The following is a 72,089-nucleotide window of genomic DNA, read 5'->3' as shown; positions in this document are numbered from 1 at the left end:
ACTATCAGACTATAGCAGTCACTTAACATTTCTAGCCTCAGTTGCTTAATTTTCCTCTTAAAAGATAAAATTGCATCAGATGAAGGCTACAACTCGTTCCAGAAACACGATTTATATTCTATGGAATTAATCATTTAGACACCTCCTTGAATTATCTGTTACGTAGTTCCAGGGCTCTAAAACACAGTTGTAAAATTGTGAATTCAGAGAGCCTGGTTAGGACCCATGATGACATAATCATCAAAGGGTCACCAAGGCTGGAGGAAGGGGTGAGAAAAGGAAGTCGGGCCCTGTGCGAGGCTGCCAGGGAAGTAGCATTTGGAAGAGATAGTTGGGGAGGAAGGAGGGGCTGACATTTGTCAAGGGTCGAAACAGTGGAAATTGTAAAAGAAAAGAGCCTTTGACTGTGAAACCCAAACGGGAAATGTGGACTGAAAGTTAGAGGAGGCCTAGGGCTGTTTGCCAGCAGCTACAGAACTTTTGTAAGGAGATAACCTAAAATGCTAGGCTTCCCTACCTCAGTGTTTGATGTGCAGTTCACAGGCAGATTTCTGTGCTATTGGGAGACAGGACATGCAGGCACATGCAGGTCCTTTCTCTGTCTGCACAGGTAGGGCCATGGCTAGTGCACACATTGTTTGTGTGAATTACAAGAAGGCAACCCACGGGGCAGGCACAGCCCCTCGCAGTGTGGCTTGGGGAGCAGCAGGTCGTGCATTCTTGAGAAAGGTGTTGCCTCCTCCAGGCAGCTTTGCCTGTGCCAAGGACATGACGGGGTGAGTGGGCCTTAGGCTGCTGGTCAGCCCCTGCAATCCCAGCCAGACACCCTTGCTCATAAACAGCCCACGCACCTGCAGCAGGGCCTAGTTTGAGACTAGAGGCTCTGATGCTGGCAGAATCAACAGTTTGGGCTGAAAGGAGCAGCCAGAGTAGCTAGAGGGTTAAGTCTTCTCTACGAGAGTGGCCTTCTACGTGCAGAGCAAAATTGAGATGTCTCACTGATTCTGTTTTCCCTGTTTATAGGCTGCAGCTTCTGATGTATGTCAGGGGCGCTAATACTTGTTGGTTCTACGGGTTGATAGACTGGAGAGATAGTGCCAGGGCATAAAATCAACCTGCCATTCCTAGTTTCTCTCCTTGATCTAGTTATGAGCTTAGCAGCCAAAATAGTTTATGGCCCACTCCTGTCTGGAGTGGCTGTTGGGGAAGCCCTGTTCTGAGAAATAATGCCCTTGTGCTAATTCAGTGCACCTGAGGAAATCAAATTAGGGTTGTGACCATCTGGAGTCAGTACCCCATCTTTCAGAACTAGAAGGGCAAGGCCTTGGAAGCTGCAGCCTTTGAATCAGAGCCCAAGGCTAAACACAATTTGATGGCTCGTCCCCTGCCCTCAGTGTCCCCTGGTGGCCAGAGTCACAAATCTATAGAAGGCGGCAGTTCTTTACCCTGAAGGGACCTTGGAGCATCCTTCAGTTGTTCTATGCAGACTTCTGTCATTGCTAGAAGCAAATGCTACCCTCTAGGCCCCCTGGGCTTGAAGTTGCAGGGCTCGAAGTGTCTTGGAAGCTGAAGGCAGCAGGGATCATGGGTGAGTATTCAGGCACGAAATCAGCCGATAAACATTTAAAAAGGGTATAGAATACTTTTCCTCCTGCCCTAACTTGTTATTTAAAAAATATTATCCCCCAAATAATAAAACAACAAAAAATAAAATTAAAAAATGTGACCCACGGCCCCCATCTCTACACAGCAGCTATTTTCACACCTGCACATTGACCGTCATCTGTCGCGTCTGTACACTCGCGTGCACGGTTGTAAGTCAGAGTTGTGACTTCCCTTATGTGAGGGCAAAGGAGCGCTGACTGCCTTTGCTTACTTCTTCATGTCTTGTTTCTCAGTGTCAGTGGCCAGACGATATTCACACACAAGAATAAGGACACTGTCACGTCACAAAACCTGGCTCCTTAACCTTTGCTCCTTGCCTGCCCTCTTGTTTCTCAGTGCCAGTGGCCAGACGATATTCACACACCAGAATAAGGACACTGTCACGTCACAAAACCTGGCTCCTTAACCTTTGCTCCTTGCCTGCCCTTCTGCCTTTCTCAGCCTCATCCTGCCAGTGAAGCTTATCATGAAGCTGCTTTTAGCAGCTATCCCGGGCTGGGGAGACTGATACAAGGTGAGCGTAAATGCCTCACCTGCCACGACCTGACTTTATATGACTTGTTGTCAGTGAGTTTATATGACTGAGTCCTCTAGTGTAAAGAGGCTTTGCAGCATGTTGTCTCATGAGATTCTCACCACAACTGAATGGTATGTTTTTTTCCCCCTCACTTTTATAGAGGAAGAAAAAGAGCCACGTTAAAGTAAGCAGCAGCTCCAGGAATTAAAATCAGACTTTTGACACGATCTAGTGAACTCCCAGTCACCCCTCATAGCCCAGTTCAAACGTCATGACTTTTTGGTAATATTTATTATCAGTTCCCTCTTAAATCCCATCCTCATAGAATAAAAAATTTTCCTTCACTGCTTTTTTAAAATTGTGGTAGAATACTCACACTATGAAGTTTACCATCTTCACCATTTTCAAGTGCACGTTTCAGTGGCATTAAGCACATTCACATTGCTGTGCGGCCATCACTGCCATCCGTCTCCAGAACTTTTTCATCATTGCAAATAAAACCCTGTACCCATTAAACAATAACTCTTGGGTCCCCCCTTCTTCAGACCCTGGTAACCTCCATTCTGTTTTGTCTCTGTGAATTTGCCTATTCTAGGTACCTCATATAAGTGGCGTCATTCAATATTTGTCTTTTTGTGTCTGGCTTATTTCACTCAACATAGTGTCTTCAAGGGTCATCCACATTGTAGCATGTGTCAGAATTTCCTTCCTTTTAAAGGCTGAGCAATATTCCAGTGTATTCGGAAGTCACCCTTTATCTGCAGTTTTGCTTTCTGTGGTTTCAATTACCTATAGTCAACTATGGTCTGAAAATACTAAATAGAAAGTTCCAGAAATAAACAACTAGTAAGTTTTAATTTATGTACTGTTTTGAATAAGATGATGCAGTCTCACGCCATCCCACTCCTTCTCACCAGAGACATGAACCACCTTTTTGTCCAGCATCTCCACTCTCTAGGTGCCACCTGCCCAGGAGTCACTTAGTGATCTTAGTCATCAGGTTGACTGTGGCAGTATCACAGTGCTTGTGTTCAAACGATGCTTATTTTACTTAATAACAGCCCAAAAGTGCAAGAGTACTATGCTTAATTTATAAATTAAACTTTATCATAGATTGTATGTACAGGAAAAAACACAGTATATACTTGTATAGGGTTTGATACTATACGTGGTTTCAGGCACCCATTGGGGGTCTTGGAACGTGTCCCCCACAGATAAGAGCTACTGTGTACATACGTACACTACGGTTTGTTTATTCATTCATCTGTTGATGGACACCTGAGTTGTTTCCACCTTTTGGCTATTGTGAATAATGCTTCCATGAATATTGCTCGATCTTATGGTAAATCTGTGTTTCACTTTTTGAGGAACCATGGAACTGTTTCCCTCAGTGGCTGCACCATTTCACATTCCCACCAGCAATGCACAAGGAATCTAATTTCTGCACGTCTCATTAACACTTTTTCCTGGTAATAGCCATTCTAATGTGTGTGAAGCGGTACATTTATTGCCTTTTAAATATCTGTTAAACATGATTCCATTGCCCACCCCACCCCAGGCACCACATTGCGTGGTTTCTGTGCCTGAATCCTGCGGCAGACTGTGGGGTGTCTGAAGGCTGTCCCTGGTACAGTGCCCAGCAGAGCACGGGCGCGCGGACGCTTGCTGAGTTCTGACTGCTCGCTGTCTCCTCATTTTGATTTACTCACTGCCATTCTTTTTCAAAAGTGCCCCTTTATTGTTTTGGCATATTAGGGAGAGAGGAGGATAAAAAGGGTTGCCCCCTAAGGAGTCTGTATGGAAGAATGAACTGTGCTGGGCATAATTTGGCCTTTTCATTTTATCACTGCTACTGAGAGCCTCACAGCTTAGCATCTTCCCTGGTTTTTATTTAATAAAATACTTGACAGCACCTTTTTTATCACAGAGAATGGGCTGGTGCTGAAGATCCAAACCTGAACAAGGCAAAGTGCACACACTTGAGAAGTTCCTGTCTTACTGGGGAAATATACACAAACAGACCACGTGGAAAGGGCGTTGTGTGACATGCTGTCACGGACCGAGGAAGATGGAACTGGTCGTGGGCGGGCCCGGCTGGTCTTACACAGGAGTTGGCATTTAATTTGTCTCTTGAAGCATAAGCAGCAAGACAGAGGGAGAGCGGTGATCCCCCAAAAGGGAAGTCAGGGAGGTGGGGAGAATAAACATCTTGGAGCCATGGGACATTGGGCAAGATTGGCCACCAAAGGGAGTCCACTGGCGAATTTTAAAAGGGGAAGTAAAGGTGGATTGGGGGGGATGGGTAGGAGGCAAGGGGTCCTATTAGGATGCTCTTGTCATGCAGTCTAGGAGAGAAGGGCCAGAGCCATGTCACTGGCATTCAAAGTAGAGACGCAGAGAAAGGCGCTACAGATATTTATAGTGCTGGAAGGACAACACGTAGGTAGTGACTCACTGGATGTAAGAGACGAGAAAGAGGAAAGAGTCACGTAGGTGACCACAGTTCCACAAGTTTTCCGATTTCTATTCCTCAATGTTTCGTAAGTATTTAACACTGAACATTGTATGAAGAGTCTTCTACCGGACTTTTGCGTGTGGCTCAAAAATACCAAAAGTGCACGTAGCATTTACGTCCTCACTTTTAGTTCTTCAGAGGTTAGTGTTTGCATGTGGACCCATCTTCACTGTCATATCATCATATGTCAACATCAAATCTTCTGAGCCTGCTGTGTGCCAGGTGCTATGCACACTTTCATCCTTCCCAAATTCCTACACGCGAGTTGTTGTTATTCCCACACAGAAGGTGTGTCTCAGGCAGGGGTTCTGGTCATGTCACACTGCTGTCTCTACTTCAGACCAGTCTGGCTCCATGTACTCGTGTCCCACTGAGTCAGTCTGTCATGATTGGGATTCTCTTCCCAACCCCTCCCCTATGATAGCACAAAAGTCTTAAGGGTCTTACCCAGACAGAAGTGACGGAGAAAGCCCTTTGGTTTTCTGCCCAGGCTGATTCCAGCTCATTTGCTCATTGTTCAAGTCCACATGGTTTTTAAAAGGCATCCTTGTCAAGACTGGAGACGTAAGTGCTTAGGGCCATGCCACCCTGTGAACCATCCAGCCATTCCCTCTCCTCTACTGCAATCTCCTGGGGATCCCACCTAGTTACTTGTTTGAAAACAAAAGCCAAGAGAAAAAGCTGCCTTCGGGCATCATAATGAGGCGAGGAAGACCTGGCTACCTTAGAATGGGAAGGAAAACATGCGGTGACTGTTGCAGAACAAAGCAGTGACAGCATCCTGCCACCGCCGTTCAGAGCGTGCTGTCATGGCAGCTCCTCCACCCTGTCAGACCAAAGTCTAGGCAGGATGACAGATCCCCACAGATGTCCACGTTCTCATCCTTGGAAGCTGTGAGTATGTTACTTTGCATGGCACAAAAGAATGTGCACATGTGCCTACCGGGAGATTATCCTGGGTTATTGGAGTGGGTTCAGTCTCATCACAAGTCCCATCACAAAGTGGAAGAGGGAAGCAGAAGGTGGGTGCTACACGAGTGAGGCCTGGATTCCCTGTTGCTGGCTTGACGATGGGGAACGGAGCCACGAGTCCAGGAATGTGCTGGTCTCTAGATGTCATGAACAGCTCTCAGCTACAGTCAACAGGAACACAGGGACCTCCGTCCTACGAACGGAGCCACGAGTCCAGGAATGTGCTGGCCTCTAGATGTCATGAACAGCTCTCAGCTACAGTCAACAGGAACACAGGGACCTCCGTCCTACAGCCACTAAGAACCGAACTGTGCCAACAATATGAAAGAGCAAGGAAGCGGACCCTTCCCTAAAACTTCCAGAGAGGAACACAGCCTTGGCAGCACCCATTAGCCCAGTGAGTCTACAGGTAGGGCCTGAAGAACTGCAGGGTAGTAAATCTGTGTTGTTTAAACCACTGTTTGTGATAATTTGCTATGGCGGCAATAGAAGCTAATGCAGTCACAAAGCTAATAGGAGCCCAGATTGCACCTCAGGTCTGTCCTGCTTGAAAGCCCATGTTCTCTCCATTGTATTATGATTCATCATTTTAAAGTGTTCCCAGATCCAGCACCAGCACTACCCTATACAACATTAAATTAGAGAATGAAAGATGTGCATTTTTCTTTTTTCTTTTGGAAATAAGCTTATCGTTGTAAAAACAATAGATCTTATTCAAAGAGAGTCAAACAATACATAAAAATACAAACAAGAAAGTAAAAGCCGCCAGAAATTTCATTATCTAAAATCAGCACTAACATTATTTTCACAAACATCCTTCCAGAAAATTTGCTTTGCATGCATGTATGATAAATATTTATACTTTATATATGTTTCTGTAATTGCTTTTTTGACGAGGCAATTTTTCATAGATATCACTGTGTCAGTAAATGTAGATCAACACCATTATTTCAGGTGACTGAGTAGTAGTATATTGTACAAATGTTTCATAATTTATTTACGCAATTCTTATAAATGGACACTAATGTTGTTTTCAATATTTAGCTCTTATAAACAAAACTGTGATTAATGCCTTTTTATCTTACCTTTCTTGTTTAAACATCGCATTAAGGTAATTCTTGGAAATGGAGATTTTCAGAGAGTATGCATAAATTACATTTTTATATATTTTTTTAAAAATTGCCCTTCTGGCTGGTTTTATAACTTCATGGAAAAATTTATATTATCTTTTAATTCTACTTTTCCACAGACTTTTTATAGTACTATATAAATGAATCAGTGTTTCCATAAACTCATTAACATTAGGTTTTGTTAATCTTCTTAAGCTTTGACTACATGATAAGCAAATAAATAATAAATTATTATTCTTTTGTTTTTGACTTTTTGGTTACTATCACAAACGTGATTTTTTAAATGTTTATTGGTTACTTGGGTTTCTTTCTTTGTGAAATTCTTTTTTTTTTTTTTCCCTTTTTGTCTTTTTTCGTGACCCGCAACGGGATCGCAACCCTTGGTGCTGCGCCCGCATCTCGCTCAGCCAGTGAGCCGCCGGTCTGCATGTGGGATCCGAACCTTCGGCGGGAGCACCGCTGCGCTCCCAAGCGGCGCACTGTAGCATGAGCCACCGGGCCGGCCCTCTTTGTGAAATTCTTATGAGAAATTGATACAGCATAGTGTAAAAGTGTAGGCTTTTTTGAATAATTGTCTCATTTGTTAGTTGTGTAATCTTGAACATGTTATTCATATAATCTGAGCCTCCATTTTTCAAACAGTAAAATGGGTATAACATTATTTCCTCCTAAAGTTTTGGAAAGAGCTAAAGGAGATAATTTAGGTAAAGCTCTTAATCTGTGCCTGACATGCAGTAAGTCATTTCATAAATATTAGTTATTATTAATGAGAATGTTATTAGTCTGTTTCTGTTGCCATAGTGGATTGAATTATGTCCCCCCAAAACTCACTGAAACTTGAATTGTGTTCCCAAGTTTCATATATTAGAAGCTTAATCCCCACTTTAACTGTCAAGGGTGGGAAATCCTATTACAGTAACTGAAAGGTGGAGCCTTGAAGAGGTGATTAGATTGTAGGACTGTGCTGTAGTGAATGGATTAACAATGGTGGTTACGGTCATGCTCTCTCTCTGTTCTCTCTGCTTCCACCATCTTGCAATGTGACACCCCTGAGTCACTGTTGCTGCCACCAGGTGGGCTTTGGACTTCCCAGTGTCAGAAACGGTAAACAATAAATTTTATTTTCCTTTGTAAATCACCTAGTTTCAGGTATTTTTTTTAATAAGCAACATAAATAGACTACTATAGTTGCTTACAACAAAATACTTCGAACTGGGTATTTTGTAAGTAAATGAAATTTATTGCTAACAGTTTCTGAGGCTGGGAAGTCAAAAGTCCAGGTAACATATGTGGTAAAGGCCTTGGTGGTGGCGACAGTGACCCAGGGGTCTCACATGGCAGAAAATGGCAGAACAGGCGGAGAGAGAGAGAGAGAGACTCACATGCTCTCCTTTTTAAGCCCTCGGAACCACTCCCATGGCCACCATTATTAATCCATTCATTAGGCATGGTCCACAGAATCTAATCATCCCTTCAAGGACCCACCTTTCAATTACCATAATAAATCACCTAGTTTCAGGTATTTTTTTTAATAAGCAACATAAATGGACTACTATAGTTGCTTACAACAAAATACTTCGAACTGGGTATTTTGTAAGTAAATGAAATTTATTGCTAACAGTTTCTGAGGCTGGGAAGTCAAAAGTCCAGGTAACATATGTGGTAAAGGCCTTGGTGGTGGCGACAGTGACCCAGGGGTCTCACATGGCAGAAAATGGCAGAACAGGGGGAGAGAGAGAGAGAGAGAGAGAGAGACTCACATGCTCTCCTTTTTAAGCCCTCGGAACCACTCCCATGGCCACCATTATTAATCCACTCATTAGGCATGGTCCACAGAATCTAATCATCCCTTCAAGGACCCACCTTTCAATTACCATAATAGGATTTCTCACGCTCTTAACAGTTACAGTGGGGACCACGCTTCTAATACATAAAACTTGGGGGACACAAGTCAATCTATTTAAGAGATTTTTTTTTCTTTTTGATTTACAAGAGTTTAAAAGCTCTTTAATTATTAGGGCTATTTATCCTCTGACATTTATGTTGCAAAATGTTTTTTGTTAGCATATTTTAAACTGATAGAAAAGGTGAGGGAAAACACATGCACAGTCACATAGAAATGTAGTGACTTAAAAAAAATGCTTTAAAAAAAATGAATCAGTGTATTACAGCTCCAACTTAGTCCTTCATACAGGGGTTTCATCTGAAAAAACTGTAGAGGATATTCAAATGGTCCGACTATACTTGCCGGCTGACTATATGGTCATTTACAGATTGGCTGAGGTTGTCATTAGTTCTCAGGGAGTGGATACAGCTACAGGATTTTTAGCTCATCATAGACAAAAGGCGAGAACTCACAGTTAATTTCAGCCTCCACTTAGCCAATGCTGCCTTTGCTAGCAAGTCCCTCAGCAAAATTTACACAGCTGGTGGTGCGGGGGAGGCACACTGTCATTACTTAACCTCTACCCCAAACCCACCCATCGGTCTTGCTCCACGCAGGCCTCACAGACTCTTTTATAAGCACTGATAATGGCAGCTCTAAATCCTAGGTCTTTGGGTGGGGAGGAGCCCTGCCTGCGATGGCCCCTTCCTCAGCCACTTGGGTTGGGGTGGTTCTGGTTAACACTTCTGCCTCTTCTGGGCTCTGGCCTCTGTCCTGCCTCAGAGGCCCCACTGAGCTTGTGGGGGCTGGCAGAGGTTAGGAGAGGGGCCAGCGTCCTGCCCCTTCGCCTGCTGAGACTTTTCCTAACTAGTCAGTTTCCTTCCTCTTTGCTTACTGACTGGGGGCCCAGCCCACCAGCCGCTGGAAGGGGAGTGATTCGTTGATTCATGTTAACAGCTAATAATAGGGCTCATTATTTCCCTGGAAACCGACCGGATGAGGCTCCTTCTTGTCTTCTGTTTTCAGGGCACAATTGATTCCTCTTCACCACGCGAAGTGGCAGCCGTTTAAATCATATTGATGTCTGCAGTTCAGAGTGAGGCCTCTGATGTCTTGCATGTTAACAGATTACATATGGGAGCTGGAATCCTGAACATGCCATTGACCTGTTTTCAGGCACAGGGTGGAGCTCATTGCAAGGAGGCGCTGGGGTTTTATTTTGAGGCTTAGATGTGAGCATAGAGCTGTTTGTGTGGAGTTCCCACAGATGCGGGTCTTTGTGTGTGACTTCTGAGTGTGCAATTTTTTTCCTGTCAGTTCCTAAAAATCTGGGTTTCTCTCTTTTTATTCATCACTAAGTTTTAAATACATCCCTAGCGCCTGAATGGAGTTAATCCTGAGGATTTTACGAGGTCTGGTAGACTCTAGACTCTTCCAGAAGGATGCCGAATGCTGTTTTAAGTGCATACGTATCGGGTGGGTAGGATGGACTGTCAGGTGAGTGAGAATAGGAAATTAAAGCGGGCTTGGGAGGAGAACACGTAAGACTCAATCAAGATCAGTGGGCTCTAAAAAGAGACAGGGTTAAAATGCAGCAAGCCACCCAGTGGATGGCCGTGCAGAGTGAAACAGGGGGCACCGGGCTGTTGTGGTGTGTCTGTTGTTTCTTTTTTTATTAAAATCAAAACCAAAACAAACCCACCGTTCTTTTCCTCTGCTGGGGCCAGCATGCTTGCAGGAGGGGACATTGGGATGGGTGTTTTTTTCTGCCGTGGTGATTGCACAGGTTTCCTGCTGGGCTCCTGAGCCCTGAGATGGGCAGGGAAGGCTGCTGTGGACACGGGCAGGGTGGTCCTGCCCCAGATGTGTGTGTCCCTGGGTGTCTGCTGGAGGACGCTTGCTCCCTCCATGGGCAGGTGTACTCCTGGGTGGTGCATTGCCGAGTATTTGTGGCTGGTCTGGGAGTTACCGATTTGCCAAGTGCAGTGCCAAGCCACAGAGGGAGGAAAAACATTCCTAAGGAGCGATGTGCAATGGCTTCACAAAGTGGACTGGAGTCAGATAAAGCAGCAAGGAGAAGGCGCAGACGTGGTGACCGCTTCCCTCGCAGCCCTGAGTGAGCTGGCAGCCCGGGCTTCTGCGAGTGGCACAACTGACCCACTGATTTCACATTACAGCCTCCGAGAAATGCGGAGCAGCTGTAATTGTTGCTGGAGGTGGCTGTCAGCTTTGTGCTGAGTGAGTGACGGGTGTCACTGAGAGATCCCTGGGGGCTCCCTTCTCAGTTCACCGTAGTCCCCTCAGTGACCAGACAGTCTCAGGGTGCTGGAGGTTAACGTGCAGGCAGCGCAGTTCTGCGCACATGCTTGGCACGTCACAGCCCTCGCCCTCAGGGCTTGTCCAAATGGCCTTGAGAGCAGTCATTGTACATTTACCTTCACTTGAGTAAAGGTCGTTCCACACTTACCTTTACTTCGGGGAATCTGGTCATAGGGAGATACTGACAGGGAAGTGTGGTGGAGCCCCCGAGCTTGGCCATCTCCATAGTTTGGCATTTTGGGGAATCGATTCACAGTGTGGGGGAAAGGAGAATGAGGCTGTTTGCTGAAACATCTATTTACTTATTTGAGCGAGTTGCAGAACGAGCCCCTACCTGCAGAACCTCGCAGGCGGGAAGCAAAGGGTGTCCACGCTCAGGGCATGACGTGTGCGCAGCATGAAGTGTGTGTAGCTCCTGAGGACCCATGGCCTCCTTCTGGGACAGGTGGGGATGGAACAGTCAAGGAAACCATTTTGCATTGTGCCTGTGGCCCTTCTGTTTTCTCAGGAGGTGGCTGCAGAGTAATGTGCATCTAAGGCCACTGACTCTTAAGTTCCCTTAAGCTGGTGAGTGATATTTCATTATTTTGTCTCTTGGTTTAGAATTCAAATATTCCTAAGGGAGGGAGTATTTTCAGCCTTTTTTCCCCTCTCATTTACACCTTACTGGGAGTTGTTTTATTAGATCTTCTCCCATGGATATGTTGGAGGGGACAGTGAGTGGGGTGATGGACACTGAGAACTCTGGGGAGACAACTGGCGTGGCTCCCTAGGGGCCTGGTGAGATAATTCAGTCTCATTGAAGGTGTCTCCTGGGAACTTGTGGTTGTCCTCTCGGAGCAACAGCAAAGGTGGTTGGGGTGGGGATGGGTTGGGGGAACACTCCTGTAGTGGGTGACCAAATACACTCATACTTCCTGTAATCTTGGTTTCTCTGGATTTGTCTTTTACATTGCATTGGGGAAACTGAGGACATAGGAAGTGCTTCCTAAACCTGTCAGGCCAATGGCATTGGTCAAGGTGCGTCCCATCCCGTGGCCAGGCAAGCCACAGGGGAGTGTGGGGATGTGATCTTGTGCTTCTCACATCCCAGCCACCTGCTCCTGCTCTGACTATTGCCACTTTCCTCCAAACTCCTGATCCTCCCTGAAACCTGCTCCTAAGTTGACAGCAATTTCATCCTTCAGGGAGCTCAGGGACAGAACCTTGTTCATTCGCTCCTTCAGGAGGCTGTGGTGGCTCTGCCCTCAGCCTGTGGCGGGGCTCGGAAGACTTCACAGCTCCGCTGCTGTCCGTGCAGGGCCCAGCCACTGTCGGCCCCACCTGCGGCACCACAGGGCCTCTGCAGGAGAAGCTCTCCTGCTGCTCGTCCCTGCGTCCCCCGGACTAGAGTCGGTTCTCAGCACAGTAGCCAGGGCGACCTGTCTAAATCACAACCCGGATCACGCTGCTCCTCTGGCTCACAGCCTGATCCCCATTTCAAGAGAAACCACAGTCCTTAGGGTGACCCCAAGCCCCTGCGCGGTCTGGGCCCTTGAGCACTCTCGCCTCCTTCTCCTCTCCTCCTTGCTCCAGCCACACCGACCTCCGTGTTATTCCTGGGTCAGCCCACGCAGGTTGCTGCCCGTGGCTCCCACTGTACCCTTCGCCTGCAACGTCCCTCTCCATTGAGATCTGCTTGGTTAACTCCCTCACCTCCTTGAACACTTTACTCAAGTGTCATCTGCTCAGTCCGCATTTCTCTAACCATCCTATTTAAAATCGAATCACCCACTCTCCATCCCCCTCCCACGCTTACCTTTTCTCTTTTCTGTGGAATGTATTGCTTTTTTTTTCTTAATTTCATAACCTTTTAAAAATCTTTAAAAAATTTTTATTTATTTTATTTTATTTTTTAAATTTTTATTGAATCAAAATCGATTATACATATTTTGGGGGTTGAACATTGAGATATGTTGATCAAATCAATATCACTAGCATATATATTGTTACAAATCGTAATTATTCTTTATGCCCCTTGTCCAATCTCTTCCCTCTCCCTCCCCGCTCTAATTGCCCTAGATTTCTTCTCTCCTTCTGAAAGAGTAATGGTTACTCTGTTGATTTGTTGTCTAGATGATCTGTCCAATGTTGAGAGGTGTGTTCAGGTCCCCTAATATTATCATAGAGCAGATGCTGCTTCTGTCACTCTGGAATGGACTTTGTGGAGAGAGACGTCCTCTTCTTTTCTTTATCTCTGCTGGTGACTCTCCTTGTGTCAATGCACTCCAGTGGCTGGTAGACCATCTGTGTGGTGGTTGTGGTGTCTAGCCACTTTCATGGCAGACATGGTTATTGTGGTGGCTGGGGTGGGCCACCCACATGGAGGTGAGGTTTTTGGCATGCTCCTGGGTGCTGGCGATGTGCCTGGTAGTGCGGAGTGTCTGGTCTTCAGCACCATGCCTTGGGTCCCTGAGCAGGCCCTGAGGCACTGGCGTGGTCTGCCTGGTTGTGGGAGGGTAGTCTAGTACCCAGCTCCATACCCTGGGTCCTGAGGTGGGTCCTGAGGCGCTGGTGCAGTGTGCCTGGTTGTGGGGGGGTGGTGTCTGGTCCCCTTCTCCATGCCTCGGGTCCCTGGGCGGGGCCAAGGTACTAGTGGTGTGCCTGGGCCAGAACTAATTTTTTGTCCTTTGCTTACTTCTAACACAGGGGAACTTCCTATGTGAACCAGTACTTGAGCTCTGTGGTTGAGCTAAATTGCTGCTTTGCTGCTTTTTCCCTAGGGAAGGCTTTTTGTGCAGCTCAGGGTTTAATGGTTGACCTTATAGGCATTTCTGGCTCTCCAGAGACCTGGTGGATCTGGGTTGTGTAGAAACTCTGATCTGGACCTGAGTCTTTTCATCAAACTGCACCCCATGCAAATCTATATTCCCAACCAGTCTCCTCTGAGTGGTCCTGCACTGATTGAGGGGTGGATCGGCTGTCCTTACTGTGCCCCAGTGTTCTCCTGGTGGGCCTAACTCCCTCACTACCCATGCTGCAAACACTTCCCATGGGACGGGCCCTGCACCCATCCCTTGCAATGACTCACCGGCCTCTCAATGGCTTTTACAGCTGTTCTGTCTCCTTGCTCTTGCATGGGTCCACAGGAACTTTATTAGTGTTCTTGCTGTCCTGGGGGCCACCAAGCTCTTCTTCTTCCCTGCTGCCTCCAACTAACTCCATCCGAAGGGCACAGCTGTGGCTTCTGCTGGCTCCTGCTCCGAGCACTCAGCACCTCCAGCATTAAAGCAGCCGTGTCAGGCAGTGAAAAAGAAATACCACATGTTTTCCCTTATTGGAGGGAGCTAAAGGTGAATGAATCAATCCACACACATACATACACACACACACACACACACATACACACACACACACTCTCACACACACTCACACAAAAACAAACAAACAGCAACAACAACAACATCAACAAAAACAACAACAACAAAAAACCGGGGTGGGGGGAGAGGAAGATTTAACAACCTCAACTTTTTTTTTTTTTTTTGAAGTTTTTAAAAAAAGAAAATGGAGGGGACACATCTGGGTGGGAGAGGGGAGAGGGAGGAGGGAGGGAGGTTTTGGTGATGGGACACAACAACTAACTACATTGTATATTGACAAAATAAAAAAAAAAAAAAATAAAAAGCAGCCGTGGCATGAAACGCTCTGAACAGTTTTTTCTTTCTCTCATCATGGCTTCTCCCGCCTTCATGAACTCCGTGGGTCTCTCCTCCTCTTCCCCGGAGCTCCAGTGGCCCCAGCTTGGCTGATGTTATACTTTATAGTTGTAAATTGGTTCATTTGTGGGAGAGAGTGAGGCTGGGGACCGTCTAGTCTGTCGTCTGGACCAGAACGCATGTATTGTTTTTTACTATATGATATGACTTACCTAATCGTGTGTTTACTTGTTGTCATCTATGTCCCTTCACCAGAATGTAAGCTCTGCGAATTCCTGCTTTGGCCAGTGATGTGTTCCAGGAGCCTAGAACGGCGTCTGGCACAGCATAGCTGCTCAGCATGTACGAGAGCACTTCAAAAAGTTCATGAAAAAATAGGATTAAGAGAACATGAATCTTTGCATGAACATTTTGAAGACCGTTCGTATTTGTTGCTGGCTTTTTGATGAATTCCCAGTCTTAGTTTGGTGACTCTGCCTCAAAAAACACTCCTCTGACTACTCATTCTGGCCTTCCAAACTAAATTCACCTTCCCAGGCAGTGCCTCAAGCAGTGAGATATTTTCAGATTTTTTACCAATGCTTTTGGCAAAACTTACATATTCTGTGTTCTGTTCTCCTAGGACTCTGCTTTTAGGTAGGTAATGTAACATCATTAATCGCTGCTAAGATGTTGTTATTCACTTTTTCCCCTCTGAGGGGTTTATAGTATAATACAGTTTGTCTCTAAAAACTGAACGTGCTACTCCCAGGAATCATTACTGCTTGACTCTCAGATTTCTAGCAGGCCAGTGGAGCAGACATTTTTCAATGGCAGAGGAAAGAATTTATATCTCAAACAGGTAATACGGGTGGTGAGGTCTGGGCTAGTCCTGTCTGCTTCAGAGCCACAGTCAAGATCCCTGGCTTCCAGTCTCTGCCCCAAATTCTACATGTTATTTTCTCAGTATTACTCACTAAATAACCATGGGCTGTGTGTCCATATGTATGACTTCATTTTAACCCTTGCAACATTTCTGTCTGGCTGACATTATCATATACTCAATTTATAGATGTTATTTCTACTGAGACCCAAGCCAAGTAACTTGCCCAAGTTTGCACAGCCAGCATGCAATCAAGACCATGATAGGCATTTGAGTTCATACCTTTTGAGTCCAAGCTTAATGCTCTTTAAAAAATAAAACAAAAACAAAAACAACTTCATTCTTAGAGCAGCTGCAGGTTCATAGCAAATTAAGTGGAAAGTACTGGGAGTTTCCATAGTCACCACAGACACACAAGTTCCCTACGATGGACATCCCCCACCTGAATGGTACACTTGTCACAGCTGATGGACCCACACTGACACATCAGTACTCTCCAAAGTCCACAGCCTACACTGGGGCTCATTCTTGGTGTTGCACATTCTCTGGGTTTTGACAGATAGAAAATGACACGTATCACACAAAGTAGTTTCACTGCCCTAAAAATCCTCTATGCTCAATTTGTCCCTTCCTCCCCCCAACCGTAAGCAACCAGTGAACTAAAAAGTTCCATAGTTTTGCCTTTTCTAGAATGTCATATCGTTGGAATCATACAGCATGTAGCCTTTCCAGATTGGCTTCTTTCACTTAGTAATATGCATTTAATGCTCTTTTTAATACAGCAGATTCCTCGTGGGTTCAAAAAAATTATCCTCTGTTGCCCAGAATCTGTATGCATTTAAATATGCCTGATTTTGTCATTGTAATGCATTTGTATGATCGGTATTTATAAGATGCCTAATTACAGCTGATTGTGCACATGCAGTATGATTTCATTTATTCTGACTTCCTCCCAGCCTTCAACCTCGCGTAAAAGACAGACCCCCTCCTAAGCCCATAGCAACAGGACTCTGAGCTGGTGACTTCCTTGTAACTAATGAGTGGTAAATGGTAAGATAAACAAGACTGGGAAGGAGAAAAGCCAGAAAGAGGGAGGAAAATGCAGACATGGGAGCATGGTGACCTCTGATTATCCAGAGCTGTCTCTTGAACACATTCTCCAATAAGACTGCCTGCTGTCTCCAGTCTGCACGCAGACTTCACTCCTAATTAAAGCCAGCGGGCTAGGATGGAAGAAAACAATTTCAAGGCAGAGGGGTGGGGTAGGGAGAAAGCAATGGCTTGCTTTGTTTTCAGGGTGACTCTGAGCTTGTTCTAGGTGAAGCTGGCCTAAAGGACATGCCTGGGGAATTAAAATACAGAGTGGGCAAAGCATCGTTTGGACTTACTGCTTTCTGTCTCACTGGAGTCCCTAGGCTTTGGCTCAGCGCTATAAGAAAGAGAGTGATACATGAGGGCAACTCAGACTTCTCAGTCTGAGGTTCTCCACCTGCATGACCTTCTCCTGGTCTTAATTGTCACCTCAGTCTCAATGGGAGGGAAGAGCTGCTCAGAAATGCCTGCTTTTGCACTGCTTTCCTTGCTTCAGTCTGCTGGACAGGTGGTTCTCAAATTTTGAACGTCATAATCACCTGGAAGAGTGATTAAAAGACAGGTAGTTGGGCACTGCACAGAGTTTCTGTTTCAGTAGAACCAGGTTAGAATCAGGAACGTGCATTTGTGACAAGCTGCAGGGTGATGCTGATGCTGCTGGCCTGGGACCATGCTTGGAGAATCCCGGCTCTAAACCAGCTGTTCCCAGAGTCCTCATGTGTCGGCTTCAACACCACCCACCGTTGTATTTTCCTGATGGGCATTCTCCCACAGTAGGCGGAACTGAAGCGTGCTCACACCAGGCCTTCTGAGCTGACGTGATCCCACTGTCAGGGCAGCGACACTTCTATCCCGAGGCCCTGGGGGAGGGGAGTGAAGCCCGTTTCCAACTGAGTTGGATTGGGCGAGCAGGACGTTGGGGCTGAACCCATGACCACGCTGGTGCAGTCTCAAGAGCACGCGCAGTTTTAGAGTTAAGCCCTGTCCATTCAGTTCCTAGCACTACCCCTGGTAGCTGATTAACTTTGAACATTTTATTGAACTTATTTGCATGTCAGTTTCCTATCTGTAAAATTTATTTATTCCACAAGTATTTATTAGGCACATACCATCCTTCTAGCTTCATTCTTCTACTGTTGGGGTTGGTGTCAGAATTGTCTGTGGTTTTGTGGATGGTGTATTATGACGAGGTGGAGGTCGTTATTAGTTTTAAGAGTATAGGTAACTGGGTGACTTTTGAGGGACAGGGGATGGGATACTTTTATGAGGATTCTACGGGTGTGGCTGCGTTATATAGTTATGGGTGTTGATTGGTGGTGGTGGCTGGGTGGTCTTTGTTTATGGGTGTTGTTATTGTCATTGAGGTTACTTGGGGTGGTTAAATAATTAGTAGTGTTGTTAGGATTGTAATGAGGAGGGAGAGGAAGTAAAGTTTGATTAGGCCTTTTTGGTTGGAGGTGATTGTTGCAGCTAGTATTTGGATATGGGCAATATTTTTTGGGATTGTCTTTTCTAGTCAGGTTATGTCTAGCGTCTGGGAGGCTGTGCTTTGGCTTATGGTTAGGTTGAGGTAGGGTACTACGCGGTGTACAATGGCTGGGAAGAATCCTAGGAGGGTGGAAAAGTTGTGTATGGGCGAGGGCAGTTTGGGGTTGGGTTAAGTGAGTTTAGGCACAGTTCTAGTGCTACGGTGAAACCTAGGGTGGTAATGAGGAGGGTGGAGAGTTTAAGGGAAGGGGCTGTAGTCATTTGGGGAAGTTTATCGGGGTGATGCTGCTGGAGATGATGAAACCCAGCGAAGATGCTGCCGGTTGTTAGACATTTGATTGGGTTGGTTAGGCTAGGGTTGTTTTCGTTGATGTTAATTAGGGTTGGAAAGTGGGGTTGCCCTAATAGTGCGAGGAAAATGGTGCGGGAGCCGTAGGCAGCTGTAGGGGTGGTAGCGATGAGCGTGACTGTGAGGGCTCAGGCGTTGGTATACGACGTGTTTATGGTTTCGATGGTTAGGTCCTTGGAGTAGAAGCCTGTTAGGAGTGGTAGGCCTGTGAGTGCGAGGCTTCCGATGGTTAGGGAGGTGGATGTGAGGGGTATAGTTTTGCGCAGGCCTCCTATTTTTCGGATGTCTTGTTCGTTGTTTAAGTTGTGGGTGATAGAGCCGGAGCATATAAATAGCATGGCATTAAAGAGTGCGTGCATATAGATGTGGGGGAACGCCAGGTGGGGTTCGTTGATGCCGATTGTTACTATTATTAAGCCTAGTTGGATTGAAGTGGAGAATGTGATAAGTTTTTAATGTCATTCTGTGTTAAGGCACAGATTGCTGTAAATAGTGTGGTGATGGCTCACACTGGGATACTGTGAGGAAGACAACTCAGCCTCTGCCTCGTGGAACTTACCTTCCAGTGCAGCCAGGTTGGGAGAGGGGAGGGCGGGGGCAGACTGCACCTGAATAAACCGGTAAACTAGCACTATAGTTCCAGCTAATGATACCAATAACACAGAAAATAAAACAAGGGAAACATAGCTTTTCTATAGAATTGTTTTGAAACGAGATAACCGATGTAAAGGAACGTGGTCACATGGCTTTTTTGCTTTGCTCTGAAGCACTGGAACAGGAGGCAGTGGCCACTTCTCAGGCCAGGACATCGTAGTGCCCATCAGGCTCTTGGGGAAGACACCCCAGGTGGGAAGAACTCCCATGTCAGGGGCAGAACCCTGCCTCACCTGCACTTTCTACACACCTAGGGGCTGGCAAGCTCCAACCCCGGTGGGACACGAACTTAGGTCCTTTTCCATTCTGCTCCCAGTTCTGTAGGGCAACTCCTTCCACCCAAACATGAATCCAGGCAGAGCACCGGAGCCTCACACTCTGCTTGCTTGGAGGGCAGAAGTGTGGAAAGACTCAGGAAGAAGGAAACCATGCCTTAGAATAGTAGGACAGATCACAATTGCAGGAGATAGAGAGAATGTCGACGCTGGATGATCACTCCTACTTGGAAGACTAAAGTGTACCTGTTGTCTAGGCTCCACTGAGATCTCTCAGCTGGTGGGAGTACTTAATCTCCTTAGGGGCTGTGAGATTGTATGTTTACTTGAAGGGGTTGCAGGGTTAAGAAAGCTGAGAAAGATTACTGGATGCCTCTTAGACACTTTGACCTCTGGTTCTGAGGACCCAAATTCCCTTTGTCATCAAGGTGTTTTCACAGGGCCACTGAGGCAGAGGTGATTTTTGGTGGAAGCCTTTCCTGTCCTCCACCTCTGCTCCCCCCATTCCCCCAATATGCTCAATGGCACACATAGGACCTTAAACCTCCCATTCTTCTTTAGTGTCTGAAATTCTTGTGAAAGAGACTTGAGAATAACTCACCACAATTCATGTGATTTTGAGTTAATGCGTTTGTCTTTTCTCCTTCAGCTGTCTGTGGTCTCATCTCCAAGGTATGTATTTGACTATTTCCTTTGAGCAGGTTTTGATGGAGAGAAGGAGGCAAAAGCATAAGGGAGGGCAAAAAAAAGGAAAACAATGACGTCCTTTGCATCCTTGGTGCAGGAAAAGGGCACAGATTTTGCTGCAAACAGGCCCAAGGTTGAATTCTAGCAACTCCATTTAGACTTTGAGTAAATTTCTTCACCTTTCTCTGTCATCCATGAAATGAAAATGCTGCTACTAATGATGCCTATTTTCCAAGGCTGTGGTAGGAGAACGCACAATCCCTGGTGTGAGGTACCTGCTAAGTACTTACTATTTAGCATGTCATTTAGTGCCTTTTTCTTACCAGCTTTCTCTGTTGCTCAGTTCCCTTCCACTCAGGTGAGAGGTGTTTTCTGCTGTCTGGGCTTCACCTTAAATTTAGGGAAGAAAGATGTATAAGATATGCTAATTTACATTGAGGTCTGGGGCACAATCAGTCAGGTGCTACCTTTCCCATAGATGTCACACCTGAGAAGAGAGTACCCCTCAGAGAAGGCAATGCCTGATGCACAAGCTGGAATTTCAGGCTTCTGTGGCAAAACATATTTGAAGTGATGGCGGGCAGGGGAGCTTTCTGGTGTCAGTCCAACCACCTCTCAAGATCACTTATTTGTTCCTCATCCCCGCATCCTACAAAGCAGGTATGTGCACCGTCTTTGCCATTGCCCTGCTTACTGGGGAGACCTCTCTCTGTCTGAGGAGGCAGGTAAGCAGAACGATTCCTGGGACTTGCCGGGTTCTGTTAGTGTCTGCCCCCAGCCATCTGGTGGGGTTAGTGCGTGTGCATGTGCGTTTGTCGTTTGCTGCACTAGTGGTAGAAGTGAGGGCCGTGGGCCCCAGGTGGAGTGGTTGGGCGGTGGAAGGTAGGGAGGGCCCCACAGGAAAACTTGTGGGCTGTACTAGGAGCCCGGCAGGCTGGAAGGGCATTTGGGGCAGTGGGAGGAGCACAAACAGAGGCATGTATGGAGGAAGCAGGAAACCCGTGTTAGGGAGAGGAGTGCTGGGGCATGCACAGAGCTGCTGGCCTCTGGCCCTGGGTGCCTGTCCCCATCCAGTGCATTTCAGGGCCTTCCAAACCACTGAGCCGATAGCAATTCATTGTCTTGAAGGACAAACTCAATGCCCTTCCTGTTCTCTAATGCTGCATTCTTTAGGGGTTGGGTCCCAAACAGCCAAGAGATGGCAAGGCTGTCTGTCCACACGTGCCTTTTTGAGAGGCAAACGTAACATTTTGGTCCCGGGGTGGTTAACCTCTGTGATTGTTTTGCCCATTTGCTATAAATGACTCTCTCTACCACTTGGCTAATTATGTGATTACAGCACCCAGTGACAAGGAGAAAATTAAAAATCTATGCTGCATTTTCTATAACACTTTATTGCTCTATGCAAAAGAAGGGCAAATGCAATCTAGCTGAGCTGCGATAAACAGCAGCGGCTTCCTTTCCTCGTTTCAGCCCCTCCCTCATTTTTCCCTGGAGAGAAGCTGAGTTAGCTGTTGACTAAGGCAGGGAAGAGTGCAGGTGTGGGAGGAAACATAAATTACCATTATCCCTGACGACGGTGGACAGTGCCACCCACAGAGAAGGAGCTCGGCCAGACGCTCTTCCCTAATTTCAGCAAGGGCCAGCAAGTTGTGGGCTGCGGGCAAGTGCATTCGTGTAGAACAGCTTCAGTTGGGGCCCCACATCTGAACTTTATTTCTTTCTGCTGATCTGTTACAGTTGTGCATCTTCTGAAAAATTCAAGACGCAGAGAGAGAAAGCACTGCCAATGTGGAGCAAGCACTTTTCCTGGAGCCGAGACCTGACTTTGCCTCCTGATTCTGCCACCCATCTGGTTCTGATGTTGGGCCATTGCTCACTCTCTCTAAGCTCTAGTTTCCTCCCTTATAAAATGGTGACTTTAAAGCACCTTGCCCCCCACCTCACATTTGACATCCCTGAAATTAGGATGCCCTTATAAAGGATGATGTTTTAGCATGAGTCAGAGCTTAATTGAGCTCACTTTTCGTTTTTTAGTGTTCCATAAAGTAATATTGAGATTTAGAATTGGCATTTTAGACTTGATGAAATAAGGTACTGTGTGGGCTTGTTGTAGGGTCTTAAAGAAAGAGGAAATACATGTAATCTATGTGACTCTCTATAGTATTATTAAACCTCTTAGGACATGAATTTTAATCCTGGCTCTCTTGTGTCCCTTGGGCAAATCATTCAAAATGGAAAATCATCTGAAAAATGGAATAATCTCCAAAATCTCCATAAGAATTATCATAAGGCAGTCTAGGGCTGAGGACCTAAACAAGGACTAGATGTGAATATTATTTGCACCATTTCTACCCTCTTCAACAAATACTTGTGGATGCAAAAATTTGTGGTGGATACAAAAGTGACAATAACCTGGTCATGGATAGGGTTTATGGTTTATGTGTGGGAGCAGCATACATGGTACCTTGGTCCATTTGGGCTGCTGTAACAAAACACCACAGAATGCATAATTTATAAACAATAGAAGTTTATTTCTCACAGTTCTAGAGGCTGAGAAGCCTAAGATCAAGGCATCATCATGTTCAGTGTCTGGAGAGGGCTTGGTCCCTCTCCTTCCAAGATGGTGCCTTGTTGCTGCTTCTTCATGTGGTGGAAGGGACAGACAAGAGTGAACCCACTCCAAGTCCTTTTATGAGGTCCCTGATCTTATCCGTGAGGGCTTCAGCCTTATGACTTAATCACTTCCTGAAGGCCCAACCTCAATACTATCACATTGGCAATTAAGAATTGCCATATGAATTTTGGGGGACACAATCAGATCATAGACACAGACACAATAACATTGATACAAAGTGAAATAAGGTACATGTGGTCATTGAGGTATATAAAAGCATCATTTGTGAATAGAAGAAGATATAATTTTAGCAGGCAGGTTCAGAAAATATAACATTGGTTTCGAGTCTTGAATTATGTCTAGAGTTCCAAAAATGGAGAAATAAAAAAAAATGGACAATGAAAAACAGAAAAGAGTAGGTTGTGCTTGAGAGGTGACACATTATCTAGTTTGCTCTAGAGTGTTTGAGAGCTAGAAGTGATTGAACGGTTTAGAGTGTCTGATTGGCAAAGAAAAGGATACTGTGTGCTATGTTGAATTGTGTCCCCCAAAGTTCCAGGTATTAGAAACTTAACCCCCACTATGACAGTGTTGAGAGGTTGGGAAATCCTATTTCAGTTATTGAAAAGTGGGGCTTTGAAGTGGTGATTAGATTGTGAGGACCGTGCCCTAGTGAATGGAGTAATCCATTGATGGTTTAATGGTGGTCATGGGTGTGGTTCTGATGGCTTTAAAGAAGGAGTGAGAAGGTTAGTTTGTTTCTTGTCAAGCCATCCTTGCTATGTGCATCACTCTAACACCAAGAACAAGGCCCTCACCAGATGTGTTCCCTGAACTTTGGACTTCCCGGCCTCCAGAACTGTGATAAATAAATTTCTGTTATTTACAAGTTACCTGGTCTGTGATATTTTCTTATAGCAGCCCAAAGGGACTAATACACTATGGGAACTATGTAAATGGCACCACTGTTCACCTACTGGCTCAAGCCAAGCACCTGGACATCCTCTCTGAGGTCTTTCATCCCTCTTTTTCCTCTGCCTCCCACATATGATCCAAGAGTGTATTCAGTCAGTTCTATATGCCCCACATGTCATGACTCAGTGCATCTTGACCTCCCTTGCTCCCAGCCCCGTCCAGACTATCATTTCTCGCTTGAACTCTGCTCCCTGCTTCATCTCCAGCCTGTTCAATCTCTTCTTCTCAGAGCAGCCAAACTCACCCATTGAATATCACATTAGCTCGTTCCTTGCTTAAAACTCACCAGTAGTTTCTCGTCAGACATGCAGTGAACATGCAAATTCCTCACCTTGCTTGCAAGGCCTCCATGGTCCGGGCCCTGCCCACCCTCCAGCCTCATCTCTACTTTCCCCCTTGTCACCAATGCTCTGCCCTCCCTGGTCTACTTTATGATTCCACTGGGCCTTTGTCTTGGCTGGTTTGCCATGCTTATGCCCTAGAGCATCATGTGGCTCAGGTCTCAGTTTAAATGTCACTTACTCAGACGCCCTCCGAATGGTAAGGTAGCCCCCCCATCCTACTCTATCACTTTGTTTTATTTTCTTCTTAGCACTTATCGCCATTTGAAATTTTTGTTTGCTTGCTTAATGTATCTCCCTTCTGCCATTCTACTAAGAAATTAGGAATCTTGACTGTTTTGTTTTCCCCAGTATCTCCAGTGCCTAGGACAATGCCTGGTACATAAAAGATACTTACTGAATACATGAGCGAGACTGGAGCAGCAGGTTGAGGTTAGGTTTTGAAGTGCTTGGGTTCCACACTAAGATTGTCAAGGGAGAGGCACTACAAGTCTTGACACATTTAGAATCAAATTTTAGGAGCATTAACCTAATGGCAAAATGGAAGATGAAGTGGAAAGAGAAGAGACTAGGAGTAAGATACCAGTTTGGAAACCAAACCTCCTGTACTAGACTACTTGACTCTTTCTAAAATATTTGATGATTTTATGTTTGTTTTTTTCAACCTCGTGCATAAGAAATAGTACCAGGGTACTTCAAAAAGTTCATGGAAAGATTCCTATTATATTTTCATTCTATTTTTTCAGGAATTTTTTCAAGTGTCCTCCTATTTGGATGCTGCTATAATGCCTTGGACATAAAGCCATTAGGAGCATTTGTCACACTCAGATGTCCTCATTTGGTTACCCACTTGATCCTCCCCCTTCCCCACATCACTAGACTCTGAGCTCACCAAGGATGGGACAGTGCCTTGTTGATCTCTTGATCTTAGAGTCAGGCACAGTGTAAGGCACACAACAAGTGCTTAATACTTGCTTGTGAGATAAGTAGATGTGGGAAGTAAGTTCTTTTAAGTGTTTTCAGAAGGCTATCTTCCTGAGTCATTTCAGGTTGGCCCATTGGAAAAATCTTTTCTGTTGCAGAAACCGAGAAATGGAGCCTTTAATGAACTGGGAGGCAGAGGCAGAGATAAAAGAATGATGAGAGAAAAGATGGGGATACTTTATTTTAGTGTCTTCTCCAGAGTTTGGCTTATTACTATAGAGTTTTTCAGGTCATAAATGCAGAAGAAATGCTTAGATCACTTCTAGGAGTACTGAGAAGATATCTGTGGCCATAATTCAGGGTGTTTTGTTTTGGGGAATGAGAAAATCTGTTTTCATTTCATTTGTTGTTGCTAAGCTCTAAAGATTGCCCATTAGCCCTTGCCCTCACTGGATGCCTTGGTAAAATTTTAAAATTCGTGGTCCTTGCAAAAACAAAGCAAACAGCCCTATTATTTTTCTGCACCTTTGTATCTTTATTATAGCACTTATTATAGTCTGCTTTATATTATGGTTATTTGTTGGTATGTCTTTCTTCTCAGCTAGATTGGGAACTCTTTAAGGCAGGGCCTGTGCTCATTCATCTCTTAGCATGGTGCCAGGTACATAGAAGAAGCTTAATTGATGCAGTTGTATTGAATTTGTTGTAATTGTACATTAAAATACAGAGAAGGGGCTGTTTAGCTTTTTCTCAGTACCCTTGGGAACTAGATGTTAATGCCATATTTTCCATCTTTCTGACTGAGCTGAAAACATTTGTACATTGCCTTCAGGTAATTCATAAAGATTATATTTATCTATACTTATTTTTATATCTAATCTGTATCTGTGTGTCTGTGTATCATCTATCAACCTATCTTTCTATCTATCAATTATCTGAGTCCAAGAATACAGCTGTCTTTCCTGCAACCGACTGTTCCTGAGAAACTAGATAGTATGTATAGGATAAAATTTGCACTTTTAAAGATCTCATTGGTGTTTTTCTGAGATTTTTGCATTATTTGGCAGCTTCAAGAATGTGGGGCAGAAGGCATTTCCTGAGCCATTGTCAATGAAGACTTCTGTGGAGTTTTCCTAAGAGGGGACTATGTTTGGAGTAGAGGGCAGAATCAGAGTTTAAAGTGATTCTTCCTTGAAAAAAGTGAGTAGCTGCAGAGGCTACCTGGGCTATCCTGTGGCCTTGGGATGACCTTGAGTTGTACAGATACATTTAGCCCTTGTATTGACACTCAGAACCCCTAGGAGATATTGTTTTGAAATCTTGAGAGTGCCTTGGAAATTCCTAATGAAATTGTTGGAGACACCACCACTAGCACACCTGTCCCAAAGGTCTGATCATTTAGACTTGGTCAGGTGGCCCCTTCGGGTGCTTCTTAAGAGGAAAGCAGCAAACTGGGAATGGAAAAGCCACCTTTCAAACAGCAGCTTGGCATGGCCTGTAGGCAAATGCTGGCAGCAAAAGGTTCTCTTGGCTGCCTGACTGTGGTCAAGGCAGAAATCAGGGTTCAGACGGTACCTCCAGATGGACATCTAGGTTACTTTATTCCGTGGTCCCAGTTCCTTTTTGGGGTTTGAATTGAAATGTACATTTCCCAGGGCTAATTAAGAAATCATATTGTTGATGTCATGAATGGAGCTCAGGGGAAGAAAAAGCTGAAGCCTCAGGAAATGCATCAGAGTGATGTCAGGACACAGACAGTGGACTCAAAAGAGTCACAGACATGGCCCCAGAAGTTAACAGGAAGCTCTGTGAGCCAGCCCCAAGCCAGGCATCATAAAGTGATAGCTCAGTAGGGAGCTTTCAAACAGTGGTTCATTGGGGTGCTGATGGTTGTTGATATTAAGGAAGCCATGGCACTGGATGTAGTCAGCCACAGACTAGCATGTTCTACAAAATGGTACATTTAAGAATTAACATGTTTCTTAATGAATACAAACTTTCATCTAGAGAGCAAGAATACGTTCTAGTTTTCTACAGTAGTGCTAGGTGTCTACAGTTAACAATAATTCAAATGGCTGGAAGAGAGGAGTTCAAATGTTCTCAACACAAAGAAATGATGTTTGTGGTGATAAATATGCTAATTCCCCTGATTTGGTCATCACACATTGTATTCATGTATTGAAATATCCCTCTGCCTCATAAATATGCACATTATTATATGCCAATTAAAAATTTTAAAAAACAAAAAAGAGAATGAACAAGTTTCTGATTCTCTTAAGGTAAATTGGTTTAAAAGATTTTTAAGTACGTGGTCATGTCACTAATGGAGAAAATGATTACTGTCAAATGAACAGAATAGACTGTGGAGATAGAAAAGAGATTACTTTAGTCTGGGATGAGTAGGTACAACATTTACAAGCCATGCTAGTTTCTAGTTTCTTAGTTTCTGGGTGTTTTCTAACCTGGGTCACTGAAGGAAAGAATATTAGTCAGGAAGCTCCCTACAACAGAGGCGAAACCATCAGTTTATTCTTATTGCTAAAGGGAACCTACCCTAGAGATACCTAGAGAACATTAAATAGCAGTTCCATGCTGTTTTCCTTATAATAGCTTTGTAGTATAGTTTAATGTCAGGTAGTGTTATGTCTCCAGCTTTATTTTTTTTTGCTCAGAATTGCTTTGGCTATTCGTGATATTTTGTTATTTCTGTATAAATGTTAGGATAGTTTTTTTCCATTTCAGAGAAAATTGTCATTGGAATTTTGATGGGGATTGTATCAAATCTGTAGATCACTTTAGGTAGTATGGACATTTTCACAATATTAATTCTTCCAATCCAAGAGCATTGGATATCTTTCTATCCTCTTGTGTCCTCCTTAATTTCTCTCAACAGTGATTTGTAGTTCTCATCATAGAGATTTTTCACATCCTTGGTTAACTCAATTCCTAAGTATTTTATTTTTTTGGTGGCTATTGTAAATGGGCAAGCTTTCTTGTTTTCTTTTTCTGCGTGTTCACTGGTGGAGTATAGAAATGCTACTGATTTTTGTGTGTTGATTTTGTATCCTGCAACTTTGCTGAAATAATTTATCAACTCTAAGAGTTTTTTTCTAGAGGCATTAGGCTGTTCAGTATATAGGATTATATCATTTGCAAACAGGGATGGTTGTCTTCATCTTTTCCAATCTGGATGCCCTTTATTTCCTTCTCTTCTCTGATTGCTCTGGCTAGTATTTCCAACACAATGTTGAATAGGAGTGGTGAGAGTGGCCATCCATGCCTGGCATAAAACAGACACGTGGATCCATGGAATAGAATAGAGAACCCAGAAATCAGCCCATACACCTACAGCCATCTGATCTTTGACAAAGGCACCAACTCTACACACTGGGGAAGAGACTGCCTCTTCAGCAAATGGTGCTGGGAAAACTGGATATTCATATGCAAAAGAATGAAACTAGACCTGTACCTCTCACCATATACTAAAATCAACTCAAAATGTATTAAAGAATTAAATATACACCCTGAAACAATAAAACTCCTTAAAGAAAACATAGGGGAAACACTCTAGGATGTAGGAGTGGGTACAGACTTCATGAATACGACCCCCAAAGTACAGACAACCAAAGGAAAAATAAACAAATGGGATTATATCAAACTAAAAATCTTCTGCACAGCAAAAGAAACAATTAACAGAGTGAAAAGACAACCAACAGAGTAAGAAAATATTTTCAAAATATGCATCTGACAAATGATTAATATCCAGAATATACAAGAGACTCAAACAACTTTATAGCACAAAACCAAATAACCCAATTAAAAAATGGGCAAAGGAGCTGAATAGGCATTTCTCAAAGGAATATATATGAATGGCCAACAGACACATGAAAAAATGCTCAGCATCACTCAGCATTTGGGAAATGCAAATCAAAACCACACTGAGATACCATCTCACTCCAGTCAGGATGGCTAATATCCCAAAACCTGAGAATGATAAATGCTGGTGAGGTTGCAGAGAAAAAGGAACCCTCATACACTGTTGGTGGGACTGCAAAATGATGCAGCCTTTATGGAAAGTGGTATGGAGGCTCCTCAAACAATTGCAGATAGATCTACCATATGACCCAGCTATTCCATTGCTGGGAATATATCCAGCGGAAAGGAAGTCATCAAGTCAAAGGGAAACCTGTACTCCAATGTTTATTGTAGCACTATTTAAAATAGCCAAGAATTGGAAACAGCCCAAATGTCCATCATCAGATGAGTGGATAAATAAAATGTGGTATATCTACACAATGGAATATTACTCAGCTATAAAAAAGAATGAAATACTGCCATTCACAGCGATGTAGATGGACTTAGATAAAATTATGCTAAGCAAACTAAGTCAGGCAAAGGAAGAGAAATACCACATGTTCTCACTTATTTGTGGGAGCTAAAAATAAATGGGGGTGGGAGTGGGGAGAAGACACAACAATCACAACAATTCCTTAAACTTCTTATACAAGTGAACAGATATGATGTTAAATAAAAACAAGTGACAAGGCCAGCAGGGTCGTAGAGATGGTCCAACCATCTCCTCTTCATGATGTGGAAACCGAGGGGGGGGAGAAGAATTGGTAAAGGGACACAAAAATCAACTACATTGTATACTGATAAATTAAAAATTATAAATAAACAAATGAATGAATAGCTGCTCCTCGTCTGGCTGAGGTAGGGCAGGTACAGTTCTGCACAGGGCAGCAGAATGGCTGTGGCTGCCTCTGCCTGGAAGATGTAGGAGAACCCCTGTGACAGACTAAATGTCAGCCCTGAGGCACTGTCCAGGGAGATGGTGGTAGGTACAGGTGGAGGACAGCCTTGGTGTGAGTCCTAGCACCAGCAGTCACTATCTGTGGGACATGGGCAAGTATTTACCATCTTTATGCCTAGGTATTTATGTCATAGGCTTTTTCTGGGGAAAAAAAATAGCATTGAGTATTATCATGGAGCAGGTGTTCACAAACTGCAGTCTGTGGGCCAAATCCAGCCTGCCATCTGTTTTTATAAATAAAGTTTTATGGGTATACGGCCACACCCACTTATTTCATATTGTCTGTGGCTGCTGTCATGCTACACTGGTAGAACTGAGTACTTGTGACAGACATCATATATCCCATAGAACCTAAAATATTGACTCTCTGGCCCTTTGCAGGGGAGTTTCCTGGCCCTGTTAGTGGCTTCCAGAGGCAAGTATAAAACCAGGAGGAGCAAGGCCACTAAACAATGAGAAAGGAAACGTGCAGTGTCTTACAGGTCAGCAGGAGAGAAGATTTGGGGCTCCATGTAGAGTAGTGGGGTTTGACTCACAGCCCTAGTTTTTCCTAAACTCACATCATGCTAAGAGCGCAGCATGGGGCATGCATTTTTTCTACTGCAGCATGCATCCTGTCCACAGAGATGCCGCCTGCCTACCTGCCTGCCAGCTGTCTGCCAGCACACCCGGGCCTTCCCCCCTGCCAGACCAACACCTCAGCACTGCCAGGCCTTCCTTTTGTGCTCAGATTTCTACTCATCCTTCCCTAATCAAGGGGCACAGTGGTGTGTTGGGCTCTTCTCAATCAGGATGGCAGTGAACGAGATGCCAGAGCAGGGCGACTAGGTCCGCATTGTTGATTGATGTGAGGGAGTGAACATGTTTCTGTGGACCTCCTCGGGCTGGAGGTGGTCTGCAGTCTCATAAGAAATCAGTGTCCATTTGACTCATCTTGGATTTGGACTCACTCAGGGGCATGATCAGAAAATGCTTCGAGTCTGAAACCTCAGGGAGCAGGAAAGGTCTTTGTGGTATAATTGGAAGAATTCCTATAAACCTGCTTGAACTGAAAGATCTCTGTGCCCTGCAAGAAGCTGAAGCCTGAGGGTTGGTACCTCAGAGGTCTCAGGTACCGTACTGAAGAGTCCTTAGGAAGCAGACCAGTGTCTTGATGATATTTATGGTGCTTTGTTACCTGGGAGAGCTGTCTCTAAACCTGCAGACACGTGCGAAGTATCAGAGTCTTAGAATAAAAACAAATGATGGGGCCAGTAGGGCTGTAGAGATGGTCCAACCACCTCCTCTTCATTATTTGGAAACCGAGGCCCGGAAATTAGATGAGACCTGTCCAAAGTCATACAGCCAGTCACAAACCAATGTTTTGAAAGTAAAGAAGGTGAAATGAGACAAATCAACCAATTAACAACTATAAAAAGGCAACGACAGCCAAACTGGGGCTGCTAGAGCTCAGGGGAAGAGGAGGAGAGACCTACAGAGTTCATGAAGGCAGGAGAAGCCACGATGAGAGATAGATAGGATCAAATCCCATTTTGAATCCACTTCAAGGCTTCACAGAGCAGGAGCTGGCAAAAGCTGTAGCTGTTCCCTTTGTGTGAAGTTGCTTGGAGGTGGCAAGGGAGAAGAGGGCCTTGGTGACCCCCATGCCAGAAAGACCGCTTACACGTTCCTATGGACCCACTTAAGAGTGAGAAGCCACAGACAACAGAAAAAAGGAGCCATTCAGAGGCCACTGAATCATCGCAAGGGACTGGTGCATGGCCTGGGCCCATCCTATGGGAAGTGTTCGTAGTGCGGGGGGGTGGGGGAGATGGACCCATCGGGGGAACATTGGGGCACAGCAAGGACAGTTGATCTGCCTCCAATCAGCACAGGACCACTCAGAGGAGATTGGTCAGGAATATAGAACTGCAGGGGGAGCAGTTTGCTGAAAAGACTGAGGCCCACACAAGAGTTTCTACACAACCCAGGTATTTTAGGTCTCACAAGACCTGGAAGTACCTACAAGGTCAACAGTTAAAACCTGAGCTGCACAAAAAGCCTTCCCCAGATATTCAGCAGCAAAGCAACAATTTAGCTCAACCACAAGGCTCAAGGGTTGGTCCCCACAGGAAGTTCCCCCACTTTAGAAGTAAGCAAAGGACAACAAATTAGTTCCAGTGCAGAGTTTAAGTGGTGGGAACAGCGAATAATCCAACACAGAACTGAAAGAAAAAACAAAATACCCACAGTCCAGAGACAAAATTTGATATTAACTAGTAAAGTTCTCACATCACCAAAGAGCAACTATAACATGTAGAAGGACCCAAAGTCCCCTGGGTCCCCAGGCCAGGGAGGGGGCAGGGCCGGGGGCCTCAGCCAGGCCCCCAACACCCGCAACGAGCCCAGTGATGAGCACTGGACCACTGCAGGAAGTGCCCTGTTCACCCCTGCGGGACCGAGGGGTGTCCCTGCTCTCAACCATGCAGGTCTCAACCACGCGCCCCCTTCTTCCTCCTTCTCGCACCTTATTTTCATCTCCCTTCTCTTCTCCTCCCCCCTACTGCTCCACAACATCTTAGAATGTAAAAAATATATAATATTAATAAATAAAATTATAATAAAAAAATTAATAAAGATAAAATAAAATGAGGCAGTGAAAAAAAAAAGGTAAAATGAAAGGTCAGATGTGTGACCCCTAGACCCCTAGGGTGTTTTAAAGTTTTTATTAGGATATTGATGAATGTTTTTCTGTATTTTGAAAAGGCAAATAGAGACCATGCCTATATTTATCCATGTTAAGGTCAAATAGGTTAATTTAATGTCAGGTTCTATTGTTCTGGTTAGAAATCTATTAACCTAGTGTGTTAACAGTGGCTATTTCATACAATTAGAAAGCTCCGATTGGCGGATTATATATAACAATATGTATAATACTACTGTATGTGTTATGTAGTATATTTACAATTAAATTGGAAAACTAGTTCAGTTCATACCTAATTCAGTAGGTTTGATGGACAAAATTTTTCAAAATATCCCCTATGGATGCCTACAAAAAGAGATTCCTGGTGGAGAAATAATTGAGAACCATGGCTCTAGTCCAGGGGTCAACAAAGTACAACTGTCAGGCCAAGATGGTCTTGCTGCCAGTTTTTGTAAATAAAGTTTTATTAGAACACTGGCACATCGGTTGTATTGTCTATGGCTGCTTTCCTGTTCCAAATGTACAGTTGAAAAGTTGTGACAGAGACCTCAGTGCCCTCAACGTCTGAAACGTTTACTCTCTGGCCCGTCACAGAAATGGGCCACGTTCACAGATGAGGAAAGTATCTTGGGAGGTGGAACGATCTGCCCCAGATCCCATGGCCAGATCTGTAAGAGTCAGAACTGAAACCACCTCCTCAGTTTCCCTCTTTCTGCTTTCTCTCCCTGCACCACACTGTACTGCACATACCCCGTCAAGTTTCTCCTTCTCCAGTTATCACCCCTTCATATCAGGAGGAAACGGGTCCAATGAAGATTATGTTTTTGACAGGAGAAAGGAAGAGAAGGGTCTGAAACATGGGAGACTTGAAGTCAAGGGGATCACGGTGAGGGAATCTGGACAGGGTCCACTGCAACAGGGAATCCATCATTAGGAACAGCCAACATTTTCCACCTGGCATTTTTATTTTTTGCTGCTGTAGGTTAAGCACCTGCTGTGGAACCAGCATTTACAGAGCATGTTCTATGCTCCAGGCATTGGCTGGTCTTCATGGGTATATGCATGTCATCAATCCCTATGACAAACTTATGGGGTAGGGGATGTGCTTGCTCCCATTTGAAGACTATGAGATGAAGGCGTGCAGACCTGAAGTGACATGCCTACAGCACAAAGCTGGAATGTGCTAGAACTGGGGTTTGAACGTGCATAGACAGACTCTAGAGCTAACCTCACTGAAATCACTCTTTTTTTTTTTTTTTGGCAGCTGGCTGGTATGGGGATCTGAACCCTTGACCTTGGTGTTACAAGGCTGTGCTCTAACCAGCTGAGCTACCAGCCAGCCCTGAAATCGCTCTTTACATATGTTCTCCTCGCTTCTTTTCTGATCCTGGGCCTGTCATTGTGGACGATCAGTGTATGCATTTTTCTTCTTTTTGAAAGAAAGCAGAATTTACATTTACGTTTACCATAATTTCATTTTCTGTGACCCGGTACGGAGAAACTTTCAATGGCTTCTTACAGGACGAGGCTGCTCAAACCTCGGACACTACAGAAGGAAGAGCCACAAACACCAATATTATTAACGCTTACCTCCTTCTTCATACGATTTACCCTGAGCGACCAGGGGGCTCCAAGACATAGAAAGAGTGACATTAGGTTCTAGGGAAGGAAGCTCTATAGACATAGAAAGAGTGACATTAGGTTCTAGGGAAGAAAGCTCTATGAATCCAAATTATAGTTCGATAATAATGAACAAATGTGATTATAAATGAAGTTATCTTTTTAAAATAAGAATTTAGGATTTTTTTTAAAGAATTTTTTTTGCTTAAATATTATAGATTCACAGGAAGTTTCAAAAAAGTAAAGAAAGAAAAGAAAAGAAAAAAGAAAATGTACAGGGAAGACCCATTTTCCCCTAACGGGAACATTTTGCAAATCTGTGGTATGATATGTAAACCAGGAAATTGACGTTGGTACAATCCACAGAGCTTATGCAAATGTCACTACTTTGACTTGCAGTCATTTGTTTGCACGTGTGAGGGTATAGTTCTATGAATCTTATCATGTGTAGGTTTGTGTAATCACCACCCCAGTCAAGATGTGGAATCGTCCATCACCAGACACTCCCTGTGCTACCCCGTTATAGCAAAGCCCACGCACCCCACCCTTCATCCCTAACCCCTGGCAACCAGTCATTTGTTTTTTATCTCTATAACAGTGTCATTTTAAGAATGTTATGCAAATGTAATCATGCAGTATTTAACCTTTTGAGACTGATATTTTTATTCACTTAGCATAATACCATGGAGATGCATCTAAGCTGCTGCATCTGACGTTTCTTTCCATTGCTGTGTGGTATTCCATGGTGTGGGTCTGTCCTTGTTTGTTTAAACATTCATCTGTGGAAGCACATTTTGTTTGTTTCCAGTTAATGGCTATTATAAATAAAGTTGCTATGTATAGTTATGGACAGGTTTGTGTGTGTGGGTGGGAGGGGGCATGAGGTTTCATTTTTCTGGGATACACGTCCAGGAGTGCAATATTATATCATATGGAAAGTATACGCTTAGTTTTATCAGAAGCTGCCAGCTGCTTTCCAGGGTAGCTGTACCATTTGACATTGCCACCCGCAGTGTATGAGTGATCCAGTTTCTCTGCATCTTGACCAGCATTTGGTGTTTTCACCATTTCTTACTTTAGCAATTCTGACAGGTATGTAGTGATAAATCATTGTGGTTTTAATTTATGTTTCTCTAATAGCTAATGATGTTAAATGGGTTTTCATGTGCTCACTTGCCAGCTGTACATCCTCTTCAGTGAAATGTCTATTTATGCATTTTACCCATTTTATAGTTAACTTTTTAATTTTGAGTTTTGAGAGTTCTTTATCTACTTTAGGTATGGGGCCTTCGTTTAACATGTCATTGGCAAATACTTTTTCCCACTCAGCAGCTTGTTTTGTCATTCTCGTCACAGTTTTTTTAGAGTAAAAGTTTTTTTCATTTTAATGAGGCTCAATTTATCATTTTTTCCTTTAATGGATTGTACTTTCGGGCTCTAGTGAAATGATCTTTTAAAAGAGGGTGGGAGTTGGCTGGCACTAGCGGTACGGGAAGAATTGTGGGTTAACCACAAGACACAAAGGCTGAGCGACCCTTTCATTCTCCCTGCGTGAAGAGTGGTCTGAAGCCTTGCTGTAGCATCAAGCCATCAGGGCAGTGCAAGCTGAGCCCTTGACATGCCATTAGTGTCCGGGAAAGGAGACAGAGGCGGGGTGTCAGTTATGTGGGCGCAGAATAAAACCCTCAAGTGCCAAGAGTTATCTCTGAAAATTAATGGACTGCTTTCCTCCAGCCTATTCAAATAATCCAGCTCATTTCATGTGAGATAAATTACAGGACCTTGTTACCCTGGCTCCCGGAAGAGGATGCTTCTGTGATTCATGGTGCTGGCCCCCTGGGAGCCTGAGGTAGGGGTGAGGGGGCCTGCCTGGCTGATGAATGACCGGTGGCCTGATGGCTGACCTCGAGGCAAGGCTACTGCTCAAGGAGCGGGGCAGGGTAGGATTCAAATGAAGCCGCTGTCCTGAGCCCTCCACCGTGCTGGGCATGTCTTCACAGTCACTGCCAGGTTAACCCAACATCACTGCTCAGCATTCTGAGGGGCCTGACAGGATTCAGCAAAGAACCATGTTTAGCTTTGCCTCATTTAGCCTTTGTTGTAGCTGCTGGTTGTGTTGGTTGTTGCTGTTGTATGTGTGTTAAGGGGGGGTGCTATTCTGTTGGGGGAGTGCATTGTCCATATTCACCAAACTGCAGTTCTCTGAGTATCCTTCTTCCCTGGCTTGGGGGTGGGCACACAGTACAACGCTCTCCAGAGAAGTCATGCTCATAAACCTCTCCTCTTCTTCCACTTTTATTCCCTCAGTGTGGGAGGTGGGCTTAGAAGTTATCTAACTGGTTATTGTGCAATTTATCAGCTATTTATTGCTACAATAATTCTGGGTAATTTATAACCACAAAACCTCCATCATATATGACAATACATGTACTCGTATTTATTGCTCATGTACTTGGGGTGATCTATTAGGGTTCTGCTGATCTGAGCTTGCTCACATGTCTGGGGGTCAATCAGCTGTTCCCTAATCTATGGTGCGCTTGGCTGGAGTGATTGCTGTATGTGTATTTCACCCTCCAGAAGGCTTGCTTGGGAGTGTTTACCTGGCAATGACAGGGATCAAGAGTATGAGCAAGTCCAGGGTAGTGATTTGAATTATGTCCCCCCAAACTCACTGAAGCTTGAGTTGTGTCCCCCAAGTTTTATGTATTAGAAACTTGGTTCCCACCGTGACTGTTAAGAGGGTGGGAAATCCTATTATGGTAATTGAAAGGTGGAGCCTTGAAGAGGTGATTGGATTATAGGACCGTGCAGTAGAGAATGGATTAGAAATGGTGGTCAGGGGGGTGGATCTGAGGGCTTTAAAAGAAGAGGAGAGTCTGTCTTTCTCTCTCTCTGCTCTCTTTGCTTCTACCATCTTGCAATGTGAGACCCCTGGGTCACTGTCACCACCACCAGATGGACTTTGGACTTCCCAGTCTCCGAAACTGTAAGCAGTAAATTTTGTTCTCTTTATAAAATACCCAGTTCTGAGTATTTTGTTATAAGCAACAAAAATGGACTAAACCATCCAGTTATACAAGTGCTTTTTAAGCCTCTGCATGCGTCATGCCTGTGGCATGTTTGCTAAAGTCCCATTCATCAAAGCAAGTTACATGGCCAGCCCAGAAGTCCCGAGCTAGAGTAGAAAGGCACTGCATGGTAGAGTGAACGGGTATGAGAAGCAGTGAAAAGTTGCGGTCACGATGCAGGAACCCTGTCCCACTTTCTTTGAGATCTCTACAAGGTATTCACTTAGGAATGTGGTGTCTCTTAGCTCAAAGGCTCAGCTGAAACATAAACAAGAAGATTGTCATATCAACACATGATAAACATATATATGTGTATCTTACACATTGTGGTACTTTAGTTGGCATGCAACACATGTATTGTCTTTATTGAAAAAAAAATGAACGAATGGATGGGAGGATACATCAGGTAGGGAGCAGCTTGGCAGATGGCATCTGAGGAGGCAGAAACCTCCAGTGTTCAGGAGGTGTGTGGCTCCAGCCTCACCTGCTTTCACTTACAGCCCACACCTCACCTTACACCTTATAATCATGAACCTCAGGGAAATCAAAAAAAGGGCCTTTTCTGGAAAAGACAAGAAACTCCTGAGGTACAGTACAAGAAGTGATAGGAACTTGGTTCTCTTTGAATTCATATAGAAACCAAAGGTGAAAAATTCAGCAAGACACACCAGGATTTTTCTTGCTCCGATCTTTCCCTTTTATTACCCCTGTTACGTAATAACAGACATTTATTGAGAGCTTACTATATGTAAGGCACTGATGTGAGTGTTTTACCATAATTATTTTCTCAGCAATGCAGAGAGGTGTGTACAATTATCTTGCTCTTGAGGAAACTGAGGCTTAGAGAAAGGTTAAATAACTTGTCTAATGTCACAGAGCTGGTAACTAGCAAAATAAATTTAGGAAGTTGAACTCAGATCTGTCAGGCATTTAATTACTCCATTGTTCTGCCTCATACCTTAAGTTTGGGTTTGCTTTGTTGGAAAGAAAAATCTCAGGCCAGTTTGTTCTTACCTACCTCCCTATGTTTTTGCGGAAGAAATTGGTTGATTGATTAAAAGCACTGAGAAACTCTCACCCCTTACAATGCTGGCCCTTTAACCCGGACCTATACCACCCAGGGATGTGTTTTCTCTGCCCCCTTTGGGCCACTTAATTACATTCTCTCTTCTTTAGGAGGAAAGCTGACATGTAATTATTTTCATGATTAACACTCGTGCAGCTAATTGTAATTATGCCTTATAATCACAGTTATGATTGTCAATTACTCATTCCTGCTTCATTTGAATGTTTTCCTTTATCCCAGCTTCACGAAGTTGATGGAGCTAGTACGCCGGATTCTGCGTGCACGGACACACACTTCTGAACCACGTGTGGTCGTCATTTTGGTCTTCTCTGTTCGCTCTCCTCTTTATCCTTGTCCCACATTCCGTTATGGCGTCTCACCGGCCACTGCCCATTTGGTATTGCCTCTCACTTCTGGTTGGGCTTACCTTAATCTCCTCCTGTTCACCTTGTTGGGGGAGGCATTTCTGCCCTCGGATTAGGGGGATGGCTGAACACATGACACCTGAGACTGGACAGAAGGTACTGACAGCAGTTGATTAGTCACATAAACTCACAGCCCTAGGGATGAGGACACTGCCACGTAGGGCCACATGGTGACTGTGCTCTGGAACAGAGTCAACAACCAAGGGCTGGGGGAGGCAGGCTTTGTAGTTTCAAGAGGGTGAGGTGCCCACTGGTTCCTATAGGAGAAAGTGATGGGTTTATTTAAACAATTCGGTGGGCTGGCTGGGCACTGAAAGCGGTTACTTTGGGATAAGCAGTCACTGTGCCTGGTTCCCATGGTAAATAGGGTTGTTTGGCTAGGAAGCTTTATGCATGGGAGCAGAGTAGGGAGGGAACGTGATGTCTGAGTTTTACCAGATGTCATGGCAACACATCATATAGGGCTTTATTTGAGGCCTTACAGCATTCTGCTCTCATCTTGAAGCTGGAACAATAATGCTATAAAATGAAGGGGACATAATCACAGGCCCTGGAGATGGACCACATAGGTTTGAGCTCTGGCTCCATTACTTGGATGGCTCATTGTTCCCTGGAAAGTTAACATTCCTGTGTCTTCATTTCCCTCCACGTAAATGGGAATCATAAGGTTGTTATGACTATTAACCTTGTTCTGCCTTGGCTATAAAGCACTTAGCTGTGTGCCTAGTCCACTGCTTTGCTCAAAACACTTTTCTAGCCTTCTTAACAAGTCTTCTCTGATTTGGATCTTTGAGCTCTCTAAGGCCCACAGGGCAACTACACTTTCTCTATTTCATTCTGTTCTGAGATGCTTGAAGAAAACCATCTGGACTAAAGCAGTTCTAGATTGCAGAACTCGAATTATGGAGCCAGGATCCTTGGTCCTCCATGAAGGACAACCACGTGTGGTCCAGGGACCGCGTGCCTCTCTCCATCTCACCACTCTGCCCTCCGGGTCTGGGGCCGTCAGCTCACTAGATCGTGAGCACTTCATACCATTCACTGCTCCTCGAATGTGAGCTGTCCTGGGCTAAGCCTGAACAACTCCAGGGCCCCTGTGCTGTGCTGTGCTCCAGGAGTTCCCAGCACGTGGAGCTGAACAACCAGGAGGTCCTGATACTGTCCTTTTCTGAAGACATAACTGCCTGCATCAGGGACGCCTTTTTATCTTCTCTGGCTGTCAAAAGCTCCAAATTCATTAATCCATCTGCTCTTCAAGTGCCAGATCGTATCTCCCCATGAAATGTTCCCTTATCTCCTCAGTAAGACATGACGTTGTCCTTTTCTACATGCTTCTATTTGTGGTTTGTTCCATTCTTGGACACTTATCCGTCATTATAGTGCCTTGTCTTACTGATTATATTTTGTAAATCCAAACGTCCCCTGTCCATCTAACATGGGAGTCTGGCACATAGTGGGCACTTGCTGTGTTCTTGCTGATTAACCTTCCAAAAACCGTGTGTGATGATCTCAGGTGGTCCATGCTCTAGAGGCCTGGCAGGATGATGTAGACGTTGCTGGGAGGAACAGGACCTTAGGTTGCTGTATTAGTCCATTGTTGTTGCTTATAACAGAAAACCCAAAACTGGGTAACTTATAAAGAAATTAAATTTATTTCTTATAGATTTGGAGGCTGGGAAGTCCACGGTCCGGGGGCACATCTGGTGAGGGCCTTCGTGTTGACGGGAACTCCTGCAGCAATGTGGGGTGTCACATGGCAAGAATGGGCTGAGGGCCGGCCCGGTGGTGCATGCTACAGTGCGCCACTTGGGAGTGCGGTGGCACTCCTGCCGAGGGTTCGGATCCCACATACAGACCGGTTCCCGCTCACTGGCTGAGCGAGGTGTGGGCGCAGCACCAAGGGTTGCGATCCATTGCCGGACACGAAAAAAGACAAAAAAAAGGAAAAAAAAAAATAAAAGAATGGGCTGAGCGAGAGAGCTAACTCGTTCATTTATTCTCCTTTTAAAGCCATTAGAACCACACCCGCTACTCCATGAATGGATGAATCTGTTCACAAGGGTACGGTCCTCACAATTGAATCACCCCTTAAAGGCCCCGCCTTTCACATACCATAACTGGATTTCCCACTCTCTTGACACTGTTACAATGGGGGTCAACTTTCCAGTACATGAACTCTTGGGGGACACATTTGACCCACAGCAGTTGCTGGCAGGCAAAGTGCCCTGGTTCCTCTTTTGGCACAGCTGCCGATGCTCTTGGCCCTTGTCATCTGATAGAAGGAAGCTGATCCTGGGCTTAATTGTAATTTCTGGCCTCAAATCAGAGAGTCACACAGAAAAGCACCCTGATCCTGAAAAGTTTAGTGGCAGCTTTGCTGTGAAATTGTCCTCTGGGAAAGCTGAGAGGAGGAAAAGAGACTGGTGCTCACTGAACACCTTTGAATTGAATGTATCATGTGACAGTCATGGCCACCCTAAAACTTCATCTCTGTGTTATGCATCCAGTGCATGCAGGTCGCAGGCTGTATTCCTCAGGAAGCAGGGCTGAGATGAAGACTGGAGTGCAGGACGTTGATCAGGGAGTGTTCACTGGTTTAATTGCTGTGGGGGAGGGAAGCAAGCAGGCACAGCACAGAGGGAGAAGCTTGGCTGCAGGGTAGTTGCAACAAAGACCTTGGTAATCCCACAGGAAGTTCTGGAACTGGGTGACCTTTCATCCCACACTGGGAGAGGGGCCCAGGCATCAAGCAGTCATCGGATGTGTACTGCCTCTGGGAAGGGACATAACCTTGGACAAAGTAGGGTGGCTCACTTTCTTTGAGGACAATTCCCAGAGGGGCCATGACTGAGGGCTGTCTGCAGGAAGCACCCACAGAAACTAAGGAAATGAGTCATTTAGTTCTGGATGAGGCGGTCATTGGATGGTGTGGCCCAGCATCCATTACGACACATTTCTGAACTCCATTGAACCCATATCTTTGCCTCTGAAAATCATGTCTCACTCATAGTGACAGGCTCCACTGGCCATGTTTAACGATGACATCCTTCTCTTGACTTTAGGTGAATGGACCAGGGGTAGGTCCTGGACCCAGCCTGGGCCAATCAGCTGTTCTTTCCCAGGAGAGGACATCTGGATACCAGTTGGCTGGAGTGGTGGCACTGGAGTGGTGGCAGTCATCTTATGCCACGCGCACAGAGATGCTAAGAAATCCAGTCTGTAAAGAGACACAGACGTGATAACTAATGAGGAGACGAAGTGACAGGTTGCCTGCATTCCTGAAAACTTTGTGTTTCCTGGTCCTCTTTGCCTGTAAGGACAGACTGCACTCCCTGTGCTTTGTTTCTGTAAAATACTCTGATGTCCTCTGATGTCACACCTCATCTTCCTTAAGTTAAAGAAGGCTTCTCTAACTGTCAAAGAAACGCTCACTGGTTAAGACCACCGATGAGAAGCATCATACAGACAGGCTGAGGAACTTATACAGAATCACACAACAAATTAGTGACCAAGTAAGTTTTTATTGTTTTCTGACAAAAAAATTGTTTCTATTATGCAATGTTACCAATTAAAAATTAACCAAAATATGGATCCCTGTACCTGACAGCCACCAAAAACAAACAAACAAACAAAAAAACCCAAACAAACCAACAAACCAAAAACCTTAACCAAAATAAAGTCCAAGTTTTGAGATTATTACAGCAGCCCCCCCTTATCCATGGGTTCCAAGACCCCCAGTGGGTGCCAGAAACCTCTGATAGTGCCCAGCTGTATCTAAGCACTTGTCACACACTGTGGCTGTACCTTTTGTAGATTGACGTGTGACAGCAAAACCAGCACAAATTTCCCTTTCCTTCTTCACAATTTCATGGGTGAAAGGTTTGTTCTTACCGTGGATCTCAGCAACCTCAGCATATGATTATGTTTTTCCTTATCGAGTTCAGCACTTTCACCTCTTCACTTAAAGGAAGCACTTTCTGGGTTCTCTTTGGCATACCTGAATCGCCACCATCACTGCTCTTGTGCTTTGGGGACGTTGTTCAGTAAATAAGGGTGACTCGAGCACAAGTACTACCATACCATTGACAGTCGATCTGACAATCCGGGCAGGTGACTCCCGGGCAGGTGGTGTCTGCAGCATGGATGTTCTGGACAAAGGGATATGTGTCATCCTGGGTGGGACAAAGTAGGATGATGGGAGATCTTGTGACACTCCTCGGGATGGCATACAATTTAAAATTTACAACTTGTTTATTTCTGAAATTTTCCATTTAATATTTCTGGACTATGATGGGCTGCAGGAAACAAACTATGGAAAGTAAAACTGGAGATAATATACCAGGGTATATTTACATTTTTAACGTTATAATGTACATTCACATTTGTCATTTCATTATGTCTGATCAGTGCAACAAACTCATGGGTGCAGACCCTACAGAGCAGATAAAAAAATTTTTTCAGATAAAAAAACTAAAGCCTGGGCCAGGGCCTAATTCCAAGAAAAGAGGCTGAGTTTTAGGGGTGAGTCCAACTAAGCCTGACCATAGCTCTGTTTGATGCCAACACACCCGGTTTTGGCCTCCACATTTTCCTCCTGAGGTGAGTGGACTTGGCTCAAAAAGGGGACAAGCCAAAGGCTCCGCTAGGAGTTGGCTGCTGTTGAGTCATGCTTGGGCGGGACTTTGTAGCAGAAGAATCATGAGATGCTGAGACCTGGAAAGAGAATGAAAGGTCAGGATTCAAACCCTGTGCAAATGAGGGATAAACACCTAATCCTAGCACCAGAGGGAGTCCCTTGGGATTTTGTAGATTCAGGAACTTAAAGAAGAGATTGGAGCTAAAAATGAGGAGATTTCCCACGAGTGTGTGTTCACTGTGTGCTGTGCGGGCGTGCGGTGGCGTTAAAGCCAGCTCAGAGAGCCAAGGCAGGGAACGTCTGTGACGCAAGCTGGCTGGATTCGTGCACATTTTCTTACTCAGCAGCAAATTCTCTTTCAAAATGAGGCCAGGTATAAATAATTAATAAACAGATAAGGGAGGAAGGGCTGTGTGGGGCTGGTGGGAAGTTTAATATACTTACTGCCACTTCTTTGACCCTGAGCTATTTTATGTTCAGAGTCTTGAAAACAGATCTAATATGAACTGTGAATACTTTGAGCCCTGTAATTTATGAATTTAATAGGGGTAGATTGCAATTTTCTTTCCAAAAAATCTCCAGAAGTTTAACGTATTCACTACCTATTCCTATAGATGTGCATTTGGGAGCGCCAGAGTGCTGTCGATCACGTTAGAACTGGTGCAGGTGGATGCTCTTTGTCATTGTCATGAATCCTTACATGTGTCTCCCGGTGGGAGGTTCTGGTGAACAGAGGCTTTGTGGTTCACTGGCTGGGTCGGGGCCATTTTGTTCTAATATTTCCATGTTCTCTTTGATTCTCAGGTTGACCTGATGATTACAGTGAATGAGGAAACATGGTTATCCTGAAGGTCAAATGGATTTTCTGGAGATATGTGATAAAATCTCATGCATAAATTTTTGAGAAGGTAAATATGCATCTTCAAGAGGGGCAAAGTTGAGGCGGTAGTTGTGTGCATGTGAGTGTGTGTGCACATGTGTGTACACACGTGTGTGCATGGGTTTATTGACACAGATGAGGAATATGTAGGTTTGGTAGATATAAGATAGTAAAATGCCCACTTTAGGAAATCACTTCATTCTTTTCACACTAAGCAAAGACAATTTTAAAAAATTACTTCTGTCATCCTAGATTTCACTGCAACTTGGATTCAACCCATGTCTCTCCTCACCTCACCTCTCACAGAGAGCACTGGGGGCAGAGCTGCAGCTGCAGAAGGAGCCCATTACCTATTCTGAAGAAGTCAGAGTCCTCTTCAGATGAATAAATAAAGAGCAGACCTCCAACCTTGAGGTGACCGCTTTATTAATAAAGCCTACAAGGAAATACTTGTTTTGGGTGCTAATGTGAACCAAGAGTCGTAATCTGGGCTCCTTTTTTCTCTGGGTGGTTCTTGCTGTGGCATTTGCGACCACTGAATGCACGGGGTCCTGTGGCTCCTCCTCAATAAGCCTGCTCAGGAATGGCCACACTGACTAGGTCTCTCCCAGGACCCACTGTTCCAGTATCTTCACTACATCAGGCTGCCTCCCTACCAGAAATATCTTCTTATGCCTTACTGTCCTGCTTTAGTTGGATCAGAATCTGTAAGTTAGATCTGGAAAGCATGTATGGGCTTATTTTGACAAATTGTGAAAACTCGGACTCAGAAGGGTGAAACCATTTGGCTACCAGAGCACAGACACTGGCTGAGGGGAGATGAGACGCCAGGGCTATGTGACTCCCCATCCAGGGCTCTTTCTACCCCGGTGATTCTGTGGTATTTAATGATTAATTGCTCCGACTCTTATACTTATCAAACAACCATAAGCCACTCACAGCATTTTTCAACTCATAACTAATATTCTTCCCTAGCCTATTCCAGGTCACCAGGCGAGAGACTGCTTCCTCTATTTCACATGGTGACTGGTGGTTTTCAGACACTTTGAGGAGTGTGCCCTTATATTGGTCCCTATTTTAGAATTCCAACACCTGGTATGCACTGGATAGATGTGGGAATCACTGGCACAGACCTGACTTGCTCTTGAAGACCCTTACATGTTTTCATTCAGTTGACAAATGAGAGAGTGAGCTTGCTGAATGTTCACGTACTGGCTGATGCCACCTTATGGTTTGGTGCTGGGTGCTTGGATACATGGAAAATGAAGCTTTTGCAAAAATGATTAAAAAAAGTTGCTGGTGTAGAGGAGAAGGTTCTGAGAATTCATTTTATAATGTTCGAAATGTGTGAAGACAGTAATGGCTTCCCTGAATTTGAAGACCTAGATTTTAATTGTGTAATCATAATTACTGACCATCAGAATTTGGAAATGTGGGCCTAGTTTGTCAAGAGATTTATGGACAGATTCCTTCCTTTGGAGATTTTAGAAAGAGGATAGCCATCCATGTCGTTAGCTTAAGAACTGGACTTCCCATATGTAGAAGGATATAACAGTAACTAAGAGTAATTGTTATACTAGATTCTGGCAACAAAATACAATTCCTTGCTGTGCTACTGACAGATGTGATGGCCTCACTGACACTGATGTTTAAGATACCCGAACTGCTCTATTTCCTTAATAAGCTTTGATTCTTGCCTCTCTCTCTGGGTGCTTATTTTTTCGTATTCTTCATTGTTCATATTCTAAGCCAATTTCCAATTTGTAATATAGTCAGCCACCAAATTCCAAGAGGCTGTGAATACCAAGAGGGCTGTCTTAAAACATGAAACTGGGCAGGACTGGGGACCTCTTCCAGTCTCCTCCAGATCTTTGGGAGATGGATCGCTCTGCACTACTAGGCAGCATGCTAGGAGAAGCCCAATGCCTCAAATTCACTGCAATAAAAATGACTCTTCCACGCAGACGATGACAGTCCTCAAAACTTTCCTTCTACCTAGGTTGACGCTATTCAGCAAATACTCTAAATTAAGTCAATCCTTGATGAAAGAGTAGAATTGACTTAGTATGTCTATACTTACTTTGATGAAGCTTTTTTGCACTTAGAAAAGCATGGGAAAAAAACAAAGATTCTTGCTCCCGCGATTCCACCACCCAGAAGTTTTTGACAGTAGCATTAGGTGATCATCATTCTATTCACATACACTGTACACATGGATGGACAGAGAGGGATAATCTCGCAAAACAGAATCAGGCCAATATGTTGCTTTTAGCACAAAGTATGAATTTTAGTTTTAAATGGAGTTAGAAGAAAAAGAAACAAGTGAATTGATAGAAATTGTTGAACTTACATAAATACTTCTTCACCTCAAGGGTTATTAGTTTTTAAGAGATACTTTTAAGTTTTGAAATCACTGGGTGTGATTTTTGACTCCGTGTTTCCATTTCTGACAGTATTGGACGACTCCATGCTATAAAGATGAAGACACCAGCACGCTGAACACCTCTCCCCACGTCCTCTGCCCTCCCCACCTCCCACTGTGATGTTGACAACATTTACGTTCTATACTACAACCTTAACTTTTACAGTTATTTGGTTCAAGTCCTATTTTTAAGAACATTTGCATTCTAAAGATTGCAACGCACTGCTCAGTGACGTGCCCTCCCCCACCTCATGTTTGCTGTCCTGGAGCCTGTCCCTCCCGACCCCTGTCCACACTCCTGCTCCTCTCAATTCTCTCCTGGGCTAGATTTAAAGTTGCCTGGACCAAAAGGCATCTTCTTTCTTGGTTTATGACATTTTTCTTTTTGCAGTATCTACTCAATTAACCTCCTGATGATATTCTATTTTTTGAGAATTGATTCTTTAAAAATACTCATGATTTGTTTTGTTTGGTAAAATCTGATGGTTGACAACTAACACAAGTGCAGATTTCAAAAACCCTGGCACAATTGTTTGAAGAATTGAGAAAATCTTATATTCCATAACTAAAAAACTTTTAAATTTTCTTTAAAATAAAACACGCTCTTTCTATATACTTAAAAAAATATAGACAAACAAAAAGGAAACAATAAATCTCTCCCACCAGGAATAAGAATTGTTAAAATCCTAGCAATTAGGTTATTTTGGATTCTTAGAATCTCTTTTTTCTATTCACAGAAAAGTACCTATTTATTTTAAAAAATAGAACTATGATTATACTACAATATTGTGTGTAACCTGATTTTTTAAGCTCAATGTATTAGGAAATATTTTTTATTATTTTAAAAAAGTACAGTATTTTAAACCAATTCAGAAAATGTTAGAATCAGGATGGTATGAAATAACACTAACATCCAGTAATATAACACTTTTATTTTCAATGGCTACAAGAACTCTACCTACACTGTTAAGTTTATTAAACACACACACACACACCACGCATGCATGGCACACCCTCAAAAACATGGAATAGATAGGGACATCAATAACTTGTTTAATTTTCTTCTTTTTTTTTCCAGAACAAGGATTGAGACATGATGACTCGTATAGAGACAGTGCGAGAGGGATTTTCTGACTTCAAGTGTCTTTTTTTAGCATACAACTTTTTACCCCATATGAATGCTTATTTGTATATATCTTGGGAAAACAACTCCTGATATTTCCTAAAAGCTTCCGGATATCTCAAATGCACACTGGTAGCTAGGAAGAGCTTTTATATTCTATCTGCTTCTGTTTCACCGTTGTCTAGTGAAAGCCTAAATTAATTGTACGAGGCACATTCTAATGTAAATTTATTTTCACTGACCCTGAAATAGTGGTTGTACGTTTCTATAATTCGTCTACAGACAATGTTTGGAGTTGAAGACCTTTAGAATAACTCTGGGTCCACAGGTAGAGGGACTTCTGCTGAGACCACTGGAAGCCACAAGAGGGTCCAGGCACTTTCCTTCACTTCCCAACTGTTCAAATGAAGAGTTGAGAAAGATATGAATGAATGCCCATCTTAGTTTCCCGGGGCTGCCATAACAAAGTACCCAAAACTGCGTGGCTTAAAACAACAGAAATGTGTCCTTTCACAGTTCTGGAAGCTAGAAGTCCAAAACGGAGGTGTGAGCAGGGCCTCTGAGGCTCTGGATGGAATCCTTCTTTGCCTCTTCCTAAAGCTTCTGGTGGTGGCCACCAATTTTCGGCATTTCTCGACTTGCAGCTGCATAGCTCTAATCTCTGCCTCCAACTTTACGTGGGGTTATTTCCTTGAATCTTCATGCTGTCTTCTTGTAAGCACAAAATATTAGTTAAGATGAGGTCATATTGGAATAGGGTGGACCCTTCTTCCAATATGACCTCATCTTGACTAATATTTTGTGCAATGGCCCTATTTCCAAATAAGTCACATCCTGAGGTACTGGGGGTTAGGCCTTCAACATATCTTTCTGGGGAACACAAGTCGACCCATAACAAATGGCCCTTAAAATACTAGATTTGGATGTGAAGATTTATAAAGTAATGGCAAGTGTCACACAAGCCAATAGGATGCTTTTCTTTCTTTTTTTCCCCCAAATCTACACTTGCTTGATGAAAGTGAGGAAAAGGGCAAAGGAAATGATACGATATTTGGTTTTCTGAGAAATGGTAGCCTTTATAAGATCCAGTTGCCAGAGATAGTTTTAAAAATAACTGCCAAGCCTATCATCAGTATGGCCTCTTACAGTTTACAAAGTGCCGTCACATACATCATCACTTTATACATCACACAGGATCCTGACAACGTTCCTGTGAATTAAATAATGCAGGATTACCATTTTTCTCATGTTACAAAAATGGAATCAGAGATTAAAGCAGGTCTCACAGCTGGAAAGTTGTGGCCTCGTGACATCAGATTACTTTCCATACTACCTACAGTACTTTGAGAAGTACAAAATATCACTTTCCCTTCTGTGGCTTCCTATATTATATTTAGCAGGTATTTCCTTAAGGCCACATCAATCTGGGAGAGTTTGGGGGAAGCAGTAGACTTATAAGCCCATCAATGCCTGGGACTGGCTAATAAACATTCTCCCTAGCTTTTTCAAGTGCCTCGGTGTTTCCAGATGACTTTGAGGTTTTCTATTCAATCAGCAGATTTAACAGGAAACCTAGGCTTTTCTTCGAGGCTTTCTCTCCTTGTGCAAGGAATTATGTACATACATTAATCTATACTGGTTGTCTTAGTCTGTCTGGGTTGCTATAACAAAATACTTTAGACTGGGTAATTTATAAGCAATAGAAATTTATTACTCACAGTTCTGGAGTTCTGGATGCTGGGAAGTCCAAGATTAAGAAAACAGCACGTTCAGTGTCTAGTGAGGAATTTTGGCTTCATAGAGGGTACCTTCTTGCTGTGTGCTCACATGGTGGAAGTGAAGGAATGAATAATCTCTCTCAAGTCTCTTTTATAAGGGCACTAAACCCACTCATGAAGGTGGAGCCCTTGTGACCTAATCACCTCCTAAAAGCCCCACTTCTCCCACATTGGAGATTATATTTCAATGCATGAATTTTGGGAGTCAGCAACATTCAGACTACAACCTAGGCAAAAAATTATCTTATGAAGAGAGGGTGCCACTAAAGGGCAGGGACAATTTAGGTGTTTTTTTGTTTGTTTGTTTTTCTTTTAATACCTGAAGATGGCCCATGATCCTCACTTACACTTATTACTTCTTATAAAAATGTATTTTAATAGTAATACACATAGTTGGAGCATAAATTAAAAGGACATGTTGAACCTGCTTCAATCCTACTCATGCCCCCATTTCCCAGTTTCCATATCCTGCAAATATGAACATATATTTTCATCCTTCCTCACCCTATCTTAATCCATTCAGGCTGCTATAACAGAATACCATAGGCTGGGTGGCTTATAAGCAACAGAAATTTATTTCTCACAGTTCTGGAGACTGGGAAGTCCAAGATCAAGATGCTGGCAGATTTAGTCATCTGATGAAGGCCTACTTCCTTGTTCATAAATGATCATCTTTCTTCCTGTGTCCTTATATGGTGAAAAGGGCAAGGGATCTCTTTGTGGCCTTTTTTTTCCAGGAGGGCCTTAATCCCTGTCACGAGGCAGAGCTCTTATGACCTAATCACCTTCCAAAGGCCTAACCTCCTAATATCATCACCATTGGGGTTAGGATTTTGTCTTAGTTTGTTCATGCTATAACAAAATACACACTGGGTAATTTGTAAACAGATAAATTTGTTGCTTACAGTTCTGGAGGCTGGGAAATCCAAGATCAAGGTGCTGGCAGGTTTGGTGTCTGGCAAGGGCCCAATTTCTGCTACCAAGATGGTGCCTTAAAGGATGAAAGGACAAAAGGGAAGGAGGCAGATCCCTTACACCTCTTTTATCAGGTCATTAATCCCATTCATGAGATTTCAGCATATGAATTTTGGGGGGACACAGACATTCAGTCCATATCTTACACAAAAGAAGCATACTATGCACGGTCTTTTAGACCTTGCTTTTTTTCACTCAACAATGCATCTTGGGAGTCTTTGTATAACAGTGTATAGAGAGCTTCTTCATTCTATGTTATTCTGCATTGTATTCTATTTTGTGAATGTACCATTAATTATTTAACCAATGCCCTATTGAAGGGCACCTGGGTTATTCTAAGTTGTTGTTATTATACACAATGCTGGAAGTGTTGTCATTGTCATGGAAGGTACACACCCACAGAGACTCCCTCTATTGTTTATGCCAATAGAAACACAAAGGACAGTGATTTGAGCACTTAAAAGAAAGGAGTTTTATTTTTGGTTGTGCAAGCCAGGAGCAAGGTCACCAAACTCCCTGAGCAGGTGGGAGTTACAAATTCTGAAGGTTTAGCTGCAGGAACTCATACATATTCAATAAGGGCTGGGTTATCCTTATGCATATTCAAGTGGGGATGAATACACATGTACATTGTGGCATTGTATATAATATGTGCATCCCGTGTCCTCTACGTAGTGGAGATTTGAGGACTGAAATGAAGGGGAGTTGGCCTTGTGTCATCAGAAGGTGAAATTAGGGGCAGAACCGAGACCAATGTGAAAACTTCCTGATCCAGCAAAGCTGGTTTGGAGCTACTTGCTGTTGGACTTCGGCTACTATTCCAAAGTTGCATTCTCACCCAATCAGTATTGTTGAAGAAAAGGGAGGAGAGGAGAAAGACTTATTAGGGAGAGAAAGCAATGAAGGGGTTATGTCTTAATCAAAGAGAAGTGGGGGTTTGGTAGGTCTCAGAAAAAACTTGGACACATACCATTTAGTACACATGCAAGTATATCTAGAACAAATTCTTGGAAATAAGATTGCTGGGACAAAGGATACATTCATTCATTCTTTTGATAACTTTTGCCAATTGCCTTTCATAGTGGTTGAGCAGAGTTGCATTCCCTCTCTCATGGTATCTGAATATGTTTCCCCAAAAGTTTTTCCAATAGAGTACATTGTCAAAATTAAATTTTTTTTTTCTCAAGTTTTTTAGGATAAATGAAGTGAGCATATTTCCACATGTCGAAGGGTCATTTACTATGAATTGTTCATGTTCATTGCCATTTTCAACTGGATTGTCAGTCGCTTTGATATATAGGTGCTCATTATGGTATTTAGTTATCTTAAGAAGTACACAACTAGTACATGTTCAATGCAAAAAAAAAAAAAGAAAAAGAAAAATAGGAAATAAGAAATGCGAAAAAACCTCTAAAATGCAAAGACACCTCAAGTAACAACACCCCACATGTGGTGTGTAACTTTCAGAACTATTTCTATATACAAATACATTCATTTTTATAGTACAGCATTATATTACATATATTGCTCTGTAATCTGCTTTTTCACTTACCATATCATGAGCATCTTACCGTACCAACTTAAAGGCTGCCTACCCATTCCTCCAAAAACGGCTGCCCAACTGAGGAGGCAGGTGCCTAGAGCTGGACGGAGGAGGCAAATCCAGGTACACAGGAACTGAAATGCTCTGGGCACCAAGGAGATCGAGAACAGACGCCAAGTTTGAAGAGTCAGAAGTAGGAGCAATATTAAAGTCTTAGAGGTGAGATCAGAATGCAAAGACGAGATTCTGGCAGATACAGGTTAGACCAAGTAAGGGGGAGGGGAGATCCCTGGTTGGATAGTTGCCCCAGGGTGTGTGTCAACCTTACTGGGCCCAGTGGTGTGTGGATTCTCGCTTGGGTCAGGATGTCTTAAGGGCTGAGGTAGTGGTGATATTTTCTTGGTCTGGGTCAATTTTTCAAATTCCACCTTAAATATTTAATGAATAATTTCAGCAGCACTATATATTGCTACTTACAAAGAGAAAAGGTAAAGATTCATTAAGTTACGTATATCATCAGGGGATTTGTGAAATATGATTTTCTTAGTCCATCTCCTGCTACCTTTCATTGGTATAGACATAAAACATATGATTCAAATACACAAGGTGATTTTTATTTTAATCTTTCCAGTGGCCTTCATTACAGTCGTTCGTCGCAGGACATTCATCACAGTCATGAGATTTTGCCCTTCTCCTACCTGCTCTCCACCACACACACTCATTTTGTATTCCCAATGGTTTTCAAAGTGTGGTTAGCATCAGCACCACCTGGGAGCATCTCAGAAATGCAGATTCCCAAGCCCTACCCCAGATCTTCTGAATAAGAAACTGTGTGGGTGGAGATCAGCAATCTGTGTTTTAACAAGCCTGCCAGGTGATTGTGGTGTACAGTTAAGTTTGATAACCACCGGTTTAGAACAACAGTCCCTCAAATTTTTTGTGAGCAGAAACTACAATGCAACTTTTGATGAAAAGTAGAGAGGGCCTTTTCATTTAATCTTCTGGCAATCCAATAAGACAGGCATGTTTATTCTCATTTAACAGCTGAGGAAACTGGGGCCTAGAGTAATATAATAACTTGTTCAGCTTTTAACCATTAGAGCTGGAATTTTAATTGAGGGATGCTGACTTCAGAGGAGAAAGAAAAGCAAGAGAGAAAGAGAGAGAGAGTGTGTGAATGTGTGTGTGCGTGTGCGTGTGCATGTGTGTGTGTGTGTGTGTGTGTGTGTGTTGGGGAGAAAGGAAAATAATCTATGTATTAATAGTTATGGTCCCGGCCCCCACCTCACACCAAACACAAAAATTAAGTCAAAATAAATCTAAAACTCTAAAACTGTTAGAAGAAAATATATGACTAAGTCTTTGTGACCTTGGATTAGGCAATGGTTTCTTAGGTATGATACCAAAGCATAAGCAGCAACAACAAAAATAGATAAATTGAATTTTGTCAAAATTAAAAATTTTTGTTCTGTGAATATCATCAAGATAGTGGAAAATTTTTACTACTCAACAAAAAACCCCCAAATAACTCAATTAAAAATGGGTAAAGAATTTGATTAGACATTTCTCCAAAGAAGATATACAAATGGTTGATGAACACTTGAAAAGATGCTCAATACTGTTAGTCACTGGGAAAATGCAAATCAAACCTGCCATGTGACACCACATCACACCCAGTAGGATGGCTCAAATGAAAATGGTAACAATAACAAGTGAGGACATGCAGAAGTCGGAGCCCTCACACATTTCTGGTAAGGATGTGAATGGTACAGCCACTTTGGAAGCAGTTTGGCAGTTCCTCAGGTTGTATATAGAGTCACCATGTGACATGGTGATTCTGCTCCTAGATGTGTACCCCACAGAAATATGTCCACACAAAAATTCTTACACGGATGTTTACAGTACCAGTATCCATAACAGCCTTAATGTAGAAACAGTCCAATTGCGCACCAACTGAAGAATGAGTAAATAAAATGTGATATATCCATAAATGGGATATTATTTGGCAATAAGAAAAATGACATATTGATATGTCCTACAACATGGACAAACCTTAAGCCAGACATGAAAGGCCACATGTTGTATAATTTCACTTATATGAAATGTTCAGAATAGGTAAATCCAAAGAGACAGAAAGTAGATCCATGGTTGTCAAGAGCTGGAAGGAGGAGGAACTAAGGAGTAACTGCTAATGGGTATGGGCTTTCTTTTTGGGATGATGAAGATGTTCTAAAATTGGATAGTGATGATGGTTGTGTGATTCTGAAAATATACTTATGACTATTGAATTATATACTTTTAAAGGGTGAATTTTATGGTATGTGAATTTGTCTTAGTCTGATTTTTGCTGCTTAGAATACCTAAAACTTGGTACTTTATAAAGGAACAAAATCTATTTCTTACAGTTCTGGAGGCTGGGAAGTCCAAGGTTGAGCAGGTGCATCTGGTGAGGGCCTTCTTGCTGGTGGGAATCTCTGCAGAATCCCAAGGGGACACGAAGGCATCACATGGTGAGGGGCTGCGTGTGCTAGCTAAGGTCTCCCTTCCTCTTTTTATAAAACCACCAGTCCCACTCCTGTGATAAACCATTAATCCATTAACCCACCAATTTATTAATCCATAAATGGGTTAATTCATTCAATCATCTCTTAAAGGCTCCACCTTTCCAGTACCAGAGTCGTATTTCCCATCCTCTTCATACTCTTACAATGGGGATTAAGATCCAACATAAGTTTTGGAGGGGACAAACATTCAAGCCATAGTATAACTATATCTCTATAAATCTCTGACAAAAAAAAAATAGTTCAGGTCTTGGGATATAGGAGGGCAGAGCAGGTGCAGTTCCTTCGTTAGGCTATGCTCACCTTCCCAGAGAAGTTCCCTCGAAATTACAGGGAAAAGGAGTAACTTAGAAAGACTTTGAGACATGTCATTAGATTCCATTATATTCCTTGGAGACCCCGTCCCTAAAATATCCTGAAGACTTTGGAGTACTAAATTCAGAAAATTAATCCAAAACCTGAACTGGGAGAAATCCTTAGGAGGGAATGTGTTGATGTCACTGAGCCCCTTCTGTCATGATGGACAGACAGAATGAGGACCTGATACAGATGGAACGATTAGGAAGAAATACCATCCACAAAAAGAATTGCAGATTTCATTATTGTGGGTGTCTTTGCTCATTATTTGGATGAGAGGTGTGAGCCTCTGCCTCTCAGTGCAGATGAAAATGGACATGGGCTGTCTGCTGGAAGGTGCAGCACTCCAGCTGGCTGTTGCAGCTTGAGAAACCTGGAGTTTAGCCTTAATCAACAGCAAATACTGTCATCATGCTCTCTGTTGCTTGTCTAGGTCACACTGAAGAGGCCACCAGCTGGTGTTCTGGGGATTCAGCTGATGAGATATTATCTGCCAGTCTTCATTTTAAAAAATAAAAATAAATTCAAATGAGTGCAGGATCCTTGGTTTTAGCTTTCAAACTGTGCGTGAAGGTTGGGAAACTGTCTAGAGTGGAAGTGCTCACAGGGCATCTGCTTGCTCCACTAGGTAGAAGGACGTGTCCAATACACACCCCTTCCCCTCTTTTCCATTCCCAGTATCCTCCCCATCTTTTATCCTATCTTTGAAATTTCCCTTGACTAATTTCTCTAGCTTCTCTTTTTGTTACTCTAATCATTACTGCCAGTTTTCTTCCTCAAATACAAATTTGAAGCTATTGCTCCCTTGCTAAGAAATCCACAGTGGCTGTTTTGAACTATGTGATAAAGTACAAAGTCTTTATTCAGGATTCAAGTTCCTCATTAGGACACAATATGCCCATCTACTATCGCTTTCCTGTCGTACATCCCAAGTCCCTGACACATTTAATGAGTTTATGGAGCATCTGTATCTTACTTCCTCTACCTTGGGTATTTTTATTCATCCTTGAAGGCTTAGCTTAAATATATCTCCTTTAAGAAGTTTTTTCTCATTCCTCCAAACAACACCACACTCCTTTCTCTGCACAGGATGCATTGGAGGGTTGAGTGAGTGTTCTGTGCTAGGCTAAATCCCCATATTCAGCTAGGTATTCTCAGTCCTTTGCAGAATGTCTTGCCCATTGAAGGTTCTCTGTCTATCTATCCATCATCTCTATCTATTTATCTCTATCCTCCATCTGTCTACTGCTTATTTATATTTTTTAATGAAGAGGTGGATGGTTTGTCTGTAAATATGAGAAAAACATAGGCTAAGATGATGATTTCGGACTGGGAAAATGTTGTGCCCAAACTGGAACTTGCACCTTTTCATTTCTTCTTTCTTCAAAAATGAAGGCACCAAGAACAGAGACAGGGAGAAATGCCAGGATTGTCGGGGGCCTTTGTGATTTGAAAATGGTGTCCTCAGCAGGAAATTAAACTGAGCTCATTATCTCATTAACTTTGACTGGAGAGGGACTATTCTGCAAAAACTGTATTATCTTTCCAATATGACAAGTTGGTAACAACCTGGGATTATGAAAGATACTTTGTTTTCTTAGCAAGAAATTCCACCAACACAAATGAGTATCCATGGAGAGGAATTCCATTACAGAATGATCCTTAAAGGAAGAAACCATGTGTGTCTAAATTGCTTTGTGTGCACGATAAGTCCCAACGGTTGATAAAGGTATCCTTACTCTAAGATTAAATCTTGCCACCGACATACTGGAGCAGTTAAAGATTTTAACTGCTGTACAAGATAATTGTTCTTGACCAACCTTTTCCTTCTCCCAGGAGATCCTTTGAAATGCAGATAACAATCTCAGCATGCTCATTAGCAGCCACCATTTTTAATGTCCTTCAACTTCTTAAGGGATATATTACACATTCTATGTTTGATGAAATTGTTTACATTATGGCTTTGTTTTTCAAAAATGGGGGGAGGTATATTGAGATTCTTAAACTGCCTGTTGGTCAGACAACCACTTATTTTACAAACCAGAAGGCATCTGTGTTCTTGGAAGAAGTTATTTTATTTCTAAAAGTGGAAGATAATGTGCTATGCTGGGAGGAAAAAGTGAGCTTGAATTCAGGGACATGGGCTTTAATTCCAGTTCTTCCACAAGTTTGCTTAACTGTGATTTCAATTCTCTTAGCTACAAAATAGGTAGAGGACATACGCCACAAAGTTTTGGGTGGAGTGGGGATAGGGTGGGGGGTGGGGGGCTGGGAGGAGAAAAGCTACTAGATATGATAAAAATGTCAGAGCAGTCGGATGTCTCGCTCTTTTGTGTTAGCCTGGGCAGGGCAGGTCCCAGCATGTGCTAAGAAAATAATATGAGGAATGATTTTACTTAATGCCCTTCAAACAAACCTCTCTCTATATTGTGCCTTTTAAAACTTTTGATTAATACTGGGAGGTAAGGAGTTCAACATTTTTAAACTCCCTAATGACTGTCATCACTATTTTGCAGGGTGAATACCTATGAACACTCTCCTTGGATGTGACAGAAATAAACTGAGGTGGCACCCAACAAGGTCACTTGCTCAAGTAGCAGGCTTCCACATCTGGGTGAAGGCCAGATGAGGAACACCGCCAGGCTGGCCCCAAACTCTCTTTAGGAAATTACTTTAAATCTGCTTTAGTTCACAAAGTCATGAGCTTTCAGTTTTTAGTTCACAAAGAGAAAATAAAGCCATACCCTCTTTATTTAATGTAGATTTTTCTTTTTGTTTTCTATAGCAGGATCGGCATGCAGCCAGCACAACAAAGAGGTCACAAATAAATGAGCTTAAAGAGTATGCACAACTGTAAATTCTCTGTCGGATCCGTCAGAAGGTAAAGATCTGCACTTGGAAATGAAGGAGGATGGGGTTAAAGAGGTTGCTCAGGAAGAATCAGGTGGATTTTCAGAGCTGTGGGGTAATGGGTGGAAAAGAGCAATTGCACAGCATCTGCAGATAACTTTGTATGAAGAAGAAAAGGTAGCAACATCTGAACGAATGTTACAGGTGGCTGAATTAATTAACTTCAAATCCCAACACCCCAAAACATCCGGTGCTGGGATTAGGGAATCAGAGCTAGTTTAATAGTGAATCCCAAATCTCAGACATTATTTGGATTCAAATTGGAATGCTGCAGGTGGATCCAGATGGGAGAATGATTAGGGAAATAGGGTGGTTGAATATTTTCTTTCTCCTCCGGGAAGAATGACTGTCTTTTATTTCTTCTGCCTTTGTTCTTTCGTACCTCTCTTTGGCTCGGTCATTCCCGTCCTCCTTTTTTTTCTTCCTTCTACCCATCTGTCTCCCTATTCCGTGGGACGTCTGCTTCTCATCTCTTTCTACTTCTTCACCGTTGCTCTAGCTCAGCTGTTTTTCTTTCTGCTGCTTCCCCCTTCCTTTTATTTATGGTTTATCTATTGCTCAAAGGCACAAGTGTACTGCTTGATGAGTTTCTCTCCATTCTAGAACATTTGATGTAACTATATGAGTGAAAAAATACTGCCGAGATGAAAGTGGGAATATTAAAGATGAAAATAAGCAGCCATCAAGAGGAATGGCCAACATGCATAAAAGAGATGATTTCAAAGGTCATGTTGATGTAGCACAGGTGAACCCACCATGCGTGAGCACATCTCAGTGGCTTTTGGGGTTTTATTTTCATGAGGACCAAACACCCCAGCATCAAATTGGGGAGCACTGGATATCCTCAGCTTCCACAGCGATGTTTCTGATGGAGAAAGACAGGATTTAAGGGGAAAGTAAATCAGGTGAATCCATTATGTGTAGAATTTTTAGAATTAGGGATGGGATGAGGTTGTTGAGAAAAACAAAGTTTTGGGTGCAGCAGAGTATGGTGTCATTTCCAATTTATCTTTAGGTTGAGCCTCCCTGGAAATGTGCATTAGATTAATAAACAATGGCATTTATAATACATTGGGCTTTGGAGTCAGACCTAGGTTTGAATTTCCACTTGGCCATTTATAAGCTGTTGGATTTGGGGAATATTATTTAAATTTCTAAGCTTTGGTTTACTTACCTAAAAAAGAGGGATGATAAAACCTTCCTTATGGCATTGCAAAAAAATTTTATGAGACAATAAATGTGAGATGCCTGGAACGTGGCATGTGCTTGATAAATCTTAGCTACTATCATTATCTTCATGGAAGAAGACCTGTGCAAATGCTTTGGTCATACTCAAAACACCTTGCTACTGAAATAATGACCTGAGCCTTCAAATTCTTTTAGAAAGAATGTTTTGTATAAGTACAAATAAGGAATTTTCTGACAGAGTTTTATGTTTTAATGGAGCAGTTTAGAATGATGTCTCTTAGATGAAGGGGCTGCAAACCTTTCCCGTAGAGCCAGAGAGCAAATATTTTAGGCTCTGTGGACAACACAATCTCTACCGCAGCTACTCGAATCTGCTGTTGCGTTGCATGTGCATTCGTAGACAACATGTAAATGAATGAGCGAGGCTGTATCCCAACAAAACTTTATGGCCACCGAAGGTAGGATTTCATATACTTTTCCTGTATCACAAAATGTTATTTCTCATTTGATTTTTCTCTAGCCACTTACAAATGAATAAACTATTTTCAGCTATTGGGCAGTGCAAATACAGGACCCTGGCTAGATCTGACCTGAGCGCTAAGAGTTGCTGACTCTTATCTTAGACCTACAGAATCCTGAGACAACAGTTTGCTCCCTTTCTCAGGTCACAGAGGACTCAGAAGCACAGATATGTTCTGTGACGTGACTGGTGTTATCTCTGCTGAGTAGCAGGTCAGATTAGAACTCAGATCCTGTAACTACTGTTTAAGTGACTTTTAGTCCTTGCTGTGTTTTTGATGGCTTTAGTTTCTTCTTTGACCTAAGACTTCCCTAAGTCTTGATACTCTCATATTGTCTGGTTCTCTCAGAATATGTTCCCAATCTTCTTGTGTATGGATTTCTACGGAAACCACATTGCTTAGCAAGGGAGGCAAACTCTGGTGGCTCAGGGACCGAGAAGTTAACAAACCTCAAACAAGGCCATGTGGAGGGATGGGACATGTGGCAAGTTGGAGAACATGTGCCATGTCTAATGGAGAAAGATTCCATTCAGCTCAAACAACTGTGGCCAGCAGGAGGGAGCCCAGGGAGCTCAGGTCTCCTGACTTTTTTAGAAGCCACCAGAAATCCAGATTTTTACGTGGAATTTAAAGATATGAGCACAAGTTTTAAAAAGCCTATAATGACCAAACAAAACATGTCTAAGCAGCAGGTATATACAAATGACGAAGCCAATTTGGACATTTCAGCCCCAGCGAATACCAGATTGTCCAGAGGAACTGCCCAGCTGAGCCTCATGTGAAATAGTAAATTATTGTTCAAAGTTAAGTTTGAGGGTGGTTTGATGATCATCTTCCTAGCAATAAAAAACTGAAAGAGGGAACATAGCTGTTGTTTCCTCCTTCCAAGAGATGTCCGAATGGTTTTCATCGTCCTTTTCTCTCACAAATCCCTATAGACCTGGCATCATACTTTAACATCGAAATGGATTTGCCTATATCCAAACTACAAAGATTTCAAAATTGAGCTTGCAGTGTCCACAACTGCCAATGACACTCTTTTCTGATAAAAAAAAAAAAAAAAAAAAAAAAAAAAAAAAAAAAAAAAAAAAAAAAAGAAAGAAAGAAAGAAAAAAAAAATTAAGGTCCTCTGTATTCTGCCTCTGTCCTCTCTATCTGATGTTATTATCTGTAACTTCCTTATCAGGATTTTTTCTTTTGTTCTACCCTGCACATGTCATTTTCTTTCTTGACTCTCACCCTTAACTACTGCTGTTTCTTTAGACTAGAATGCCTTCCCTCTGCCGCTCCTAAATCACGACCGCTCTTCCAGCTCACAGTCCTGTTGATTTCCTTTTTCCACATTCGTGTAAGTGGTTACATGGGTTATTCATCACATAATGACTTACACTGTATTCTAAACTAAAAGTAGCTTTTTAAAAATACACAAAAGCAAGTGTATTTGTTGTAAAACAAATTCAAAATGACAGCTCTTCAGGCCGGCCCGGTGGCGCACTGCTACAGTGCGCCGCTTGGGAGTGCGGCGGCGCTCCCGCCGAGGGTTTGGATCCCACATACAGACCGGTTCCCGCTCACTGGCTGAGCGAGGTGCGGGCGCAGCACCGAGGGTTGCGATCCCGTTGCCGGTCCCGGTCCGGTATGGGCGTGACACTGAGGGTTGCGATCCATTGCCGGACATGAAAAAAGACAAAAAGGAAAAAAAAAAATGACAGCTCTTCAAATTAAAATGACAAAACTCATTCTTCCTCCCACATCCAACCCCTAATCTCACTATTATGATGTCTGACCTCTTCCTATGCACACGTGTGCACACATGCACATTTACATGTGATCATTTTGTTGACTATTTTAGATATACAAGTGAATGAAAAGTCATAAATAATTTTTAAAATGATGTAATTAATTTATTTTTATGTAATGCTACTGAATAGCAGATGTCATTGAAAACATTTCAATGCTCAAATTACTCTAACAAGTATTTGAGTTGGGTGATATTACTAAGTTTGAAGAACAGAAAAAGGCTTTAACCAAAATAATTCCTACACGTTTGCACTCTGATATGCTATGACTGAAAATTAAATAAAAGTAATGCAATGGATTTTGGGGGTCAAAGGGTAGGCACACTTTGAAGGTTTTTGACATATATTGTTAAACTGCAAAGTTTACATCTCTTTATTTTGGTTCCTGCAGTGTGAGAGAGGGTGCATTTTCCCACACCCTGCCAAGATTGGATATTTTTAGTTTTTGGCAACTTCAGTACTCTCTTGTATCACTTCGTAGTTACCACCCTAATGCTTCGTGGTATACAAAGAACCTTCATTGGGGCTGGCCCGTGGCTCACTCGGGAGAGTGTGGTGCTGATAACACCAAGGCCCTGGTTCGGATCCCATATAGGGATGGCCGGTTAGCTCGCTGGCTGAGTGTGGTGCTGACAACACCAAGTCAAGAGATAAGATCCCCTTACCGGTCATCTTTAAAAAAAAAACAACAAAGAACCTTCACAGATATCATCTCCTTTGTTCTTCACAACAATGCCAGGTGTAGGTATGGCAGATATTTTTCTTGCCACCTTACAAAAGAGGACATCAAAACTCAAGAGAAGTCAAATAGCTCACACAGTTTGCATGGTTAGTGAGAGAACCCAGGTGAGAACTCAGTCCTCTGAGCCTTCTCCCACACTCCCAGATACCCCTCCAAATGCTTCCCTCGGAGAGAGGACTGTGTGGGAGCCAGGGCACCCAGAACCCCTGTTGTGAGAGGTGATGTGGGGCTGGGGACCCCAGCCAGGCATAGTAGCCTGGCCCATCGGATGGGATTACTGATGTTCTCTGGAGCTTTCTTATCTGAACTGCTTATGACCCCATTGACTTTTCACTGGTTTGTACGATCAACAGATTTTAATTTCCCTCTTGTAATGAAGAGCAATATTAAGAACACCTTGAGGAAAATGGGAAAGATCAGCTACTTTCTCCATTAATCCCAGTAGTTGCTGCTGTGGCCTCAAGGTAAGAGGGAGAGTTAAGGGAGGGAGCAACAGAGAGCAAGAGGGGTTTGGTGTCATGTGCATTTCGGTTTCTGACTGCTGTCCCCTAAGCTGCCAGCCAGCCTGAGCAGAGAGATGGTGAGAGTCCCGCCCCCCGCCCCCCGCATGCCAGGAAACCTTGCTAATCTAATGGAAATGATAATTATTCCCAGCCCTGAGTATTTCACTTCCTCTGGACTGCAGGAGTATTAAAGTTGATTAAATACATATGCTTTGGGTAGAGAGCTCTTCCAGTCCCATATGGAGTCATCATGCTTGTTCGTGCTCAGTGAGAGAGGGAGACTTCAAGACCACAAAGAGCCAGGCAAGGGCTGAGCTGGGAACTGAGTGAATCCAAATCCATAGTTACAAGCAAGACGGCTGAAAATCCAAAGACTTTTTTAAAAAAAAATTCTGCACATTTCTGTACAGAAAAAAGATCAAAAATGCTTATTAAAGTTAGAATTCAATTTTAATAATTTATGATTTCCTTCTCCTTTCAAAAATATGTATTTGACAAAGATTAAGAAGTTATGCCTATTAATCTAAAATTTTCCATTTAGGTAAAAATGTATGTATACATGTCATGGATTATGGGTTGGAAGAACTAGTACACTTTCTAATGTGTGGGAAATGACTCACATGTCCTCGGGTTTTTTTAAAAATTTATTTTTTAAAATGACTATTCCATTCTGCAACATTATTCAAAGCCAAGAAGTGAGGTTTGTCTCCTTTGGAATTATATGTTTAATTAATCACAGCTTGACTTTCCACATTGGCATGAAGAAATATTGAGGCTATTAAAAACATGCTTTGGAATAGTTGATGCTGGATCTTGAGAAAAAACTCCTGAACAATCCACTTCTTCTTTGTCCGTCTCCACTAGTCTCTCCCGGCGCTGAAGTCAAGAGGATTGCTAGCCTAGCGCCTCACCGCACGTGTGGAAATGGATGGGAGCTCAAGTGTAGACTGGCGGGATGGTTGACTCTGCTTCTTTTCTGGGACTATAGAGTTATTTTGCTTGGTCACATGGTGCTAGGTCTAGAATAAGGAAAGCCCGTCCCCACTCCACGTATTGGAACATGCTCATATATATGTCATCTAAGACAAGGAAATTGATATAACTGGACACGCAAAAGTTTTTTAAAAAATATTTTTAATATTTAAAAAATTAAATATTCAAAATATTTTTTAATGCTTATTTTTGCCAGTATCAGCATTTGTTCTTTTTTTTTTAACTCTTGAAAAACTATTTTTGCTGTTTGTTTTGTCCTAATTCAGAAATATTTAAGAAAAATAGTTAAGAACTATTAACTAATAGTTAAGAAAATAGTTAAGAACACTCTAATCCTGTCATTCAGAAATAAAAATTGTTAATATTTTAATGTACTTACTTTTTTTAAACATAACTTTTGGACAGAGTTGCGATCATGAGAATTTATCCTGATTTATGTAGGCATTTTCGCACATCTTAAAGTGATTTTTAAATATAACTTCAATAGTTTTATGTACAAGTTAGCTTTTAAAATGATATTTATTTTTGCTGATTTTAAAAGCAACACATTTTCTTATTAGATAATTTAGAAAATGTAGACAAACATAAAGGAAGGATATAAATCACACAAGAGCCCACTAAGTGATAAGCAATTGCTAATATTTTTGGTGTATCTCTCTGTCTTTCTCTGCTTTCAATCTCTCTCTCAATCTCCCTCCCTCCTCACACATGCACATGTTTTAAACACACACACACATACACACATGTGCACGATAATTACCTATATGTGCAAATGTGCCAAATTTTGAAAAAAATTTGGGTTGAATGATTTTTAATCTTTTTTTAAACCTAGCTTGAAATTTTTACTATGGCATTACAAAATCTTGGAAAACTTAATTTAGTGGTACATAATAGTTCGTTGAGTGGATGCACCATCACTTACTTAACTCATGCAAATATGGTTGATATTTAGATTGGTTGCAACATTTTCATTATTGTACATATTGAAGCAAAATTCATTCATATGTAAAAATGTGTGAGCCCATCCTTACTGCCTTACCTAGGACACTTGCCTGGTAGAGCTACAGTAGGGCAAAGGAGACATTGCTGAAGCTCCTGGTGTGCACACACCTGACTTCTAGGGAAGCTTTCTCTCCCTTACATACCCTCCTAGAGGACTTGAGAAGGCTTGTTGTGTGGCTCGCAGCCCCAGGTCTCTCCTCTGTACTTCAGTGTCGCTCATCTGGGGAGCAGTAGAAAGACCAGCCATTATTCCCGTTTTTAATAGATGAAGAATTGATGGCCCAGGTAACCCCTCCAGAGTCATGTGAACAAACAAGCAGTTAAAAGGAATAGCCAAGTGTCCTGAATCTTAACTCAGTGCTAGATCTTTAAAACAAAATCACCTAAAATAATCACAGTTCGTGATGCCCAGAGGTGGTGAAACTGATAAAAATTAACAAAAGAGATATTAATCAACAGGCCTTCTGGCACTTTTGCCAGCCAGTTGGAGACTCCAAAGGGAGGGACAGAAATAGCTCTTGTTTTGGAATGTAATTGCCTTGGTCCGTTTAGTGAAAAAAGTGTGAGAGCTCTAATTTGCGGGAGTCACCAATTAAAGTGTTTTGAAATGTACTAAAAAAAAAAAAAAATCAAAGTGCTGAGACAGCTTTGTTCTTCAATAAACACAATAGAAATTTGGGATAGTTATAGTTTATGATCAGATGTTTAGGTAATCCATGTGGTTAATCTCTGGGTGGTGGTTGTATTCTTTTTATTTTTTTTTAAGAAAGAGCCAGACGAATGTTCCTTAGGATGAATGTTTCTGACCTAGATTAAACTAGCAAAAAGCAAAACTCAAGCTGTTAACTCTTTGATGGCTCACTGTATTTGAAAGGAAGTCTCAGGATCTCTAAAACTGGACACTGATCAGGAAGCTTAGCACAGACACTGGTATGTTCTATTCTGCAGCTGCCCTCTGATCCTGCTGTTCACATCTGGATCAATTTCCTGGGTCCTGGCAGCCTCTGCTGGAGTTTCAGTGAAGGATATTTACTCCCACACAGCTGTTAAGCAGTAGGAGCAGAAAATCAGCTCGGATACAATTAATACCATGTTGTAATAAGGAGACGTCACCAAGAGAAACAGTTGCTGAATTGATTGTGATGATGCCGAGGAGGGTAAGTATAATGATAATGGTGATTAATACAGCTATTACTGTGTGCAGACTCATAAAGGAGCATATTTTTATCCTGCTTTGTTTATGCTGTGGCAATCTTTCATGCTCCAGTTACCCACATAGATCAGGTTTACACAATTGCAGATGAACTTTACTTTGTTCTGAAGTCTCTATATAATTGATGAACACATTCAGTATAGTTCAGGTAAATGATGGGATGACACCCAAATGCCAGGTTGTTTTTACCTGATAGTGATGACCTTGTATGAAATTTCCAAAGTTCTTATAAAGAGAATTTCTTTTTTTTTTTTTTCCTTTTTGTCTTTTTTCGTGTCCGGCAATGGATCGCAACCCTCAGTGTCACGCCCATACCGGACCGGGACCGGCAACGGGATCGCAACCCTCGGTGTTGCGCCCGCACCTCGCTCAGCCAGTGAGCGGGAACCGGTCTGTATGTGGGATCCTAACCCTCAGCGGGAGAAGCCACCGTGCTCCCAAGCGGCGCACTGTACCAGTGCGCCACTGGGCCGGCCCTAAAGAGAATTTCTTAACAGAAATGGGCAGACTGTTGAAATTCAGTTAGAGTGGGAACTGTGAGGCTCTGGAAGCCCAGTAGTTCTCCCTGTCTTGGGACAGCACTATTAGAAATCTTCACCCAAACACTATCTCCGCACTGCCTATGTGAGTGTCTCCACGAGGCGCTCATTGCACTACAGGGCAATTCTCCTTGACGTGGGCCATCTTGAGAGCTGCGGTCCACGCAGCAGCCTTGGGCTCTATATGCCTTTAGCTCTCAGTCAGTGTGACAATCTAAAATGCTCCCGCACTTCTACACATTGCCCTCACCTCGTAGAGGCCTGCTGGCCTTGGCCACCCAATGTTGTTCAGTGTAATTGACATTTAAGGTTGGAAAGGACGGTTGAGATGTGAATTCAACTCTGCTTATGGCACAGATGAAAGGTAGAGATGAGTGACTGTCTGGCTGGATCTCAGACCCCTCTGCTCTGTCCTGTGCAGGTTGTGAGTCAGGTAGTTGAAAAAAGATTCTGGTGGCTGTTAACAGGATAGACATGCTTTACTCCATCGTGAGCTCTGCTGGCCAACAGTTCCGAGCCATTGCCTTTTATACTGAAAGTACACAATAGTGGCAACAAGCCAAGGAGTGCATGAGTGCACATGTGCAGTTACACCAATTCTCATATAACTTGTTTACAGTGGAGGTGCTGAATCACACCCAGCCGGATATGAGGCGAGGGGCCCTGACTGTACCGACTCTATTTTCCTCACAGTGACACTTTAAAACTGTCCATTAAAACTGATGCCTAAAATTCCACTGCTGGAGATAAAGTTAGGCATGGAAACGTGGAAGCACCCACTCTGGCATCTCATTACCTAGGTTCAAATCCTGGCTTCTGCATGTGTTAGCTGTGCCACTGCCCACAAATCACTGAACCTTATTGTGCTTTAGTGTTGTCATGGTTAAAGTGGGGACAAAGTAGCACCTACCTTTCAGGATTGTTTTGATGATTAGTAAGGCAATACACGTAAGGGCCTGATGCAACACGACTGCTCCATAAACCTTAGCTTTGTGCACATGTGTGTGTGTTCAGAATTTATGAATAGCTGGACTTGAGTCATGTGGTAGCAGTGGCTGCCAGAGCTAGTCAGCTTTTGTGGGTTACAACTGTGACCCAGAGGGAGGTCCTGCCCGGGCGAAAAAGCAGGCACAGAGAACTGCACTTGTTAAGAACACCTCCGATGTTAGCTTGGTTGATTATGCTCACTACGGCTGACTAGAGGAGCCTCTTTTAGATTGCAAGAGAAACAAATCTTGATAATGTCTTCCTTCAAATGAGTATCATAGCTAGTTAGAACGAGCAGTTTTGTGTCTCAGAAATCCTCCAGGCTAGTGGTTCTCAAATCTGACTGTTGCTATAGCTTGAATGAGTTTAGTTCCCCAAAACTCACACTGAAGCATGATCTCCATTGTAACAGTGTTAAGAGGGTGGGAAGTCTGGCTATGGTATGTGAAAGGTAGAGTCTTTGGGAGGTGATTGGATTGTGAGGGCTCTGCCCTCATGAATGGATCGATCCATTCATGGATTAATGGGTTAATGAATAAATGGGTTGCCACGAGAGTAGCACTAGTGGCTTTATAAGTAGAACAAGTGAGCATGTTAACACACTTTTGCCCTTTCACCATGTGGTGGCCTGTATCTCCTTGGGACTCTGCAGAGAGTCCCCACCAAAATGATGGCCCTCACCAGATGTGCTCCTCAACCTTGGACTTCCCCGCCCCCAAAATCATAAGAAATATACTTTTTTCCTTTATAAATTACCCAGTTTCCGATAGTCTATTATAAGCAACAGAAAATGGACTAAGATGACTGTGAAGAGGCTCCTATAAATACAGATATCTGATATCCCTCATTGTGGACTCTGGTGGTCTCAGTGTCTAACATTCAGCATTTTAAAAACAACCTCCCCAGGTGAATCTGAAGTAGGTTGTTAGAAATTCAACATGAGAAACACTGACCAAGAAAGCATTTTCACTTTTAGAGGTGAGAGAACTTGAGGCCCACAGCCACCCAGCATCTTGGTGGCAGTGCGGGACTGGAAGGCAGACAGCCTGATATTTTCTTAACAGAGTTTTCTCCAATAGTGTGAATTATGGCAAAGGAGGCCTCGGGAAGGCAAATGTCCCTCATCTCAGAGTCATGACTTTATTTCTCTAGTTCTCTGCCCTCATGGCTTTCCAGCATTTTCTTTTAAGCTTCAACTGTCTAATTTGATCATCGGGGTAAATCTTGGAGGATCATTTTGTGAGATCTTTCTTCAAATGATCTTCAGACATTTGCTTTAATGAGTGGTGGCATTTTCTGTCCATCTGGATAGAATCAGAGAAGGCTGAAAGGGGAGAGGGTAAGAGAATCCTGATGCCTGGAATGTGCTGCTGTGGGAGCTTGTGGAGCCCCTCCCTCTGCCACCTGCCACCCCTGCCCCTGCTGAGTACGTGGGTGTCTGCAGGACAGCCAGAGAAAGGTTCTGGCTGTGGGATCATATTTGCTATCACATCACTAAATGTGCTCTTATGTTGTTTTTAAATGAATTTAACAGCAAGAAGATAAACCTCTCTTCCTAACCTCCTGCCCACAAACCTGCTCTGACACTGCTTGTACCTGCCAGTCAGTATTCTCAGGTAGTACATTTCTTGGCATTCTGTGTAGGAGCAGCTGGATACCAGCCTCTTTCCTTAATAAAATTAATGTTAATAATAATATTATTTCCCACTTATTACAATATGTCAGACACCATGCCCAAAACACTTTATATGTAGCTTGTAATTTAATCCACACAAAAACTCAATGAGATAAGTATTATGATTACCATTTTACCAATTTAATTGTGAGGCTTAGGGACGATAAATTATTTGTCCGAGGTTGCACTGCTAATAAGTGGTACAGGCAGGGCTCAAGTTAAGACTCCCTGATTCCCAGGCCCATATTTCTGACCAATATGTTCTTCTGCCTCTTGAAAAACTTAGGCTGCCTTTTGAAACCTGAACTGCCTGGCACTTTCTAGGGCCAAGGATGCACATGTCACATATGGGGTTGGCGAGGAAAAAGATGGGTTTGGAGTTGTGGTCCATCACCGCTCCTTCTGTTAGTGACATATTTCAGCCATTCAGAAGCTGCACCTAGCTTCAGGATCCCCTTTGTTAGAAATGGAGACATTGGGGGAGAGAAAGAAACAGAGTTGGCCTTGTAGAGAGTGGGCAATGTGGGAAGGTAGAGAGAAAGCCATTGACTTGGCCCCGATTGACGTGAGGATGGAAATTCCTGAGTTTCCCATCAGGTTTCACTTGACTTTAACCATTAGATAAAGGGGTGAGAGAACACTGGAATGTGGGGCAAGACAGATCGGGAGGGAAGGAGGGTTTGAACTTTGGAGAAGTAGACACTTTTTTGGTGCTTACACATACCTTTTGATGAACTACAGTTCCCAAGCAGAGAGTAGGCCATGGATACGAACTCCTGCCTGCAGTCCGGTGATTCTTTCCTCCTGAAGTTTAGCCCAGCTTGGCTCACTCATCAGAGAACCCCGTTCCTTGAGAGGTTGGACCTGGCTCTGCCCTGTGATAAATGGCAGCCACACTGAGCCACCTTTCTTGCTTTGGCATCTGTTTACAGGGTGGGTGACTCCCTTCCAATCCTACCCTTTCCCTTGCCCCAGCACCAGTTCCCCTGCCACCATGCTTCCCACAGTCCACTTGGTGAGGGAGGGGACAGACATGGCCTCTAAAGTGGCTGGACAGCAAGACTCCTAGATGGATGGGTGGGCATGAAGAAGCTCACACCCTCCCTTATGAGCAAAGTCTTAAAGTATGTCTCTCCCCTGACCATCTTCTCGCCAAATTCAACTGTAAGCCCATGCAGGGGATCGAAACAGAACTGAGTGGTGCCCTCTTTAGCTGAGGTGCACGAGGTCTGGGAACCCAGGGTAAGCAGCGCAGCAGGAGCCTCCCAGCTGGTTCCCTGCTTCTGCCCAAGGGTAGTAGAGTGACGCTGCTAACACTTAGGTCACCTCATGCCATGTCTCTGCTCTAAACTGGCCAAGGATTTCCTTCCCACTCAGAACAAAATCTGAATTTCTTATCGTGGCATACCATTCCCAGTGCAACCTGGCCCACTGACAGACAGTCCTCTCACATGTCCCTCCCTCAGTCCACACTGGCCTGGTTCACCTCTTTGCTGTCACTCACTGGGCAGGATCCTGCCGCAGGACTTCGCAGTCACTCTCTCTTCTGCCCTGGACGCTGCTCTCCGGCCATCTGCATGGATTCTTCCCTCATTTCTTCAAGTACTCCATCAAGATATCATAAGCAAGGCCTTCCCTGGCCACCCTAAATAAAACAACACCCCACTTCTGTTACCCTCTAAGCCCTTAAACAGTTTTAGTTTTCATTATAGCACTTCCCAGTCAGATCTACTATATATATTTATTTATTTATTGTTTGTGTCCTGCACTAGATCGTAAGCTTAATAAGAGCAGGGACATTGTCTATTTCTCTTATTTCACCAGTGTCTAGAATAATGCCTGGCACATAGTAGGAACTCAATAAATATCTGTTGAATAAACGAATGAATTTATTAGGTGCTCTAAGCCGATATTCTCTTGAGGAGGTTAGGTGTGATTAGCACTTAAACATCCCACAACTTCTTGATAAAAACTTGCAGGAAATGGCCACATTTTTTTTTTTTTTTACCTCTCTATGTTCATGCCCTTGCAATGAGACTTTGCAGCTTCTCCTTTTAAAAAGTGAGTCTTTCTTGACTCTTGAACCAGACTGTGACTTTTTTTGGCCAATAGACACTAACAGACACGAAACACTCACAGACTTGAAAAGTGCTTGCACAATGAAATACTGCTGCTCTTAAAACCCTGGGCCCTCATGTAACCAGGACATGGCTAGCCTCAGCATAATAAGAGGCAAGTGCCCCAGTTGGCCCTAGTGCCCCAGCTGATAACGTTAATACCTGGAAGCTGAGCCACTGACCTCAGACACAGAAGTGAGCACAGCTGAGATCAGCCAAGCCCGTGTCAGAATTGCCCAGCCAAACCTGCAGTATCATGCCTTAAATGACCATTGTTTTAAGCCACTAAGTTTGGGGTGGTTTATTTCATGGCAAAGCTAGCTGAAATATATGTGAGAAAAGAGAAGGCAGAAGTTAAACAGTAAGAGAAAGAGATTTCATTTGGCTTTGGTGAATGCTGATATCAGATTTCATAGTTCCAATAGCTAGGTCAAGCCCAAGGGATAATGCGATCACTGCTGGGCCATGGAGCAGATATACTTGGCCTTTAATGAGACTTTTTAAATGCAGAGAACTATAGTTATTTTTAATTCTCATCATAACTTTCTCTTTGGGACACAGAAAGACATACTTGCAAGGCAGGTGTGTCTTAATGGCTTCAGGACTTAAGCATGGTGGATCATATTCAAATTGTATAGTATTTTTTCTAATAACTTAGGGATTGTAGGGATCTTTTTTTTCCCCAGTAGTTAGAGTAGTGAATAAGGGGCATCAGCCAGCAGAGCCACTGTTTTCCCTGGAGTGAATCTTCTCAGGAGTACTCCCAACCCAAAGGGAAGGAGGAGACTGGGAGAGGAGAAATTGACAAAGTCTGGTGCAGCCTCAGGTTGCAGGCTGCTTGTGAAATACATTCCAGCAACATTGGAATCCTAGATCTTATCTCACTGCCATTAAGTGATTTTGTGATCTTGAGTAAGATTTTTCATTTCTAAGGTCTTCAAATTATTTATTAAAAATATGAACATCTGGCTACCTGTTGCAGTTTGTG

Source organism: Galeopterus variegatus, unplaced genomic scaffold, assembly GCF_000696425.1.
Source record: "Galeopterus variegatus unplaced genomic scaffold, G_variegatus-3.0.2 Scaffold2222, whole genome shotgun sequence".
Taxonomy (NCBI): domain Eukaryota; kingdom Metazoa; phylum Chordata; class Mammalia; order Dermoptera; family Cynocephalidae; genus Galeopterus; species Galeopterus variegatus.
This window is presented reverse-complemented; position numbering follows the sequence as displayed.